Raw genomic sequence first — 72089 nt, 5'->3', positions numbered from 1 at the left:
AATGGTCACTTCTCCTCTGAATTGTCTCCTAGCATCAAATAACCAATATGTCGGGCACGTAGTTCCCGTCTAGCAATAAACTCTCGTCCTTTTTGTGTCCAACTCCGTAGTGCAAGAGTTAACCCCTACTCCTTGTCCTTCATGTATACAACAGGTCAAGTCTGGAACTGTCTCTCTCTGTCTGTATTTCCTGCTTCCTATTATCTCCAGTCTTGCAGACTCAGTGTGTCCAGGCGTCTCGAAACGAATGGATCTTGAATTTGGCTCTCTGTTATCTTGTTTTTGATTTTTTTTTCTTGGAGGGAGCAATTTGCAGGCCGCTGGTTCCTTTTCCTTGTATCTATCTAACTATCTATCTATATAGATAGATAGCTAGATAGATAAATTTATACATTTGTGTTAGGTAGGGGCTCTAACCATCCACTCACTTGATGTAGTACTGCTCTCAGGTGTCTGCCCTTAACTCATCTCCATCCTTCTTTCCTTCCAACCTCTTCTGTCTTTCTTTCCTTCATTATTTCCTTTTCGTTCTGCCTGTGGGGGACTCTACACTGAGTGACAAGCCAAATGGTTTCCTGTACACCAGGAAACAATTTAATAAGTTGGGTGGTATATAACCAGATTGTGGCGCCTGATGGTTTAGTGCAGCATTTCTTAACCTTTTCCGACCTCAGCACCTCCTGCACAATCCAGCTCCTTCATGCATCTGGTTACTGGGACTAGAGTTGCTACACTGCTACTCTTACTACACTTTTCTTTTTCATGTGAGGGAAAAGGAATCAAAGGCCGCGAGCCCCCAAATATTGTTCCTTCCAAGAGAAAAACAAAATACAAGAGAGAGCCAAATTCAAGATCCGATCATTTCGAGATGCCTGGACACTGCGTTTGAAAGACTGGAGGTCATAGGAAGCAGAAAATACAGACAGAGGGAGACAGTTCCAAAGTTGACCTGTTGCATAAATGAATGACTGGGAGTAACGGTTAACTCTTGCATTAGAGAGTTGGACAGAAAAAAGGTGAGAGTTTGCTGCTAAACGAGTGCTACACGCCCGTCGTAGAGGTGAAGGAATGCATGCAGACAGTTCAGAGGAGCAGTGACCATTGAAGTAGCGATAGAAAAGAGATAAAGATGCAACAGTGCGGCGAAGAGACAGAGGTTGAAGGGAGTCAGTAAGAGGAGGAGAGTTAATCACACGAAAAGCCTTTGACTCCACCCTATTGATAAGACCTGTATGTGGGGAGCCTCCCCACACATGAGAGTTGTACTCCACACAGGGGCGGATAAAACCCCTTTAGAAAGTCAACAATTGTGCAGGGGTAAAGAAGGAAGTAAAATGAAATACTCCTTGACAATTTATTTTCTATATTCTCCATAAATAAAATATCAATGATGCCAATGCTAAGCAAAACCAATACAGTATATGTTGCATTTTCCAGCACCCCCTAAAATTTACTTGAGCACCCCCTGGGGTGCTAGCACCCCAAATTAAGAACGCTGGTTTAGTGGGTAATTACGGAGTTACAGTCGGATTGAGCCGGTGAAGGCTTACATCAAAGGGATGGTTGGGGTTTATTGCTCACGTAATACCACTCAGGGATGAGTGAGGCTGGTCACTCTCATCTTAAATGTCAGGACCAACTTGCCTAGCCCCGGGCTTTTACGCTCCTCATGGCGCACCGCAGGGTTGTATGATGAATATATATATATATATATATATATATATATATATATATATATATATATATATATATATATAATATCTCGGTACGTGGGGATATATATATATATATATATATATATATATATATATATATCGAGGTACGTGGGAACGTTCACCATCCACTCAATCGATGTAGTGCTGCTCTCGGGTGTCTGACCTTTCCTCTCCTCCATCCTTCTTTACTTCCATCCTCTTCTGTCTTTCCTTCATTCTTTCCTCGTCCTTCTGGCTACAGGTGACTTTACACTCCCTCTTCTGTCTTTCTTTCCTTCATTCTTTCCTATTCGTTCTGCCTGTGGATGACTTTACACTGAGTGCCAGGCCAAATGGTTTCCTGTGCACCAGGAAACCATTTACACTATTGGGTGGTAACCATATAACCAGATTTTAGCGCCTGGTGGTTTAATGGGTAATTACGGCGCTCTAGTCGGATTGAGCCGGTGAAGGCTTACATCCAAGGGATGGTTAGGGTTTATTTGCTCATGTAATGCCACTCACGGATGAGTAAGACTGCTCACTCTCATCTTAAATGTCAGGACCAACTTGCCTAGCCCCGGGCTCCTACGCTTCTAATGGGGCAACGTAAGGTTGGATGATGGATGGGTGCATTTATATATATATATATTGTTACGGAACAGAGAAAGATAATGTACACTTTAAGTGAGAATACGAAGAGTCACTACTGTCCCGTAAAGTTCCAGGTTCAAAACAAAAGAGTTAGGTAAAATTACAAGTTAAAGTTTAATGCTTAAACTAACAACAAAACATTCAGAACTCATAAGGATAATGTAATGGCAAATAAACAGGTTAAATATATGGTTAACTGCAATAGCCTCTATTAACACGAAATTAGCAAGAATAAATTTATCTAAGTCAGCCCTGATAAAATGAGATACCAGATAATACTCAGTGAATGCCATATAAATTATTACAGATCCAAACTAGTGTAAAAAATGACTGACATAAAACCCAACATTAATAAAAAAAGACCTCACTAGGCCTAAGAATTAACCTTATGCTACACAGTACAAGAAAAAAATACAACAGTTATACTCAAATTACACACAGCTGCTAGATGTTTGGAGATTTCTTGAGCACTCACAATAATAATAACTGTACAGGGGAGGACAGAGATGTGAACAAAATGAGGAGCAGATCTAAGTGGCAATGATGCAGAGACTGAGCTCATTATATAGGGGCCGGCAGAGCTTGATACAACTTGTAAGAAGGACGCGCAAATGAAGCGATGGGGACAAACAGTTGACAATCCCGCACTGAATAACAGAAAGGACGACTTACTCTACTATAACGGTAGAAGGGGGGGACTGAGGCAGAACACGCTCATGATCAAACATGCAACATACTGTGCGTTAAAATTACACAAAGGATGATGAAATCATAGGCTATGTAACACCTCCCCACAAAGAAAAAGAAATTTACAAAGGAAATTTCTTATTACTCTAAAACAATCTGTCTAAAGTCTAGATAAGCAATCTGCAATAACATTTTCTTTCCCCTTGACATGTTGTATGTCTAATGAATACTCCTGAAGAAGTAGACTCCATCTTGTCAATCTCTGATTTTTATCTTTAAACTTACTAAGGAATTTCAGTGGGTTGTGATCGGTATAAATGACTATGGGGTCAAAACCAGAACACAAATAAAATGAAAACTGCTGTAAACCCAAAATCAAGGCCAAAAGCTCTTTCTCAATAGTGGAGTAGTTCTTTTGAGGTGGAGTGAACTTCTTACTGTAATAAGATACAGGATGTTCAATACCCTGATCATCCTCTTGCAGCAAAACAGCCCCAGCTCCTGTATCACTTGCATCAACAGCCATCTTAAAAGGCTTAGCAAAATTTGGAGTAGCGAGCACTGGCTGACTTAATAGAATAGCTTTAAGTTTGTTGAAAGAGGATTCACAGTTATCGGTCCAGACAAATTCAACTCCCTTTTTCAGTAGGTCTGTAAGTGGTGATACAAGAATAGAAAAGTTAAGAACAAATCTCCTGTAATAACCTACCATTCCCAAAAATCTTTGTAGCTCTTTCCTACTTTTAGGTCTGGGAAGATCACTTATAACCTGAACCTTAGCTCCTGGTGGTGCAACATGTCCATCACCAATTACATACCCAAGGTACTGAACTTTAGCTTGACCAAACTCACACTTTGATAAATTAGCTACAAGATTAGCCTGAACCAAACGCTCAAGAAATTTACTGACATGGCATAGGTGATCTTTCCAGTTGTCACTGAAAATTAATACATCATCACTATAAACAACACACCCTGCCAAACCCTCTGTTACAACATTCATGAGCTTCTGAAATGTGGCTGGTGCATTCTTCATACCATACGGCATTACAGAACATGCAAAAGCCTTTCCTAGTGTTACAAAACATGAGATCTCCCTAGCACGTTCAGTCATAGGTACTTGCCAGTATCCCTTTAACAAATCAAACTTACTTATGTACCTAGCCTTTCCGATCTTGTCTATGCAATCTTCCACACGAGGGAGAGGGTAAGTGTCTGTTTTGGTTATCTGATTAACACGTCTGTAGTCAATGCAAAGCCGCTGTGACCCACCTGGCTTAGGGACTAGAGTGACAGGAGAACTCCACTCGCACTGACAGGGCTCAATCATCTTGTGGTCCAACAGGTAGCCAAGCTCCTCCTCGATGAGAGGAGCTTTCACTGGGTTCACACGGTAAGGAGGCAGTTTAATCGGCTTTGCGTCTCCAACATCGACATCATGCATCAACACAGTGGTTCTTCCTGGAGTGGCACGGAACACTTGCGGGTACTCCTGCGGTAATGCCGAAAACTCCTGCCTTTCCTTGGGAGGTAGATGAGAAAGCTTAGTCTGGAGATCATTCATGATATCAGGATTCTTCCCCAAACTATCACTCAGGCTCATACTGCATGGGAGAGCTTCACTTGCAGACTCCGGTGGAACAGCTACAGTGCAGACTGGGTTATTTTCGTCCCGCCTGTGATAAAATTTTAGCATGTTGATGTGACATAGTTGCTTGCTCTTTCTACGATCTGGTGTGGCGATGACATAGTTGACATCACTGAGTTTCTTCTCCACGAAATAAGGGCCACTAAACTTGGCTTGAAGAGGTTGCCCATGAACTGGTAGCAGAATCAAAACCTGATCTCCTGGCTGAAAGTGGCGTAACCTGGACTTCTTATCATACCAAGTCTTCATCTTCTCCTGAGCAGCTCCTAAATTCTCTCTCGCCAGCTGTAAAGCAGTGGACAGCCGTTCTTTGAACTTCATCACATACTCCAGCAGGTTGACGTCATCTTCCTCCGACAGCCAGCATTCCTTGAGTAACTTAAGGGGTCCTCTTACTTCATGGCCAAACAGTAGTTCAAAAGGTGAGAAGCCCAGTGATTCATTTGGAGATTCTCTTGCGGCAAATACGACGAATGGAAGACCTTTATCCCAGTCTTTCTGATGTTCCAAACAGTATTTCTTGAGCATCGATTTGAGTGTTTGATGATATCTCTCCAACGCTCCTTGGGTCTGGAGATGGTAAGCTGAAGACGTGATCTGGGAGATGCCCAACTCTTTCAGAGACTGCTTGAAAACATTCGACATGAAATTACTTCCCCGGTCTGACTGTACCTCCTTAGGCAGACCAAACTTTGTGAAGAACCCTAGCATTTTCTTATCCACGTTCTTTGCTGAGATATTTCTAAGTGGAATGGCTTCAGGATAACGAGTAGGCATATCAATCATGGTCAACACATAAGAAAATCCTGAAGAAGTCTTAGGAAGAGGGCCCACAATATCCACCAACACACGGGTGAAAGGCGCCTCAAAAGGAGGAATGGGAACTAGAGGTGCAACCTTTTCGGTCTGATTACACTTTCCCACAACTTGACAGGTGTGACAAGACTTACAATACCAGGAAACATCCCTGAAGATACCTGGCCAGTAGAAGTGTTTCAAAATGCGTGCCACAGTCTTCCTCACTCCAAGGTGTCCTGCCAAACTGGAATCATGAGCCACTCTAATGATATCCTGCCTACAAACACGAGGGATGACAACTTGATGTACAACCTCCCATTCACAGTCGGCTGATGCTGTTGGGGGTCTCCACTTCCTCATAAGTACTCCTGACTTTACATAATAACAAGTAGAAGCACCGGCTGACTCTTCTTCACTGTAAGCAGAGTTAGCTAGACCTTTCAACTCAGGGTCAGCAACCTGCAACTCAACCAACTCTTGACGAGACAAATTATCAACACTACGGGGAACTGCCTCATCTGGTGAGTGGTCCAAATTAGCAAGAAAAGTGTCAGCTAGGATAACATCATCATAATCATTATCCTCTAAATCACCAGTAACTCTAAACTTAGCCCTAGTGACAGCACATGCAGGGAACACATCAGGGACATCGCAATCCTGGATCGCAGCCACTGGCTCACTAGACAACTGAGGAGCTGGACACACTTGACTTCCACCAATATCATTTCCAAGTAAGAAAGTTACACCTGACATTGGGAGTGTCTCAACCAACCCAACCATAACGAAACCATTAACAAAACCAGACTCTAAATTCACTCTGCACAGAGGGACAGAGAAGTAATTATTCCCTACACCTTGTAAGATTACAGTTTCATCAGAGGAATTAACATTAGAGCCTAGAACACTGGTCAGCATAAGGGATTGGCAAGCACCTGTATCAAGATATATTTGAACTGATTTCCTGTCATTACTGTCCAGAGGACTGACAAAACCATCAGACAGGAAATTAGCACATGAACTCTTGAGAGTGTCACCCACGTTACTGCTCAAAAGAGAAGCTCCATCATGAGAATTTAAGTTACCCCTCAAAGCAGGTTCAGTTAACTCAGTTAAAGAATTCTGGGAACTCTCAAGAGTGGACACTAGACCAATTGACTGAATATTTAAAGACTCCTTTTTGTTCACATCACGCTGTCTCCTGAAACATCTCTCCATAGTATGACCAAGCTTACTACAATAAGTACATTTACTTTTCTGAAATCTAGAGGTGAAGCTGGTATTTACTTCCTGAGAAACATCATCCTTATTCTCTTTCCTGTTACCTGTACTCTGAGTAGAGGCAACGTACTTACTCTCAGCTTTCCCTTTTTCTCTAGAATATCTCTTGTGAGTGAGAACATACTCATCAGCTAAAACTGCAGCATCAGACAAATTATCTATTCTTTTCTCATCAAGATATAGGCTTACATCTTTACTAATACACCTTTTAAAGTCCTCCAGCAAAATCATCTGCTTAAATTTGTCAAAATCAGAATCCACATTCTTAGAATTTAACCACTGCTCTAACAGATCTTCTTTGATTTTTGGATACTCAACATGGGATTGCTTATCTTGCTTGTAAGTTGTCCTAAATTTTACTCTATAAGCTTCAGGAACAAGCTCATAGGCCTTAAGAATCAAGCTCTTAACTACATCATAATTATCAGACTGATCCTGAGGCAAAGATGCATAAGTTACTTGAGCTTTACCGGTGAGAACAGTTTGAAGGAGTACTGGCCAATACTCCTTAGGCCAATTAAAACCTGTAGCTACCCTCTCAAACAACTGAAAATACTTTGTTAAATCAGATTCATTAAAAGGAGGGACAAGTTTAACATTTTTAGCCACATCAAAATCATCAGAGCTAGATGATCCAGTTCCACCTTGTTTCATGCGATACTCATGGTCTGCCTGAATCCTAGCAAGTTCAATTTGTACCTGAAACTCAGCCTCCTTAGCACGAGCCTGAAACTCAGCCTCCTTAGCATTTGCCTGAAACTCAGCCTCTTGAATACGAGCTTTTGCCTGAAATTCAGCCTCCTTAGCACGGGCCTCCTGCAGGGCTAGCTGTAACTTAGCTAATTCAATCTGCGTTTGCTCATTTCGAGGAGTTACATTAAACAAGCTTTCATTAATCATGTCAACAATTTGATCTTTAGAATGATGAGGGCGAACAGCAATTCCCAATTGTTGAGCAACAAGCTTAAGTTCATTCTTTGTTCTGTTTTCTATATCACACACTGTTTGCACATTTGACAAAAAATCTTTGGCTTCATCAAGTGTAGTAATAGTAGACATAATGAATAAGTAACAGTCACAAAATATCAAGCAATATCTTTATGATAATATCCTGAATATCCTGGCGAGGTCGCCAAATTTATGTTACGGAACAGAGAAAGATAATGTACACTTTAAGTGAGAATACGAAGTCACTACTGTCCCGTAAAGTTCCAGGTTCAAAACAAAAGAGTTAGGTAAAATTACAAGTTAAAGTTTAATGCTTAAACTAACACCAAAACATTCAGAACTCATAAGGATAATGTAATGGCAAATAAACAGGTTAAATATATGGTTAACTGCAATAGCCTCTATTAACACGAAAATAACAAGAATAAATTTATCTAAGTCAGCCCTGATAAAATGAGATACCAGATAATACTCAGTGAATGCCAGATAAATTATTACAGATCCAAACTAGTATCAAAAATGACTGACATAAAACCCAACATTAATCAAAAAAGACCTCACTAGGCTTAAGAATTAACCTTATGCTACACAGTACAAGAAAAAAATACAACAGTTATACTCAAATTACACACAGCTGCTAGATGTTTGGAGATTTCTTGAGCACTCACAATAATAATAACTGTACAGGGGAGGACAGAGATGTGAACAAAATGAGGAGCAGATCTAAGTGGCAATGATGCAGAGACTGAGCTCATTATATAGGGGCCGGCAGAGCTTGATACAACTTGTAAGAAGGACGCGCAAATGAAGCGATGGGGACAAACAGTTGACAATCCCGCACTGAATAACAGAAAGGACGACTTACTCTACTATAACGGTAGAAGGGGGGGACTGAGGCAGAACACGCTCGTGATCAAACATGCAGCATACTGTGCGTTAAAATTACACAAAGGATGATGAAATCATAGGCTATGTAACAATATATATATATATATATATATATATATATATACCTAGGCTGCTTCCCTCACGGAAAAGGAGGAAAAGGAGATAGCCAAGACAGGACGAAACACTCCCAATTTACTCATCCACTCACACACATTCATTTACATCTTAGCCCCAAAGGGGAGAAGGGACAGATCCACAACGCACCACACCGAATGAGGGTCAACTGTGCAGTGCAATCAGTGACATCCGCAGCAGGGCCCGGCAGCTGTGCTGGTTTACCCTTGCCACATCATACTGGGTCCATCACCTTATCCGCACCTGACCCAATCAGCTGATCAGACAAAATGTGGGAGCATATCCCCTCAGGGCTGTGTCATCATTTATGCATTGACAGTTTCTCTCCATTCATTTCTATCACACACAGCCACTCTTCCTTTCACATCCAACGTTCTCTTCACACTGTCCATCCATCCTATTCGTGGTCTTACTCTCAGCCTTACACCCCTCACATCAGACATAGTTATCTTTTTCACCAGTCGCTCATTATCCATTCTCTCCATATGCCCAGACCATCGCAACACCCTTTGGCCAACTCGATCAGCCATTTCCTGAATAACTCTAGTTCTCCTTCGCACTTCATCGTTTCTCACTTGATCCATAAGCATCACTCCTCACATACTCCTCAGACACCTCATCTCCATTACATTCAAACTTTTCCTCTCTGCTACATTCCATGTTTCAGCCCCATATAACGCAGTTGGTACCATAGTACCCTCATACAGCCTTCTCTTTACATCCATTCTGAGAGAATGACATCTAAACACTTTTTTCATTCCTCCCAGCACCTTTCCAACTTCATTCATTGTAAAGTTCACTTCTGTGTCTATTCTTCCTTCCAGAGCAACATGTGACTCTAAATACATAAAACACTCTACCATCTCAAGCAACTTACTATTCAAAACTATATTCATCCTCCTACCATCTACCGACCTCGTACACTTCATGACTTTACTCTTATTCTCATTTACTTTCAATTTCCTCCTTTCACACACCCTTCCAAACTCCTCTACCAACTGTCTCAATCTCTTCTCTGAATCAACCATCAGGGCAGTATCATCCGGAAACAGCAGCTGCTCTAGATTCCACTCTCTACCATCAGCATTCACCAGACTCAGACCTTCACTTAACACTCTTGCATTCACCTCCCATACAACACCACTCATATAAATATTAAACAACCAAGGCGACATCACACATCCCTGCCACAGCCCCAGTCTCACGGGAAACTGATCACTCCCAGTATTTCCCACTCTTACACATTCTGTACTATTTACATAAAAACTTTTAACGCCTTTTAGTAACCTACCATTAAGTCCATACAGTCTAAAAAAACAGTCCACAAAGCCTCCCTATCAATTCTATCATATGCTTTCTCAAAATCCATGAACGCCCAAAACACATCCTTAGCTTTCGCTAAATACTTTTCACATACCTGTCTCACAGTAAACACCTGATCCACGCATCCCCTCCCTCTCCTAAAGCCACACTGCTCAACACCAATCACTCCCTCTGTACCCTCTCTAACTCTCTTAACACTCTACCATACACCTTACCTACAACACTCAACAGACTTATACCCATAAAACTAGTACATTCATACTTATCACCTTTACCTTTATACAATGGGACCACACAAGCACTTGCCCAGTCAACTGGCACCATACCTTGCACAAAGGACACATTCAACAGTCTTACTAACCATTCAACAATACTTACTCCACCACCTTTCAGGCATTCCACAGCACACACATCCATACCTGCAGCTTTCCCTGTTTTCATCTCCTTTACTGCCTCCTGCACTTCCTCCATCGTGATCAAAGAATCATTTAACTCTCCCAACACATTTACTCCTTGCACCCTTCCATCCGCCACAATCTCAGCCTCCCTTTCCTCCTCTACATTTAATAACCTTTGAAAATACTCCTCCCATCTCTTCCTTACTGCATCCATCTCAATTAACATCTTTCAACCCTCTGCTTTTACCCGCTCTTCTTTCCCAGACTCTCCCTTTCGCACCCTTTTCACCTCCTTCCAAAAAATTATCTTGTTCAGTTAAAAATTCTCAGTAAACTGCCTACCCCACCTCTCATATGCTGCCATTTTAGCATCATGCACAGCCCTTCTCGTCCTATTCCTCTTTTCCTTATACCTCTCAAACGACACGTCATCCTTCCTCTGCAGCCACACTTCGTATGTACGTGGCTTCCCAGGCACAGCCATACTTACTTCCTTGCACCACCATTCACTTCCCTTCCTTACATCACCACCCACTCGTCTCACACAACACACCTCTTCTCATGCCCAACTACAGCACCCTTAACCTACCACGTGCCAGCTATTTTAGCCCTATTGGTCACCCCAGTGCCGGCCATTTTTCGACCTTGTTTTGGCTAAAATGATAGACTTTGATGTAGAAACAACAAACTTCGCCATTGAAATGCTCACTAAGGCTCGGAAATGAGTTTTATTGAGTCCTGCATACTCGTGTATGCAGGGCCACTCTCTCACGCTCACCACATACGTGAGAGAAAGCCATTCTCTATGTAAGAGATAGTCAGGTATAGCAATGTTCAGTACACTTTTCTGATTACTTATTACTTCAGCATCTATCACAATTTGCGTGTCTTTCTCACTGTGAGTGCGTTATCTTACACTTACTTGAAGATATGTATAACCTGACTTCATTACATACAGTCCTGGCACTTACAAGACGGTATTTACAACTTGACTTCACTATATAGTCCGTACACTTACAAGAAAATTTTACAACCTACACTTACATGAAAATATTTACAAAATGCCTTCACTATGTACAGCACTGGGTGAGGCACACAGGCAGAGTGAGGCAGAGCGAGCGTGAGGGGGGGAGTGAGTGAGTGTATGGCCTTGACAGCCTGGGGGATGGTAGAGGAACAGATACCTTACATGCCTGCCAATTTTTAACTGCAAATCTTGAAAAATGCAGTCTCAGTAAAGTTTTTGTTTTAAACCGTTTTAAAAAGGCACTGGCACTGGCCGCGGAATTATGTAAGCCCGTTTTAAAATGGCACTGGCATGTGGCGGGTTAAACAACTGCCATTCCTCCTCCACACTGCCATTCTCTTGCTCTTTCACTGGGTTCCACTCATCTTCCAATTTCTCCTGATACTCTATTATTTTCTCTCCTTTATCCAACTTACTTCCAAAACCTCCCTGCCACCTGACAATCTTCCATTCACACTTCCGAACTTAGACTCACCTTTCCCTTTCATCTTTATATCATTCAAAACTAACACATCCAACTTTCTTCTCACAAACATACTCCCAATCACCTCCCTTTTAGCCTCAGTATTACTATATCCATACACATTCATAAACCCAATCTTCAGGTACGGGGATAACTCAACCTCCCATCTTTTTCTATGGCTTGTCAATTTTTAGGACCTAAAAAACAGAGGAGGGGGTCCCTAGTCCCCTCATCCCGCTCCTTTTAGTTGCCTTTTATGACACACAGAGAATACGGTGGCGGAATTATTCCTAACACAACCTGGCCACAGAGTACTAGTACCACCCCATAGTGTGGCCAGATTGTGTCCCCCCCCCCTGCCACAGAGTGTGTGTGTGTATACATATATATATATATATATATATATATATATATTGTGTGATAGGTGGGGGTGCTCACCATCCACTCACTCGATGTAGTGCTGCTCTCGTGTGTCTGCCCTTTCCTCTCCTCCATCTTTCTTTCCTTCCGTCCTCTTCTGTTTTTCTTTCCTTCATTCTTTCCTCGTCTTTCTGCCTATGGGTGACTCTACACTGAGTGACAAGCCAAATGGTTTCCTGGTGAACAGGAAACCATTTACTCTGGTGGGCGGTAAACATATAAACAGATTTTGGCGCCTGGTGGTTAAGTGGGTTATTACGGTGCTCCAATCGGATTGAGCCGGTGAAGGCTTATATCCAAAAGGTTGTTGAAGTTTATTGCTCACGTAATGCCACTGAGGTATGAGTGAGGCCGGTCACTCTCATCTTAAATGTCAGGACCAACTTGCCTAACCTCGGGCTTCTGCGCACCTCATGGTGCAAAGTAGGATTGGATGATGGATGGATGGATGTATAGATAGATAGATAGATATAGATAGATAGTTAGATAGATAGACAGATAGATTAGGGTGGCCCAAAAATGTTTAAATTTTTTTTTTTTTCAAATATATTATTCTCCACAGGGCTAATTCTGTTCCTTATCATTTAAGGAGCTCTGATGCAAAAAAATCAAGATAATCGGCTTATATTTTTGTCACCCCCTGGAGTTTTTTATCACAAATGTAATCGTCTAATGAACATATGGCCGGTAACAGTCTGTAACTATCCTAAAACTGCTACAACTATCTAACTAAACATTGAATAAAGCTTGAGCAGTAGTCAGTAGACACAGTTATTGTAATATGTGTCTACCACTGCTACGTGCTGCAGCCATCTGTTGGAAACTCTGGCACAGCCGGAAAAGCACTACATCCACGCAAAAGCACGCACTGGGTGGCTCGTCGATGACTCATTGGTCACTCAGTCACTCAGCTGATGACTATTTCTCCACACAATAGGACATACACTGGTGTGCTGTTGATGCCTAGCGTGTCGTGATATTGAGCAGTAAATTACTCTGATCACGCAAGTAAAATTAATATCATTATTATAGCTACCAATAATGACACTTATCAAAAAGTTACTTTGATATATGAGATTTTTACACTCAACATAATGGGCACTTGTTGATGAATATTTGATTAACTAATAATGGAATATTTCTAATACCAAACACAGTGTTTAGTAATCACTGTATCCAGCACGTGATCATAAGTATCCAGATATGCAGAGCGAATTAAAGCTATTATATCAGAATAATGTTCTGATGAGTATTTTTATCGATAGTTATAATAAAGCCTTGCTTATCAGTGTGTTTCATTCACAGGTCATGCCTGTGACAAAATGCAGTCCAAAAGTATGGCTTCTGGGCAAGCCCGATAAAGATATATTGGGTGCTTGTCTGCCAACTAATGCCGATGTCCTCAGGAACTTCATGTTTCACTGTCAGAATGGTCTTACAATCAGTCACAGAGCTAAGAGTAACACTGAGAAGGTAATGGTGATCTGGGATAAAGCACACATCCCGACCCAAAGTGTAGACTCGGGTATTCGCAAGCTCCAAAAGCTTCACAAAGAGTACTGTGTATTGCAGAACAACAGATTGTTACCGAAACCAGGGTACCAGGGTAAAAGAGCAAAACTTCAAGAAAAAAAAAACTGATATTTCTCGAAAGGACGCTCTACTCACTATGACAAAGCAGTTCCTGCGATTACAGCAACAGAATCCCTTCAGCAGGAGTATGTCTGGGGTAGATAGAATCTTGGCAAAGAAGGAGGCTCATAAGCGGCATAGAAATGATCAAGCCAATGCTTGAAAAGAAAGATGCAAGCTCATTCCACAGCAGATGAAAATGTCTGTACCATCCAGTTCTATTAATGTTGAAGACTGTATCGCTTTCTCATCAGCAGAGTCTGAGGATGAGTTTCAACGATCATCGACGTCCGAACAAAATGCAAACATTTGAAGGTTGTCAATGACTGTGCTGAGAAAGGTGTAGCTCTCATTCAGTCATACAATGATGTCCTGACGAGAGACGAAATTCAAAAGCAGTACATACTGCAGCTCGTCGCTGACCATCGGAAGACTGTCAGTTCCAACGAAAGCTGCTTTGATGAAGACAAAGTAATGCATTATTCCTATACTTAGTGTTTTAAGTGTGTTCTTTTAGTCCTGAAATAAAGAATGTCTATGTTTGGAAACGTTGAAAATACATATTTCGTTTTTTGCTCATAATCCGTCAATGTTGTGTTTCCAGTTTTTTTTTTTTTTTTTTTTTCGGAAATAAGGCTTCGGTAGTGACCTGCATTTCATCATGTTTTTCACATAGTGCCTTCACTTTTTGGGGGGTCACCCAAATCTATTTATCTATCTATATCTATCTACCTAATCATCTCTATCTATATCTATCTATATCTATCTATATATCTATATCTATCTATATCTATCTATCTATATATATATATATATATATATATATATATATATATATATGGAGCCTCTGTGGTACAGTGGTAAAGTGTGCGTTTTCGTACACTGAAGAACGAGGGTTCGCACCCTGCTAGGGTAATAATCTTTGGGAGCGTTCTTCTGGCCATGTACTGCTTGGCAGACATAAGAGGTGCTGTTGTTGCACCAGTGTCACGTACTATAAAGTATGCTTGCATGCAATCGCCTTGCGCAGGCCGATTATACTTGGTTCACAGACCACACACATCCAAAGCCACTCCATCACTACAGTTACATTTACAAGCACTTCTCATCCTACATACAACCTCAACCAGACAGCCTAAGCCACTTGGTAGAGATACATTGGCTGTATCGTCCCCACTTTGGTCGGGATAGGCCGGTCCTGCAGTAGACACTCAAAAATGGCTGATGAGATGATATATATATATATATATATATATATATATATATATATATATATATATATATATGCATATATGTATATATATATATATATCTATGCATATATATATATATATATATATAGATGTATATATATATATATATATATATATATATATATATATATATATATATATATATATATATATATATATATATATATATATTTATATATATATATATATATATATATATATATATATATATATATATATACAGTGTTAGGCAGCGCAAACAAATAAGGACCTTGTGCAAGCACAAAGCACAATCCACAGTTCACTACCTTGTGCAAGCGCAAATGCACAATCTGACAAATATTTAGCTTGCACAATGTCGCAAAGTGCAAGTGCAAACCAATTACATGTATTTTTGGGAATTACTGAAAAATATTGAGATATTTAAATAAAACAGCATACCTACTTCCTTACTTTTATTATTATTATTTTCTATTATTTCTAATTTGTGCAATCTAATATTTAGCACGTGCAATGTCGCAAAGTGCTAGCGCAAATCATTTGCATATATTTGTGGGAATTACTGTAAAAAATATATTGGTAAAATTAAATAAATTACTAAATTAGCATACATACTTTTATTTATTATTATTCTATCTATCTATTGCCATTTGCCAATGCCAGACGCCTTAATCCCGTAAGGGGTGGCCATTGGCCACAATCAAGCAAGAAATCGCCTCCATCCCACCCTGTCACCGGCCATTTCACTGCCCTACTCCCAGCTCACACCCCCGTCTCATATATCTATCCACTCCATCCTTCCATCTCAACCTTGGCCTCCCCCTCCCTCCACTTCACTCACATACACTCTCCTCGTCAGTCTTTCTCCTAACACTTCCTCACATACATATCCACACTACAACGATCCTTCACTTCCTCATTTCATTTGTCTGTCTCTCCATGTAACTCCACATGCTCCTCTCAAATAAATTAATAATTCATTTGTTTCCACAGCTCTCACTCTTGACTTCTGTCCCTCCAACAAGCTTCACTTCCATACATTAGAGTTGGTATCTCACATTACTGTCATGTAGTAACTTTTTCACTTACCTGTTTCTTGTCACTGCTTTCAAGGAACCAGCAACCTTTCTTCCTTGTTGTACCCTTTCAAGCACTTCACCCTCTAAACTTCCATCCTTACTGAGTCGTCAACTCATCACACTACCCAAGCACTTGAACACATTTTCCATTCCCTCCTCATCCAACCTCACTGTACATTCACTGGCTTCACTTCTTTCCAAGAGCATAACTTTACTCTTCCCTATATTCACCTTAAGATTTATTATTATTATATTCTATTATATTTTTTAATTTTATTATTGTTGTCATTTTCCTATAACTCAAACCTCGACTGTGGACATTTAGTGTAATATTTAACAAAACAACTAAACTTTGTACTATTTAATGAATTTAATCCTTACAGAGTAATAAATAAGTAGTAAGATTCAGAATACCTGAGAACTGACAAGCTGAGACCGTGGTGGTGGTGGTGGGGGCTAGTAGTAGTAGTTGTTCCCTAGGCAGTCTGGCCGAACAGCCCCGAGTCTCTTAGGAAGGCCATGGCCGAGACCGGGCTTTCCCACAGAGCTCTCAAAGAGTGTATGTTGTGTTGTTGGAGTAGGTGATTGTGTGCAATGCAGTCTTCCATAATGTGCTTAATAGTATGGGGTGCTGAGTTGCATCCTGGACAGGCATCAGTGACGGAGTCATCCAGCCTCTTCTGGTAGCTTAACCCGTCACGTCCCGAGGTTTTCCGCACCTCCGACATCCCCAGTCCCGAGCTATTTTGGAAAAAAAAATTTTGGGCTAAAACTTCCACTTTGGTTGAGAAACAAAGGAAAATCACCAAGAAGGGGCTTACCGTGGTCCATAAGTGGTCGGAACAGGTGAGGTCCCCCGCGCCAGGTATCGTATTCTATCATTGACGTGTGAGGCGCTCACGTTTTATATGTTAGGAAATATTGGGAGAAGCAACAAACAACACCTCTATATTTATTAAATTTGAACTAATAAACAATAAGAGTAGCAATATAATGGATTTCAGACACATATATATGAAAAATAAGCATTGTACCATCGCGCGAGCATAGCGAGTTAGGTCCGAGTCATAACATGTTATATGCTAAGTTTCTTGTAGCAGTCAACATATAATTTTTTCTACTTGTATACTTCTGTTTCATTGACATTTTGCCTATTTTTACTGTTTGTAAATGTTTTCAGATGTTTTCAATCATTATGATGACATGCAGCATAAGTTTAGCGCACATCGGCTTACTAAGCGCACTCACTATGACTCTTATTTCAACATACCCAATTGTTTTATCACTTTCCTATTATTTTTTCCTTTACATAGAACCTTTCCTCCACCACTGTAAATGTTTTCAATTACTTACATTCATTACGAGGGCATTTAGCGAAATGCTAGCGCATATTCACGTAGCAAGCACAATCTCAAACACTCATGTTTCATCTTCTACTTTATTTTTTCACTCCAATTATACTTTCCCACTTACATTACACACATTTACACCCCTATACTGCACTATACATAGTTACTGGCATTATTTATTCAAGTGAGCATCAGAATATCGCATGAAAATACCCTCGCAATGAATGTTTCGACCAACATAATACTCAAACACTTATATACTAATTCTTCACATATATTACACATTTTCCCACTTGTTGACTTCTGTTTTCATAATTACGGGCCTTATTCATTCAATTGAGCGTCAGGAATATTTTGACTTAGAATATATTTCAGCACTTACAATAATTTGAACTTATATTATACCCGTTTCCATTTCCAATAACAATATTTACATATTTACAGGCCTTATTTATTGCACTGAGCGACAGAATATCGCATCATAAAACCCTCGCTAGGTATGTTTCCACTTGCAGCATATTTATACACTTACATACAATTTTTGCACTTATGTTATACCCGTATGCACTTTATACTAATATTTTCAGATCAACATGACTGATAATTTCACTGAGCGTCTGTTTGTCGCATTTACTTCATAGTTTCAGCGTCCTATCACTTTCACACCACATTAGAATTGCATCAAGGTGTGATATTCGCTGAAACATGGGTGATTACAGAGACCCACGTCACACTCGATGCACTCAAAGCGGGTGTCCTTCCTCTGTGTGGTGAGTCTCACCCGGGATTTGCTACACACGTGACACCTGCGTTGGGGCCTAGGTCTGTTTGGCTGGGGAGGGATAGGAGTGGGGAAATGGCGGCTGGATATTCTCAGGGGAGTTTGGGCAATAGGGGCAGTGCGGGTGCGATGTTGGGGCCTTTCAACAGCATACCGTGCAAACATCTCTCTTGTGAGCTCCCTCACAAACCCTTCAAAGGTTTCCTGAACTCCTGTGGTCATGGCGTGAAGGTGGTGGCAATTCAGAGCAGTGATGTCTAGCAAGTAAAAGAACAGTTTCTTATACCACTTCATCGTGGTCCTGGCACACTCTACCGTCGATATCATGGAGTCTGACTGGTCCACCAGGCGCATGTTTATGTTATAGTCCATGACACACTCAGGTTTCCAAATGTGACACCTGTTCTTGTTCCGGTAATCAACGGAATCAGTACGGTGCATCAAGGGGCGGTGAACCGTTGACAAGAGGCTTATTTCTCTATTATGGTTCCACACAGTTGCAAGGATGTTGTTGGCTTTGAAGAAGACAACCTCATTCCTGTCAAGTTTCCACCCTACCTTGGCCATGTGACACCAGTTCACCTTCACGGTTTCACAGATTCCCGTTTCATGCATGTGTAGATAACGAGCGAGAAGAGGGCTAGTGTACCAGCTGTCCAGGTAGAGGACGTGACCACGATGAAGGTAGTCTTCTATCAGTGTCTTTATCATTGCTCCCGACAGTCCAATACTCCGATCTTCTATTATGTCTGTCTGTGCACCGGTGTACAAGACTGTCTTGCACGTATCCAGTCCTACAGTCGCACATAACAAAGATCTTGAACCCAAAACGGTGCCTCTTGCTGGGTGTATACTGCCTAAATGAAATATTACCTCTCCACAACACGAGACTCTCGTCTATGACGAGGTCTCTATGGGGATAAAATGACGAATGAAAGGTTTGCCTCAGGTGATCAAAGACCAACCTAATTCACCTCATCTTATCAGTGTCGTTCGCATTTGCAGGATCATGAGCATCATAGAAATGGAGGCGACTTAGAATTTGTTGAAACCGATTACGGCTCATGAGTTGCCCAAATACTGGTGTAAGCATAACAGGGTCCCTTGTCCAGTAAGCCGGAATTCTGTTCTTTCGTATAATACCCATCAAAAGGACCAGGGCAAAAAATAGGAACATTTCTGAAGGGAGACAGGGTAATCATATATGACAGAATGCCTACTCCTTGTTCCCAATCTTTCACTCTCAAGGCGCTGGGTGCTTGCAAACAGGTTGGTATGGTATACAATCTGCTCCACGAATGCCTCACTAAAAAACAGGTGGAAAAAATCCAACCTGGCGGAATTATGGTGAATTCCGGGAGGAATGCAGCCAGAGCGCCCCTGCTCAGTGAAGGGGTGAATGAGGAGAGAAAAATCACTCCCATCCTCCCAATTCCATCCCACAAATCCCTCGTCCCCATCATCCCCATCACCGCCTTCGTCTGGGTGGGGAGGAGATGCTGGTGAGGGAGGTTGGGGAGAAGGAGTGCGGAGGGCTTTCCCACTCTCACTCCTCTTCCCTCTGCCTTTACCTTTTCCCTTTCCCTTACCCTTACGGCCTTGAGGACCATCAGGGGGCTGTGGGGATGAAGTTGGGGAATATTGGGGAGCATAAGACATGCTGGGGAGTGGTTCCTCCCCACCTTCCCCCTCCACGACAACACCACGTGATTTTTCACGCACACTAGCTCGCCCACATGTTTAGAGATATTGAGGAGCATAAGTCGTGCTTGGGAGTGGTTCCTCCCCACCTTCCCCCTCCATCACAACCCCACGTGATACAGAATGCACCCGCGCTCGCCCACGTGATACATCCCGCCGCCTCAAACTACCTAGGGAGAGCAATGTGAGGAGTAGACTGTAGCACCAGTCGAACAGGGCAGTACTCCCGAGGTTGATGGCAAGCTGGTGACAGGGAGAGCTGGAGCTCCCGTTTCACCAGCCCTCAGGACTTGATCCTGACCATCTCCCTTTTCTGAACATTTTCAGTGCATTCATTTACACAGAGAGTAGGCCAGCATGCTCTCATGATACCTCTACCTTCAACTGTCTACACCACACTACATGCGCATAACATATCACACCTTCTATTCACATCTTTAGTAATGGCCGCTGCAATCTCACAATCAAATGAGGTGGTATCTCGGATTGCCACCACCGGCAGGGTAGGGCTGGAGGCACAGGGTCCTCCCGGTCGCTATCAAGCGACTGTGCCAGCAGCGACTGTTGCTATTTCCAGGAATGTTCATCAGCGAAGAGGTGACGGTGCGGCCTTATTCTTTACCAACATCCGCGGCCTTACCACAAATTTAAACTCAGTTCATTTTTTCCTTCAGTCCATATCCCCTTTGGCCCTTTTCCTCACAGAACCACAAATCTCACCCTCTACCGATATATCTCCATTTTGTTTTCCCGGTTACCATCTCCTTACAAACTTTCGAAACAAGGGCGGCACCTGTTGTTATATCAAATCCCAATATGCAGTTGACACTATTTTAAACTTCACTTCATCCAGTTTTGATTACTCATTATATAAATTAAATTGCCAAAACATTACCAAATATATCTGTGTAGTTTATCGTTCCCCCAATGCTTCTTCGGAACCCAGTGTATTTGATTCCATATCCACTCAGTTGAGTAACCTTGTCCTTGCCCTTGGCAATGAAATTACCATTTTGGGTGATTTTAACATACACAATGTTGAATGGTTATTGCATTCTGCCCGGACTGACGACGCTGGTCTAGAATGCGAGCTGTTTGCGGAATCGTTTAATCTCACCCAGTTGGTAAAGCAACCAACCAGAATACCTGATAATCCTGACCATAATGCCCATCTCTTGGATTTATTCTTGACAAATAATCCAGATCAATACAGGATAGAGGTACTGTCACCACTTGGATCCTCTGACCACAATCTCATCAAAGCCTCATTAGTTAACCCTCCTACATCTCCCCATTCCGAACCTGTCAGGGTGACCCGATGGCACTTTGACAGGGCAGACTGGGATGGATTTAGAAATTATCTTGCTGATGTTCCATGGCAGTCTTTCTTCTCTAGTGATCCCAATTCTACCCAGTCCCACATTTGTGACTTAATACTAGCTGGTATGGATTTATTTATACCAAGTCAACAATTCACTAAAAGATCAAACTCTCCAAAATGGTTTGATGGCAATTGTGCCAGAGCAACAGCCCAAAAGTCATTAGCATATAACTCTTACTTAAAATCAAAAACACCTGAATCACTCTCCCAATTTAAAATTGCTAGAAATCATGCAAAAGCTGTATTAAATCTATCTAAATCAAACTTTCTTCAAAAGCAAGCATCAAAACTACTTAACAACCCTAATGACAACAGAATATTCTGGTCAACTCTTAATTCTTTCAATAATAACTTTAACAAGTCATCTTCCATTCCCCCACTAAAATCTTCAGATGGCAATATTACAAATGACCCACGTGGGAAAGCAGATATCTTTGCTAGTACCTTTGCAAGAAACTCTACCATAGATGATACCAGCCAGAATGTCTCAGTACTGGAACTTGATTCTCCCGAAATTGCCCCACTTAAAATACAGACAAGATTTGTAAAATCCATCCTAGACAATTTACCTACCAACAAAGCTCCAGGCCCAGATGGAATTCCGCCAATTGTTTTGAAAAAGTGTTCCCCTGAACTTGCCTCTGTCCTAGCTAAATTATTCAGACTATGCATACGTACTTCTTTATTCCCAAATTCATGGAAAGAAGCCAATATCCACCCAGTTCCGAAGAAAGGAAGTTCGTCTGACCCCTCCAATTACAGACCAATAGCTATCACATCTTCTCTTGGTAAGATATTTGAAACTTTAATTAATAAGCATATTGTTAAACATCTTGAATCCAACAACTTAATTAATGATAGACAATACGGTTTTCGCCACGAAAGATCCACCATTGACATACTCAATCTCTTAACTCATACCATCCATCAATCAATTGATCTTTTTGGAGAAACTCATGCAGTAGCTCTTGATATCTCTAAAGCTTTCGACAGAGTATGGTACCGTTCCCTGCTGTCCAAACTCCCTTGCTATGGACTAACGTCTTTTGTTCCTTTAATTTCTTCTTATCTTAGTGACAGGAAAATAAGAGTAAAAGTAGATGATGTATATTCGAATTTCCTCTCAATTAACGCCGGCGTGCCACAGGGATCAGTTCTGGCGCCAACCCTATTTCTGGTTCATATTAATGATCTCTTATCTGTCACCCACAATCCCATTCACTCATATGCAGATGACTCAACACTACATAGTTCATTCACACTCAGACATCCATTTACAAAGTCTAATATCTCTACCTCTCAACTCAATACAGCCATCTCCATAAATCAAGATCTATCTACAATCAGTGAATGGGGACAAAACAACCTTGTCTCTTTTAATGCTAGTAAAACTAAATATATACAGTTTACTAATAGACAGATATTGCCAGATTCGTACATTACCTTCAGTGCTACTAATATTCCCATCTCCAAATGTATTGAAATTCTTGGTGTCTCACTTAACAGTGCCCTCAGCTGGACCTCTCATGTCAGATCACTTGCTAAAACCGCCTCAAAGAAACTTGGATTATTGTACAGAGTCCGTAACTTCTTCGCCGATGAGCAGTTAGCTATAATTTATAAGAGTCATGTGCGCTCTCAGCTTGAATATTGCTCACCCTTGTGGAATGGTTGTGGAGAGGTTGCATTAAGACAACTAGACAAAATTCAGAATAAAGCTGTTAGAATCATTAACAACCCTGCCATTACATATAAACTACCTCCCCTGCAAGTAAGAAGAAATGTTGCCTCCCTTGCATTATTTTACAGATATTTTTTTGGCAAATGCTCAGACGAAGTTGCGTCCATGGTGCCACCTCTCCATGCCTTCCCTCGTGCTACACGGGCATCTGGTAGCGCTCATGACTGGAATGTCACTCAACCACATTGCAGAACTTCTGCCTATCAGAATTCTTTCATTCCCCGAACTGCATCTCTCTGGAACTCGCTTCCCCAGAGTTGTTTTCCTCCAAATTTCAACCCACGACTGTTCAAGTCTAATTCTTACAGATATTTTATGAACAGAGGACACCAGTAATCTGGTGTATGGATTATTTTTTTTCTCCATTTGTTTTTCCTTCCTCCGTTCTGTTATTAAAAAAAAAAAAAAAAAAAAATGACTCACTCACGCCACTCTCACTTTCCATATTCCTCCCTGCACTTTCCCTTTCACTCCCCACTCCCTACACGGCACTTCCTAACTCCCCCCAAAAAATAATAGGCCCATACCTGCTCGTCCGACGTGGTGTGCACTCGGGGCCACAACCACGTGGCAGCACGTCCCACGACTCCGTCCTCATCCTCGTCATCAAATTCGGGTTCCACATCATGTTGGGGCTGGGCATAGGATGTTGCATGTGGTTTCTTGGCCGGCTGCCCCTCTCTAGCAGCACAGTAAATCACGTACTGCCGCTTCCTGGGGGACGGGACTTCTTCATCACTGCTGGTGGTTTCCTCCTCCTCTGGCTGCACATAATCTTTGTCAACAACCTCGTCGTCCAGTGGAGAATCACTGTCGCCTGTAAAGGCGTCCAGGGAGGCTTGAATTTTGACCTCTGAGAGACCTCTCATAGCCATGTCTGAGCAGGACCGTTGCTAACAGGTGAGTGAACAAGCCGCGGGTTAGCGTGGGTCACGCGGGGTCGCCGAGTGTCACCGCCTGGTGGCAGATAGGGGAAGGTCAAGCGAGGATACGTACCGAATATCAAGCGCGAAATTTGAAAATTGTGGAAATTATGCACTTTGGAATTGCACGACGTACCGGTACGTCGCCGAGACTGGCAAATGCAAAACATTGCAACGTACCCATACGTCGACGGGACGGGGCGGGTTAAGAGGGCTGGATGGTGCCAACATCTCAGCCTGGCCAGGTGAACCCTGTCCTCACAAGGAAGATAGGATTCAGAAGGGTGGATGTCAGGAGGCCGTGCATGCAGCTGTGTGTTGTCTTTAAGTGACTGAATGGAGTGGCGAGTGATCTGAGTGTGGATATGCTTCTGGAAGCTGGTTTGAAGGGGGAGAGATGACAGTATTTGTGCATGGTATCGTGTGCTGGGTGTTGTTTTGATGTTCCTTGGTGTGGGTGGATGTGCTGCCATGTACTGTAGTGGATGTTGTGGGTTTGTGGAGGCTGCAGCAAGAAACTGGGTGCCTCTCATGTCTAGGTGATCTTTGACCTTGAGGACCTTGGTTTCTTGATGTAGGTGGTCTGTGGGTGTAGTAGCTGTGCAGCCTGTGATTATTTTTAGGGCCTTATCGTGTATGGTCTGTAGAGTATTGTAGTGTGTTTTGGTCAGGTTAGAAGCCTAGGGAGGGCTTGCATAATTCATCACTGAACGTATGTATTGTTTGTGTACTGTGGTGGTGGTTTCTTTGTTGTGTCCGAACGTTGTATGGGCAAGTGACCTCAAAGCATTGAGTTTTGGTGTTATTTTATTTTTAATGTTTGTGATGTGTTGTTTGAATGACATTGATGTATTGTATGTTACACCAAGGATTTTGTGTGTGTGTGTGTGTGTGTGTGTGTGTGTGTGTGTGTGGTAGTGGAGTGTTGTTTATGGTGAGGTGTGGGATGTGACTGTGTTCTGCTGTCCAGTTTGTGAGAAGAGTAACTGTAGATTTGGTTGGGGCCTGTTTGTGATGAACCATTTGTGTAGTGTGTTGAGGTAAAGTTGAATGATGTGTGCAGCTGTGTTTGAGTTTTGTTGTGTACATGTAAGTGTTATATCATCTGCATAGGAAGCTATGTGTATCTGTGGTATGTGGGGTGTGGGTATGTCGTGCATGTATAGATTAAAGAGTGTAGGGAACAAAGCAGATCCTTAGGGGAAGCCGTTTGTGAAGTTTCTGATGTTAGAAGACTGACCGGCAAATGTTACATGTGCACATCTGCCTGCTAAGTAGTTTGCCAGCCATCTTTTTGTGTTATTGTGCATGTTTGTGTTGAGTATTTTGTTTGTGAGGTTGTGGCGGGGGATGGCATCAAAAGCTTTGCTAATGTCTAATGTGACTAGGAGTGTTCTGTGTGGTGGCCTAGCTGAATCCATGCCATCGGAAACTCTCTGTGTAAGGTCTGTAAGAAGGGTGTTTGTGGAGTGTAGTGGCCTAAAGCCATGTTGTGACTGGGCTAGGGGAATGTGAGGTGTGACCAGTTGTAGTATCAGTCGTTCAGTGACTTTAGAGGGGGTGCAGAGGAGTGTGATGGGGCAATGTGAGGAGGGTAACGTGGGGTCTTTGTTGGGTTTAGGGATGGTGATGATATTGCCATGCTTCCAGATGTTGGGTATTATGTCGTATGAGTAGCTGTAGTTTGATATGTTGGTGAGTGCTTGTATGCCTTGTGGTCCTAGGTGTTTAAGGTGAATGTTGCTTATGTTGTCTGGTCCACAGACAGATGAGTGCTTGAGGTTGTTAATGATGTGCTTCGTCTGGTTGTAAGTGAAAGGTGTGTAGTCTGGGTCTGTGGGGAACTGTCTCTTATGTCTGATGATATGTCGGTCTTCCGGATGGGGGGTTAGATGGCTGACTTGTGAAAAGTGATTGGTGAGAGTATTTGCTTGTTGTTTGTTTGAGGGTATGGTGCCTGTTGTTGTGATGGCAGCGTGTGATTGTGCGGTGTTGCTGTTGGAAAGTGTGATGCTGTTTAATGTTTTGTAGAGTTTGCTGATGTTTGTTTTGTGGTCAAGTGTTTGGAGGTAATTCTTCCAGTTTAGTGTTTGCTGTTCTGATATTTTACTGTTTATTTGAGTGTTGAGTTCTTGTATTTCTTGTATGGTGTTTTCTGTGTGGGGTGTTGGGGAGTGTCGCAGTGTGTCCCGTTGTCTGATGAGGCTTTGAATTTCTGGTGTGAAGTTGAGGTTGTGTCTCTTTCTGTTGCCTCTAGGGATGTGTCTTTTGTCTGCGTTTTGTATGATTGTATTGAAAGTGTGCACAGCGGTGTTGATGTTTGTGATGGGTGTACTGTTTAGTGTTTCGAAATGTTGTTCTGTTTCAGTTACAAAGGCCTCCCAGTAAGCTCTCTTATAATTAGTGTATGTGTGTTTGTGGCCAGCTGGGGTGATTCTGGTTTTGGTAGTGATGATGATTGGGAGGTGATCAGAACCTAAGGTTTTGACCACTCTCCATGATGTAGTGGGAGCGAGGTTTGGGGAGCAGAAGGTGATGTCTGGAGATGATGGGAGGAAGAGGGCTTGGTGTGGGATATGGGTATGTTGGTCTGACCGTTCAGTATGAAAAGATGATCTGTCTGGGACTGTAGTACCAGCCCTCTGTCTGTGTCAGGGTTGTTGACATGCCAGGCCGACGACTTGGCGTTGAAATCACCACCCAGGATGATGTTGGGTATGTTTGTGATGTGGTGTATCTGTGGAGAGTAATTGTGTGGTATTGTGGGGGACGACTGGGGGGGAATGTATGTGTTAGCGATTGTTATGTGTGATTTGTTACCAGAGCGTATTTTAATTGATTGTATTTCTGTTGTGGTGTCATGTGGGGTGAGAAGTGACTTTGTGTGTGCACTGGTATCTGCAAAGTTGATGGGTTTGTGTACCAGGGTGATGAGTCCACCGCCACCGCTGTTGGCCCGGTCTTGTCGAATGGTGGTGAAGTTATGAAATGTCGGTGTTTTCTGTGCTCTGTGTAGTTTTGTTTCTTGTAAGATGGCAGTGTGAATGTTCTGTTGTTTGATGAATTGTGTGAGTTCATGTATTTTGGTGTTTATGCCATCTATGTTTAACTGAAGGATGTTTATGTCGTGTGTGCGATGTGTCGGCTGCTGCAGCACGGGAGGGAGGTGGTGTGGGTGGAGGGGAAGGGGTAAGAGGAGGTTGTGATGGAGGTAAGGGTTGAGGTGGATTAGGATGAGTTGGAATGGGAGGAGTTGGGGGACTGGATGGTGTGGGAAGGGTCAGTGGGTTTGGCTGTGGAGGTGTGAAGGAAGTAGGAGTAGGATTGGAAGGGGGGTTGATGGGTGGGAGGAAGGAGTATAAGGAGCAGGTCCAGGTGTCTGTGTAATATTTCCTGGATGCAAGTGTTGTGCAGGTGTAATGGATCCAGGTCTTGCAGGAGTTGCATTGAACTGAACCCTTTGTCTGTCGGCTCGACGTGATAGGTTTTGAGCATGTTGGACATATGTATTTGTTGGTCGGTCCTGGATTGCTCTCAATGTCCCCGGCTAAAAGAAGTCGTCGAGAAATGACAGCCGGGGAGTCATTTCTCGGTGTAGAAAAAAAGGTGTTGTTGTGTGTGTTGTGTTGGGAGATGTGGTACTTGCCTGGGCGACCGAAGCCACTCCAAGGTACTCGAGCCCTGTGGGGGGCCGGTGGGGTTTGCGGTGGTGCTAGTTGTCACGACTCACTTGTCATTCCATCTCCAGGACTTCCTCCTCCACCTCTATCTTCAGAAGGCCACTGTTTCGTTTCCCTTCAGGAAAACAAACCCCTCAAAGTTCAAGGAGGTCAGGCTGCCTTCCTTAGGCCTCAGGATATCAGAACCCTGAGAGAAGACCCTCTCCACACCTGCAGAGCTGGGGATGGTGGTGTTGAATTTGAGGAAAACCTCCACCCACGTGCTGTGGTAGAGGGCAAGGATCAACGTTGGGTTCAACTTCTTGGTGGTGACGGACCTGGCGGTGGGCCATCCATTCCAGGCATCAAGCTCTGTCCTCAACTTCAATTTAACAAGATTCACTGATTCAGAATAAGTGAGAATTTGACAAGCTGAGACCGTGGTGGTGGGGGCTAGTAGTCGTGCTAGTTGTCACGACTAATTTGTCATTCCATTTCCAGGATGTCCTCCTCCACCTCCATCTTAAGCAGGCCACTGTTTCCCTTCAGGAAAACAAACCTCTCAAGGTTCAAGGTCAGGCTACCTCCCTTGGGCCTCAGCATATCAGAACCCTGAGAGAAGACCCTTTCCACACCTGCAGAGCTGGGGATGGCGGTGTTAAATTTGAGGAAAACCTCCACCCACGCGCTGCAGTAGAGGGTAGGAAACAACGTTGGGTCCAACTTCTTGGTGGTGACGGACCTGGCGGTGGGCCACGCTTTCCAGGCATCAAGCTCTGTCCCCAACTTGATGGAGAGGCGGTGTGGGGTTGTCTCATCCTCGCTGCCCCAAGCACCATAGAAAGTCAAATTGAATAACAAAAATAATGCTAAGAATGCTGTCACACTGAAACAGTGAATATATTGCTAAGAAAGGTTACATCTGCAGTACAAGGTAATACATTGAGAAAAGGAAAGGCTTCCACACAGTGGAAGAGAGCCAAGGAAAGACATTCAGTTTGTGTTAAATGTTCCTAATCTAAGTCTTCTGGTTAGTTACAAAATATTTCAAACAAAACCATTAAAAAGCTTTGAAAAATAAAAATAAAAGTAAGCTTTAATTAGCAACTTAGCTTGAAAAATTCATCCTCGTCCCCCTCATTAGACCATCAAAGCACAAGCCTGAGTTTTTGATGGCCTGATCTGCGACTTCTTTCACGAGCCTTGACCTCATGAGCTAAGCCTTTTCTGGGTTGAGGTGCTTGACTGCGCGGAGCTTGAAGTCAGGGTGAATAGCTGCAGCCAGGAGGAGCTCCATGTCATCGAAAAGTGACGAGAATCTGGCTTTGAAGCCCTTCGGCCTCCTCTCCTCATTTTCAGGGTTGTCCAGGAGGTAGTCCACCATTGGTCCAGCATACTTAAGAGATTGTTGGGCCTTCATGCCATATAGCTTCTTTTTGAGGGTCTAGAGGGTGGGAAGCAGAACCCCCCATATATGCCTCATTCTCTGACTGGAGTTTGTCCAGGCTGATGGCCAAGGGTCAGTCTGACTGAAGCATGCGATGTTGTTTTCCACACAGATGTTGTTGATTTGGGGCATATTTATGGAAAGCAGCTCACCTAGTACTGCAAAGGAGTCATACAGGGAATTCCACTTAGTCACAGTGGGCGTCTTAAATTTCCTGCCCATCTCCCTCTTGATGGCAGCTGCAGTGGTTGGCTTTCTGTTCTGCTTATTCCAGAGAGCTTGGGCTTTCCCTCTGACTTTTGTGAAGCAGGCACGGTTCCCAGTAGACCAGTTTGGGACTTTCTCAATGTCTGAAGTCACCAAGTTGAGTGTGTGAGCCGCACATCTTCGGTGCCTTGGCAGACTACAGCTGTCCCGTTGCTCCTCGAGCAGGTGTGTCATTTCCTCCGGCTGAACCTCCTCGTCATCTTCCTCATTGATGGCCGCACTTGTGTTGTTATGGTCCTCTTCATAGGCTGCATCCTTAGTGGAGTCAGACTGAGACTCACCAAAAGACCTGAAAGCCTTTACAAAGTTGGCCCCATTGTCTGTGACTACAACAACGACCTTGGCCTCAATGTCAAACCTCTGATGTACATCTTGCATGGCACTGCCAAGGACATCAAAGGTGTGTTTTTCTGTTAACTCCTGACAGGTGAGCACGGCCCTCTATCTTGTAAGGTCAGTGAGGTTGATCCAGTGGACAGTTATTCCAAGGAAGGCATGGTTCTGGGCTTTCCAGCAGTCTGCTTTGTTGCAACATAATTGACCTTGGCCAAGATGAGGTCAACTCTTCCTTCCCTGCTGTGAACTTCTTTCTAAGTTTCCTCATGAAGGTCCTCCTTGATGACAGCTTGCAATTGGGGCTACAGTAGCATAGGAGCCTGGCGAGTGACGGCGACTCTGGGATTCTGGCGGGCAGCATCTCTTCATTCTTCAACCAAAAAACTGTGGAGAAAATAGAAAATTAATGACTTACATTCAGTTAATTTGTTTCGAAAACTGAATTAGGCCAATAAACAAATGAATAACTTAATTTCTTGAAAAAAAAAAAAAATTGTCTCTTCACTTCTTCAGTCTGAGATTCTATCAAACTAACATACTAAGATGTTTCCATTCTATCGTCACTTTGGGTGACAGTGATGAGAATCTACTGTGAATTAAATAAAGCTTGTAGCAAACAGGATTTTCCAGAAGAGCCTGCATTCTCTTCACCGACAAAAGGTCGCCCTCCAACTGTGACGAATTTCGATGACTTTGACAAGTATGTACTTAGAAGAACTGTCTTAGCATTCTACGAAAGGAAAGAAATGAAAAAAAGAAAATGTTGGCTTCCCCGGACTAGATGTGGCAGCATCACTAGCAGTCAGAGTCCCATGGGAACCACACCTAGAGCGACTCGAAAGAATAGAAGGAATATAAGGGGATATTATTTAATTATTTCTTACTCGTGTACATAGTCCAACATGGTGCTATTCTTGAAAGAAGTGGGCACTGATGCAGCAGCAAAGGCCGACTCAATGCTGCGCTGCCGCATTCCCTTTGAGGTGCCAGGCACAGCAGTGTCGCCAGAGGAGTTTCGACCTCGCTTGGACCCCCCATCGATAGCTGCGTAGAGGTCCTTGGACTTGCTGTGGTGTTGCTGCCAAAAAGAATGTTTATTAATATTTTTTATTTATTTAACTTTCTTAAAATAATTTCTGATTATTTATTAAACTGGTTAATTTTAATTAATTGGATAAAATATTATAATTCAATTTGAGAATAGTTTATAGATTATAGCCCACTGCAAATTTACAATGGTTTGAAGGCTTTTGACTGGTTTATTTTCTTATAACTGTTTTTATAATAGAAATAACAATTAAAATTGATTAAATGAAATAAACAAGAAACCTTCATATTCACATTTTCACATCACTAGTCAATCTAAAGATTTTAAAATTGAAAATTAAATAGTACAATATTTATTAGTGATAGGTTATCATTTATTTTTTAACCTTAACCTATAAAAAATATGAACGTTAATATGTTATCATTCTTTAGCCTCTCTTTTATCCCTGCTGGGTGTGAAGAACCTAAGATAGTAAAAACTGAATTAAGCCAATAAACAAATGAAGAATAACTTAATTTCTTGACTTAAAAAAAAAAAAAAAACATTAAGCCTCTTCACTTCTTCAGTCTGAGATTCTGGCATACTAACTTACTATGGTATTTCCATTCTATCGTCGCTTTGGTTACTGGTTAGGCTAGGCTAGGTTAGGTAAGGTTAGGTTAGGTTACGTTAGGCTGGGCTAGTTGCTCTGGTTTTGTTCACTTGAAAAACCTCTTCAGTTACCTTCACCAAACATATTACAATTATTCGGAAATAACAGGGTCTATCGAAACAAAAACAAGAAATTGGTCAACCTCACTTTTACTCACGAATTCACACTCACCAGAAGCTACTAGAGGCTGCGAAAACAGCCTCCCTCATATGCTGCTGATTATATTCTAAGTATTCATAACTGTGCTTGACCTGGCTCACTCTTATGCTTCCAAACGGGCAAACGTGAATGAGACGTCAACAAAGTAACTACCAATTATTAAGTTTCCTACACCTTCATATTCAGTGGGCTAAAGGTTAAATAAACAGGTTACAAGAGTTCAACTTACATGACTGTAGTGGCTCTTGAGGGTGTAGGTGCTGAGGGTATTGTACGAGACTTTCCCGTGGCACAGCTTACACTTAATTTGCCCCTTAAATACCATCCTGCCCCTTTCAGTGACTCTCCTCTTCGTCAATACAGGACCATAAAAAGCATCCAGGTGGGACCAGGGGTTGGTGAGATCTTCAGCTTCTGATGATTCATCTCTTGAGTCATGTCATTCTTCATGGCTGTCGACTGGGACTATTAGTATTTTCTACCACCACTCTCTCGATCATTTCACACTCTCCATCTGGCTGCCAAGACTTTGCAGTACAGCCGGTACTCCTGGTACTGAGGGCATCAATGACTAACAAACGGAAATCAAATTATTTACTGTGAACTATGAAAATATCAAATAAAATGATTCACTTTGCACACTAAGTGACTAAGGCGGTAGGGCTGGAGCAAAGCGTCGTTACTCTTTAACCCGCCTCGTCCCGACGACGTATGGGTACGTCACCACGATTTGCATTTGCCAGTCCCGGCGACGTACCAGTACGGCGTGCAATTGCAATGTGCATAATTTCGACAATTTTCAAATTTCGCGCTTGATTTGCGGTACGTACCCTCGCCTGACCTTCCCGTACCTGCCACCAGGCAGGGACACTCGGCGACCCCGCGCGACCCGCGCTAGCCCGCCACTCGTCCACTCACCTGGTAGTCACGGTCCTGCTCAGACATGGGTAAGAGAGGTCTCTCAGAGAGCTAAATTCAAGTCGCCCTGGACACCTTTACCGGCGACAGTGATTCCCCACTGGATGACGAGGAGATGGACAGAGATTATGTGCAGCCAGAGGAGGAAGAAACCACCAGCAGTGACGAGGAAGTTCCGTTACCAAGGAAGCGGCAGTACGTGACTTACCGTGCTGCTAGAGAGGGGCAGGAGGCAAAGAAGGCACGTGGTATGTCATATCCCTATCCCCAGCGTGCCTTGGAAGCCGAATTCGAGGTCGAGGACGAGGACGAGGACGGAGACGTGGGACGTGCTGCCACGTGGTATGGGCGGGAGGTGATTACGCATCGTGGCCCAGAGCGCACACCACGTCGTCTAAGCAGGTATGGGCCAAGCATTCTGTTTGGGGCGGTAGGAAGTGAAGTGGAGGGAGTGGGGAGTGAAATGGACATTCCTGGGATTAAGGAAAGTGAGAGTGAGGTGGGTGAGTCATTGCTCTCCCTACGCAGTGTGAGGCGGCAGAGTGGATCACGTGGGCCTGTGCGGGTGCGTTCCTTATCACGTGGGGTTGGGCGGGCGGGGGACGGTGGGGAGGAACCACTCCAAAGCACGTCTTATGCTCCCCAATATCCCCTAACACGTGGTCGAGCAAGGTTGCGTGAGAGAGCACGTGGTGTGGTAATGGAGGGGGAAGGTGGGGAGGAACCACTCCCCAGCACGTCTTCTGCTCCCCAATATCAAACTATTTCATCCCCACAGCCCCCTAATGTTCCTCAAGGCCGTAAGGGTAAGGGAAAGGGAAAGGGTAAAGGCAGAGGGAAGAGGAGTGACAGTGGGGAAGCCCTCCATACTCCTTCTCCCCAACCTCCCCGACCAGGATCTCCTCCCCACCCAGACGAAGGCGGTGATGGGGACGAGGGATTTGTGTCGTGGGATTGGGAGGATGGGAGTGATTTTTCTCCCCTCATTCACCCCTTCACTGAGCAGGGGCGATCTGGCTGCATTGCACCAGGTATTCACTGTAATTCAAGCAGGTTGGATTTTTTCCACCTGTTTTTCAGTGAGGCCTTCGTTGATCAGATCGTGCTTCAAACAAACCTGTTTGCAAGTGGCCAGCGACTAGAAAGTGAAAGATTGGGAACAAGGAGTAGGCATTCAATGATTTATGATTACCCTGTCTCCATTCCAGAAATGTTCTTATTTTTTGCCCTTGTCCTTTTGATGGGTATAATAAGAAAAAATAGAATTCCTGCTTATTGGACTAGGGACCCTGTTATGTTTACCCCCATATTTGGTCAAGTGATGAGCCGTAATCGGTTTCAACAAATTCTAAGTCGCCTCCATTTTTATGATGCTCATGACCCTGCAAATACAAACAACACGGACAAAATGAGGCGAATTAGGCTGGTCTTTGATCACCTCAGGCAAACCTTTCGATCCTCATTCTATCCCTATAGAGATCTCGTCATAGACGAGAGTCTCGTGTTGTGGAGAGGCAATATTTCATTCAGACAGTATATACCCAGCAAAAGGCACCGTTTTGGGTTCAAGATCTTTGTTATGTGTGACTGTAGGACTGGATACGTGCAAGACATAGTCTTGTACACCGGTGCACAGACAGACATAATAGAAGATCGAAGTATAGGACTTTCTGGAGCAGTGGTAAAGACGATGATACAAGACTACCTTCATCGTGGTCACGTTCTCTATCTCGACAACTGGTACACTAGCCCTCTTCTCGCTCGTTATCTTCACAGACATGAAACGGGAGTCTGTGGAACCGTAAAGGTGAACTGGCATCACATGGTCAAGGTAGGGCGGAAACTTGCAAGGAGTGAGGTTGTCTTCTTCAAAGCAAACAACATCCTTGCAACAATGTGGAACCACAACAGAGAAGTAAGCCTCTTGTCCACGGTTCACCGCCCCTTGATGCACCGTACTGATTCTGTTGAACCATAGCGAGAGCAGGCGTCGTGTTTGGAAACCTGAATGTGTCATGGACTATAATATAAACATGCGCCTCGTGGACCAGTCAGACTCCATGATATCGACGGTAGAGTGTGCCAGGACCACGATGAAGTGGTATAAGAAACTGTTCTTTCACTTGCTAGATATCACTGCTCTGAATTGCCACCACCTTCACGCCATGACCACAGGAGTTCAGGAAACCTTTGAAGGGTTTGTGAGGGAGCTCACACGAGAAATCTTTGCAAAATATGCGGTTGACAGGCCCCAACAGCGCCCCCGCACTGCCCCTATTACCCACACTCCCCAGAGAATATCCGCCCGCCATTTCCCCACTCCTATCCCGCCCCAGCCCAACAGACCTAGGCCCCAGCGCAGGTGTCACGTGTGCAGTCATTCCCAGGTGAGACTCACGACACAAAGGAAGGACACCCGCTATGAGTGCGTGCAGTGTGACGTGGGTCTGTGTATTCACCCATGTTTTAGTGAATACCACACGTTGCTGCAATTTTAGCATGGTGTGATTGCGAAAGGACGCAGAAATTATGATGTAAATGCGACAGACAGACGCTCTGTGAAAATATCAGTCATGTGGATCGCCAAATATTAGTATAAAGTGCCTACGGGTAGAACATAAGTGCAAACATTGGGTGTAAGTATATAAATCTGCCCTAAGTTGAAACTTACATAGAGAGGGTTGTTTGATGCGATATTCTGTCGCTCAGTGCAATAAATACGGCCCCTTATTATATATTTTCTATTATGTGACATTCTTACGGGTATAATATAAGTTCAAATAATTGTATATGATGATGTATTTCCTAAGTCAAATATTCATAGCGTGTCTATAAAGATAAGATTTCCTGACGCCTAGTCGAATGAATAAGGCACGTATTAGTCAAAATAAAAGTCAGCAAGTGATAAAGTGAATAATTAGTATATAAGTGTGTGCGTGAATTAGTATATAAGTGTGTGAGTATTATGTATGACGTAACATTCCTTGCGAGGGTATTTTCAGGCGATATTCTCACGCTCACTTGAATAAATAATGGCAGTAAGTATGTACAGTGCATTGGAGGGGTGTAAATGTGTGTAATTTAAGTGGGAAAATATAATTGGAGTGAATAAATAAAGTAGATGATGAAACACGAGTGTTTGAGATCGTGGTTGCTACGTGAATAGGCGCTAGCATATCGCTAAATGCCCTCGTAATGAATGAAAATAATTGAAAACCTTCACAGTGGTGGGGGAAAGGTTCTATGTAAATGGGAAAATAATTAGAAAGTGATAAAACAATTTGGTATGTTGAAATACGAGACATAGCGAGTGCGCTTACTAAGCTGATGTGCGCTAAACTTATGCTGCATGTCATCAAAATGAATGAAAACATCTGAAATCACTTACAAACAGTTGTAATTAGTAAATTGTCATTGAAACAGAAGTATACAAGTAGAAAAAATGATCGGTAGACTCATAACAGAAAATTAGCAGATAGCATGATACGACTCGGACCTAACTCGCTATGCTCGCGCTATGGTACAATGCTTATTTTTCCTATATATGTGTCTGAAATACATTATATTGTTACTGTTATTGTTTATTAGTACAAATTCAATAAATGTAGAGGTGTTGTGTGTTGTTTGTCCCATTACTCCTTACCATAGAAAACGTTTACGCATATCCAGCCCATTACAGAATACGATACCTGCGGGGGGAAACCGCACCTGTATAGACCACTTATATACTGCAGAGACCACTTTCTTCAAGATTTTCCATAGTTTCTCGACCTAAGCGGAAGTTTCATAAGAAAATTTTTTTTTCCAAAAAGGCTCGGGACTGGGGGATGTCATAGGTGCGGAAAGGCTCGGGACGTGACGGGTTAACTCGTGGAAGTTAAAACAAAGTGAACGAGGTGCAGAGTGGAACAGGGAAACAAAGGCTGTGATGTTGCCAGTTTTGCTTTTATCTGCATTTTCGCAAGACAATTTATTTAATAATTCAATATAGATATACAATAGCATATGTAATTCGTTACAAAAAATAAAAATTCATGAAAACAGAGTATTTAAATCAAATATCCACAGCCTAATAAATTATTAGACTGTGGATATTTAAAAAATGTGTTTTAATGGTTTTTGTAAGGAACTGCATATGCTAATCTTAATAAATAATGTATATTTATTATTATTTACTAATAATAAAAATATAAAAAATACATTATCTCTGTTGAAGCATATTAAGAAATGCTACTACCCCCTTCCCTCCCGCCTCCCCCCACAAACCCACCCTCGCGACCTGCTCCAGCCTCCTCCATCCATTGTCCAGCCATGCGGGAAGCTCCCAAGACCACGTGTCCCTTGGATTGCGCAGTGTGCAACCACAGGGCAGGTGCGCAAGGCAGGTGCGCAAGCACAAATTTAGTTGTGCAAGCGCAAATAAGTTTGCACTTGTGCACCTGCTTTTTCATGTGCGCAAGCGCAAAATTGCGCATGGTCTTGTGCGGTGTGCAATGCGCAAACGATATCATCGGAGCACAAGGGTGTGCAATTGTGCTTTGCACAAGTGTTTGCGCACTTGCCCAGCACTGTATATATATATATATATATATAGATTTGTGTGTGTGTGTATAGTAGGGTTTCACAAACACATAAGGGTGTGAAAAAAATACTGAGATGCAATTTTGTTGGTGTTCAGCCCTGTTGGTGCTCCCCATCAGAATACTTCATGCAAAATTTCAAAGATTTTAGGACAATTTAAGGTCCCTACGACTGAATACCTCATTTCATATCTTCAGTGTTTCCCAAATGAAACAACTGATACTGGCATACTAGTAAGACAATACATTCATGAGTTCTACTGTATCCAAATTTCGACATTCTCAGAAATAAAATAACCAGAAGACCTCAACATCATCTTTGTATCAGTATATTTTACATAAACACTTGCTTCATGAGGTCCGCCTTCGTTTCTTTCCACTTCACAGTCCGTCAGTGGAAATGGACAGTCCGTTGGGGGAATTGGAGGCCTTCTTCATCACGACACGAGCCTTGCTTGTGAATTTTTCAATGAGAGCGATGCCCCTCTCTCTGCTGCATCAGTGACCACCTTCAGGTCTTCTGCTCGTTTCTTTCAAGATGGAAGTTATCACCGAAGTGCCATGTTGAAGGGTCTCTGCCAAGGAACATAGGTTCAACTTCGAGAGACAGGAAGAGTTTGGTGGACCAGCTCATCACCCACGGACTCGGATGGCCATCCAGTTCAAGCCCTTTGCTTTGCACCTGGTCCAGTCCATTCCCTGGGCGCTTCTTCAGGTTGACCATCATGTCACGCATCTCATGGTCATTAACTCTGTTGTCAAGCAGTGCAAGACAGATCAAGTCCTCCGAGATGTACCACAGTTGATGGAGCATGGCCTGGTAAGCTATGGTACCAATGTCCTTGTCAGGGTACTAACACAGTACTTTACAAAGGCTAACGTCATTTTCTGGTGCTTTGATGACAACTGGAGTCTCATGCCAGTGACACAAGTATATGAAACTCACAAAGAAGGTCATGCTGGTCACTCCCTGCCGCTGTTGGTGACTGAGTTTGAAGAACTGGGACTGAAGTAGAGCTATCTTCAATCATTATGTAGCGTTTGCCATCCACCTGGCCTGATAAGCCCCTGGGTGTTAAAACTTCTAATGTCCTAAGTCCCTGCTGTGGTACAGGAGGCTCAATTGAGGTAGCTCTTCAGAATCCTCTTGAGGATGGTTTCTGATTCTGAGAACTTTGTGTAGACAATCCATTACCTTAAGTTGTATTTGTGCGAGTCAGGCATCGCCATTAACGAAGGCTTCAGTGACTGGGTCACTGTCAAATGTATCCAATTGATAGTGGTTCATTGATGACTAAGCCTCCTTGAATCTCTTGAAAAGCAGAATTTCAAGGACAGGTCGTTTTCCTTGGCATACGATAAAGACATCCTTGAAGAGAACTTCATGATGTGATGATGGTAAGCTAGCTGCAGAAAAGATTGCCACAACTCCTCCAAATGCACACACGTCCCCTGCACTACCCTGTGTTTGATGCTGTTGTGTCATATGCCAGGCCTAAGATCTTATTCTCAATCCCTGCTGTGGTGAGAGCAGGATGGACTGCTTTTGCCACTTTCTGTCCTGTTCCTTTCTTTATTTTTGGTACTCCCAAAAGCTCTTCCACATCATCCCCAGTCATTAAAACATCAATCCGATAAACTGGGTTGCAGTCGCGTCAGATATTAGGAAATACTTTCGAGTTCCATTGGAGCTGCAGTCAAAGCTGAAGTTCATTGAAGCGACCAATAATCTGGGTCCCTTCCCATGACCAAGCCGTTTGGAGGAAGCGGTGGACTGTGCTCTCTGATCAAGCCCTGTCAAGACCAAGACTCATAGATTTTGCAGCCGCAGCCTAGGCTGCTGTTGCCTGCTGCACAGAAAGGCCCCCACAATCCCAAGTCACAGCCAGGTCTAGGTCAGTACTACACACTTTCATGTGACCATTTCGTGGAGCTACTGTGGGGTTTGGTCGTCAAGCAACGGCTTCATCATAATCAGCCTACGGTGTGCTACTGCTGTCACAGAATGCTCCCCCTGTAACTCAGACACCTAGGGCCTCTTATGCTTGTCACTGGTGAGCTCGTTTTAGAGAAATGCCCTTTTCATGTCTTTTTTGTGTGATCCGAAGTGTCCATGTAGTTACATGGACGCTGAGGATCAACCGTTTGAGAAATGAGAGATTTCCTGTCTTCAAGAGGGATATCCCGCCAATTCAGAGAATCTGAATGGGAAATATAAAAAATATCCTCCATATCTGCCATAAATACCTCCTGCTGCATGTTGTAAGTCATTCCATTCTTGTTCTTGTTTCTCTGTACGTTTCCATACCTTTTAATCAAAGATCTCATTTTAGTTGAAGGGCGAGCGAAAGTATTTGCCATATTCGGTTTGGCTGCAGACCACACTTCGAAGACAGCCATTATTACAGCCTTGTTGCTTGTGAATCTGTCCTCTTCTGGATGTGGCGATGATAAAAGACGAGTAAACACATCCACAGTACTAGGTAAACAAGATTTACCCGGGGCAGATATTGGAGACTTTTCAAGAAGCCACATATTAGTATCTAACCTTGTCATCATCATTATCTGTGAATTAAAGAAAAAAGTGGTCAAAAGTCAACACCTCTATATATCATAAGATGAAAACAACTAACTAAAAATACGAACAAGGAGCCTCGGACCAGGACTGACCAACAGCCGACGACTAAGGACCGAACAAAGGACATGGGATGGATTGCGACATGGAATGTAAGGGGTGAAAATGATGAAATGAAAGAGAAAGAGAGAGAGAGAGAGAGAGAGAGAGAGAGAGAGAGATTATCCAGGTGCTTGAGGGTGCAAAAGTCGTTGTATGTGGATTAACTGACACTATATGGGGGGTGAGAGTGTGCGAGAATAGAAGTATGGATGGGGTATATGCGTGGGAGTGGGTGAGAATGACAGGGCAAAAGAAAAGAGGTGGAAGGAGAAAATAAGAGAGTATGGATCATTTGGTCCAAGAATTGTGTGGATAAGATTGAAAGCTGGACTGCAAATGTGGGCAGTTGTGTGAGTGTATGCATCAATCGAAGATCTTGCAAGCAGAGCAAAAGAAGAGTTCTTAACAAACGTGGAAGTGTGCATGGAAAAGTTTGAAAGGAATGATAGTGTTTTTGCTTGAATATATGAATGGAAAAGTAGGGAATGTGAAGCTGCATGGAGCAGTTGGTGAGTGGGGTGTGCCTGCAGAAGTGGATGAGAATGGCAGTACTCTAGTGGACATTTGTGCCTGGAGGAGGTTGGTGATAGCCAATACCCTCTTCAGACACAAAATGATCCACAGGTATATGTAGCGAGTGACGAGATGGGTGGATGGTGAACTGAATGAATAGAAGGCATTGATTGATTATATGTGTGTGAATGATAGAATGAGGTGTGTAATGGATGCACGCGCATATAGAGGTTGGGGAAGTGGACTTTCTGACCACCACTTAGTGGTAGTGAAAAGTCAAGGTTAAAATGAAGTGGAGGAATAGAAAATGGAATGACAGGAGGAAGTAGTTCTCCCAAGGAGGGTGGAAAGGATACACGAGAATGGAAAAAAAAAAAAAGGTAGAATATATGAGAAGAGTGGAGGAGTGACTGGGTAAATATGATTTGGAGCAGATGGGGGAAGTGAAAGGTGTGTGCAAGATATTCACAGAAAAAATCTGTGCAGCATGTGAGGCGGTGTGTAAGGTGAAGAGAAGATGAAAGGGGATGCAAGGAGCAGCATGGTGGAATGAAGAGGTGAGATAGGCTGTTACACAAAAAAAGAAAGCATATAATAAGTGGATGAGAAACAGGGGTGTGGAGAAAGTTGAGAGACAGAAGAGAAAGTTATATGTAGAGAGGAAGAGAGAGATGATTAGATTAGTGAGAGAAAGAAGAGAGTGGATGAGGAATTTGGAAGGAATTTGAGTGTAAAGTGGAGGGAAGGAAGAAAATGTTCTGGAAAGAGGTAAAGAAGTTAGACAGGGTGTTAATGAAGTTAGTCGGGAGCGAAAGTTAAAAATGATAGATTCACTAGTGGAGAATGGAAAAAGTGAGCAGATGGAGAGATCACTTTGAGAATTGTTGAGCTTAGGGAATGAAAGTAATGCCAGTATAAGTAGTTGGGGAATGGCTAGGAGAAGGAGGAATGTGAGAAGAGAGGAAGAAGTCAGTAGGATATAAGTTGTGGAAGCTCTGAAGAAAGTCAAAATGGGGAAAGCCCCAGGAATTGATGGAGTCTGTGGTAAAATGCGAAGCATGAGGGAGAGATAGTAGTAGAATGGATGAGCAAGATGTGCACATTGGCCTGGGAGGAAAAGTCCCAGAGGATTGGAAGTCAGGTATAATTATTCTTCAGTACAAAGGAAATGGGGAAAAAGAAGCGTGTGGTAATCACAGCAGCATTTGTCTTCTTATTGTAATACGAATCGTATATGTTAGGATACTTACTGACAAAGTTAAGGAAATAACAGAGGAATTAGTTGGAGAAGAACAGGGAGGTTTTAGGAAGGGAAAACGTTGTGTAGATCACATATTCATTCTTAAGTCTTTAGTGGAAAAGTTTCTAGAGATGGGGAAGAAGTTGCATGCTGCCTTCATAGCTTTGGAGAAAGCATATGACAGGGTGGATAGAAAAGGATTGTGGAAAGTAGTAAGAATATATGGAGTAGATGGGAAGTTGTTGAATGCCATGAAGGGTATATATGAGGGTTCTAAGGCTGCAGTGCATGTGGACAGTGAACTGAGTGATTTTTTTTTTTTTATTGAAGGTTGGATTGAAACAGGGATGTGTCATGTCTCCATGGTTGTTCAATCTTTATATGGATGAGGTTATAACAAAAATACAAGGTAGGGCAGTGGCAGTTGGATATTCAACAGTACAGGGAGTTTTCACAGTGTTTGAAAACTCCCTGTACTGTTGTTTGCAGATGATACTGTATTGTTAAGTGAAGACTAAGGGTAGCTGCAAGGCTTCGCGAGTGAGTTTGGGAGAACGTGTAAGAAACGGAATCTAAAGGTAAATATAGGGAAGAACAAAGTTATGGTTTTCGAAAGAAATGAAGTCACTGAACGTACAGTGAGGTTGGATGAGGAGGAAATGGAAAATGTGAGTGTGTTTAAGTACTTGGGTAATGTGATGAATAAGGATAGGATTTTGGAGGATGAAGTGCTTGAAAGTATACAAAAGGCAAGAAAGGTTGCTCGTTCATTGGAAGCAGTGATAAGAAATAGGGAAGTGATCAACGACATAAAAAAGTAGCAGCATGACGGAATTGTAACCCACATTCTAACACATGGAAACGAAAATTGGAGTTTGATGAAAGGACAGAAGTCAAGAGTGAGAGCAGCGGAAATGAGTTATCTGAGTGGGACATGCGGACTTACATGGAGAAATAGACAGACAAATGAAGAAGTGAAGGGACGTTGTGGTGTGGATGTGGGTGTGTTGGAAAACGTTATAAGAAATGTTAGGACTCCATATTATATTTACAAATCATAATAGATAGATAGATAAATAGACAGATAGACAGCTCATTGCGAGACTGGGAATGGGAAATGATCTTGCAAGTTACACTGAGGAAAAGCTGACGACAGATTACGAAGTAGCCACTCAGGAGATGATGCAGTTAATTTGTCAGCGATACACCAGGTGAACACACATACACACATACTCACACACAGGCTTCTAGAACTTTCCAACCACAGGGAACACACGTGATACGACTCCTGTTTCACCAGAATTTAGGAAAGAGAGCTCAGAAGGAGACAGGCCATAGAAGCGGCAGGGAGTGGGAAGAAAGGCTTAGCAACTTGGAAGAGAGAGAGAGAGAGAGAGAGCGAGATAGGGAGATAGCTCTCGGGACTCTATCTAACTTCACTCATGCGTGAGAGACTCTGTTAATATTTCCAAGACAAATAAAAATAGTCCCATACTATTCTTTACCTCTCCTGTCATTGCATGACAAAAGGGAACCAAGATTATCAACGTACAAAAAACTCAAGTATAACAACCGCTCGTCCACAAGTCTAATATATATAACTTCTCTACAAGTAACTACAAAGTCTTTTTATGACATTTGGTAGCAGCGAACGTATACGAACCTCGTCTACGAATCAACAGTGAATTCCTACAAAATATCAAGATTGAAAACAAGAATACCTCTCACAACCAACAACTCACAACTAGCCTAATATCTCTCCAACCAGCCCCCTCCGTCTCCCCGATCATCACGCTGATGTAGAGGTGAAGAGGTCACAGGACGCCTTGCAAGTAGTTTAACAAAGTACTGATACAAACAATCTTGAAATTTCTACGACGAAACAATGAACTACAACCATCTACAATCAACTACAAGTAACAACTCTACGAGTCGTCTGTATAATCTTCGACACGCACCTACAAGTAGCGGCAGTCTTCATCCCACAACGAGTAAATCACAAGAGAAAAGGACCAAGAATACATCAAGTAAGAAAATACAAAACAAACAAACGAAGAGTGAGACACGACTCATAACTCATAACCATCAGACCTCACCCTCCTCTCTCTGTTACATCCACCCAACCTCCACTGCTGACGCAGGAGTGAAGAGGTCAAGACGGCGAAGCAAATACCAAGTCCATATTCACAACTCATCCTACTCACTCATCTTCACTCAAGTTACTCATCGCTACTCATTTACTCACCACAGCTACCAGTGTGGGAAGTCGACGTCATCATGCGTGCTTGCTGAAAAGACGCCACGTCAGTCAACTCACCACCTTCACCATCACTAACACCATTCCCACCACGGTAAAAATTAGTGAGTTACATAGTTACTTCATTTATACAATACACAGAGATAAACAATAAGCTTCTGCACAAACATATAAAACGTGCTGTATAGTTACAGCTTAAATACACATACTTACTTCAGCTATCTGCATAACTCAAACACTAAATAATCACCAACAGTAAATATTCTACACTGTATATATTCATTCATTTATTATAACATTTATTTACTACCAATGAGTGTTACCATTTATACCTACATAAAATACATGTTTCATACATACAACTATACATTATTACATCTACAAAGTAATAAAGAAAATATACCATCACAGTTACTCAGTGAGCGATTAAAAGAACTGTATTTAACATTTATTAATTAAAGCTACCTAGTGGAAACAGATAAATTAAGTTACAAGGAACACCAGGAAAAAAAAAATGGCCAACACAAATGACGTTAGCAAGAATGAACATTTTCAACACAATCGTGAAAAGAATGATTTCCACACAGTGCTGACACATATATTGGCCACGATAGGTACAAATGAACAACAAGTCAGTGTATATAGTTAATACTGTATTTAGTGTATATATATTTTTTCATATAAAATAAAATATGGGACTATATAATATCATTTTCAGTAATATCTGTGCAATATAAACTAAACTTTAAAAAAGTATCCCAAGGAAATTAGCCAGTAATTATGCAACCATGAACAACATAGAAAAAGCGTACACAAGTGAAGAAAAACAAACTATAGAAAATCAATACATACAAAAAAAAAAAGTAAGAAAGAAAAAAGAGAGAAATAGAGTAAGATCACATAACAAACAAATGAAAATAAGTGTAAGTGTTACTACAAATGCCAAAATACCACATAAACTACAAACAAAAAAGCAAATTGTTGTCTCCACAAGCAAGTGGCATGGCACATCATCACTATCATCGACCGCAGCATGACCGGATTCATATGTCAGGACTGCAATTATTACAATTATGTAACGACAAACGATTGCATTATGTTACACTTGCTACAATTATGTAACTACAAACGATATGTAACAATTATGTAACTCCATATTATAATTATGTAACGACAATCGATTGCATTATGTTACACTTGCTACAATTATGTAACTACAAACGACATGTAACAATTATGTAACGACAAACGATTGCATTATGTTACACTTGCTACAATTATGTAACTACAAACAATATGTACCATTTATGTAACAGTTGCATTAACAAGATGTAACTTTTATGTAACTTTAACTACAATTATGTAACTACAAATGATATGTAACAATTATGTAACTTTAACTACAATTATGTAACTACAAACGATATGTAACAATTATGTAACGGCAAACGATTGCATTATGTTACACTTTGCTAATTACAATGAAAAAAGAAGCAGGAGAGGAGTGTTGGTGGGACCTGAAGGAGATGGCAAGTGACAAATCTTGGTGGAGAGAGTTCATTGAGACCCTATGCATCCCGTGGGGTGCCACAGGAAATGATTGATTGATTGATTGATTGCTAATTATGTAATAGTTGCATTAACAAGATGTAACTTTTATGTAACTTTAACTACAATTATAAGGCCAAGACACTTATGTAACAGTTGCATTAACAACATGTAACTACAATTATAAGGCCAACACAATTATGCATTACCACAATATTTTGTAACAATTCATAAAATGTTACAATTATGTATTACCACAATGCTACTACAATGTTCTAAGTCATACAACTATACCACAATTCTGTATTACCAGTATCATCATACAAGTTAGGTGAAATATTAGACATTACTAAAGGGATAACTCAATATGTAATGTATAACCTAGCAGTATTACCATTGCACAATTATATGCGTATGTCTGTTATACATACACATTTTACAAAATGTTATACAATAACCATTGCATTTATTCAAATATGTATACAACTTGTTTATAATGTAATATTACTGAATAATCACTATTTCCTATAAATATTATATGTATACAATATTATAATCAATATTATGTACTAATAGATTAGCATATGTCAATGATAATTGCTGTCGGAGGACCTCCAGCTGTGTGTACCGAGCATATGTTAGGACTCCATATTATATTTACAAATCATGATAGATAGATAGATAAATAGACAGATAGACAGCTCATTGCGAGCCTGGGAATGGGAAATGATCTTGCAAGTTACACTGAGGAAAAGCTGGCGACAGATTACGAAGTAGCCAGTCAGGAGATGATGCAGTTAGTTTGTCAGCGATACACCAGGTGAACACACATACACACATACTCACACACAGGCTTCTAGAACTTTCCAACCACAGGGAACACACGTGATACGACTCCTGTTTCACCAGAATTTAGGAAAGAGAGCTCAGAAGGAGACAGGCCATAGAAGCGGCAGGGAGTGGGAAGAAAGGCTTAGCAACTTGGAAGAGAGAGAGAGAAAGCGAAATAGGGAGATAGCTCCCGGGACTCTACCTAACTTCACTCATGCGTGAGAGACTCTGTTAATATTTCTAAGACAAATAAAATAGTCCCATACTATTCTTTACCTCTCCTGTCATTGCATGACAAAAGGGAACCAAGATTATCAACGTACAAAAAACTCAAGTATAACAACCGCTCGTCCACAAGTCTATTATATATAACTTCTCTACAAGTAACTACAAAGTTTTTTTATGACAGAAATACCCTGAGGTGGCTTGGCCAAGTGGAGGTGACGGAGGGTGACAGACTAACAGGAAGAGTGTATGTGAATGAAATGCAGGGGGGTAGGGGGAAGGGGAGACCGAGGATGAGATGGACGGATGGAGTAGAGAAGTATATGAGAGGCGGGGAGTGTAATTTGGGGGGAAGGCAGCGAAATCGGAGGGGACAGGGCAACATGGAGGCGATTTGACCGTTACCACCTCATATGGGACTGAAGTGTCTGGCAATAGTTAAATTGATAAAATGATCTTTTGTCAACACTTTAGAATTCTTTCCTCGTTTTTCACCATCAACTTACGCCCCTCTTTTCTACTATAACTTACTATTTTGAACCCATACCACCCCTCTACGAAGTGATGGCGGAAAGGGCACAAAAGAGCAGTGGAAGTTGGATCAGCTTTACCGACTGTGACTGTATGGTGCTCAGAAACTCTTCTATCACGTGGCATGAAGGCATTTGAAACGAAATGGTTTCCAAGTTCAGTTGGTTAAGAAGTCGAAATCCAAAACTTTAAAAGTTTGAAAAACGCTTGAAAAGTTTAAAAGTTTTGAAAAACGCTTGAAAAGTTTTTCATGTACAGTGTAAAACTTGGTGACTATAACAGAGAAAATTAAAAACCAATAAAAACAGCGTGATATCAGAAGCTCTGAAGAAGTTCCTTGTTAAACTGGTGTCATTTACAGCTGAGAGAGGTGGTTTGCTGCGTGACTGTGGTGGTGTTGAGCAACGATCCAGTCTTCCTGTCCATTTTCGCCGAGTCCTCATTCAAGACTCATCTGCTGATGATTCAGACAACGAGGCTGCTCGCCTTCACTCGCCTCCCTCTCTACCGCCTCCACACCCTCCATCACCTTCACAAGACATTCTCTTGCACTGACTCACTGATTGCCATTATCAGTGATGATCTGACAACATTCAGGTAAGCCTTTTAATCCGATAATAACCTCTCCACTACAGGGATTTTGACGCCTGACTGCCCTGTTTCAAGAGATTATTTTCGTTTAGTCTTTCAGAAACCACCTTTAGCCTTTAGAAAGTTTGAGTACGTTGAACAGATGAAGAAAATGTAGTCATACCTTTCACAGGAGTTTCCCTGCATTTCCTGCTGCATTACGTGAAACTGCAATTTCTAGCAAGTTGTATTAAATTTGTTATACAACTACCACCAACGCGCAATAATTGCTTAATAATAATAATAATAGGAACACTACTAAACCTTCACCTATCATGATTTCATTATTGCGAGTATAGTCGGAGGGTTTGAAGTAAGTTACTTGCATGTGCTTGTGGAATAAAAAAAAAAAAAAAAAAGTTACTTTACTAAACAGCAAATTAATAGTAAAAGGGAATGAAAGATTGATAATGCATAAATTCAAGGTGTATATTATGTCAAGTTCAGCCATAAATCCATGAGAGTGGTAATGATCGCTGTGTAAACACCTTTTTCCGATATGCTGTAGGTGAAGAGAAGGACAGGTTTTGGGATGAACTAGGTGGAGTTATTACCCAAAACGAGGTGTTTGTGACAGTGGTGTAGCCGCCTGCACTCTTGAGGGGGAGACGGGGTAATGAAACCTGCCTTGCAGGAATCGACTATTTATTTAGTCATACCTAGAATTGCAATTTTGCCTTCAATACTCTATGTTATTCCGCTGGTCACTTCGTATACATATATCACCTTAAATTCTCATCCTTATTTTCCTATATTTATAATCGGGCTATGTCGTGACATCAACCTCGTGCAGATTAATAAGTATTCTTAAGAGTAAGCAAGGGCAACTCACTTGTGGCGGATCCATTTTTCGTTGTACAGTATCAGTGTGTGGGTAGGGGGTGTGAGGCATGCAACACTAGTCCCTCACGGGCGTAATATCTTCACAGAAATAGCACCTTCACATGATGGTCGTGGAGTCACACATCACTCTTGAACTCCACCCTTTGAAGTCTCTGTCTGATAATTCCAGAGGATCACTGCCACCCCGTCCTTCACTCCTCCTGGCTACCCACACACTGCCCCAACCTCGCCCATGGCATCTATTCCAAGGCGTGGTGTTCATTATCTTCAAGCTAATGGATGTTATGCTTGTGTGGCTATATATGCATAAACACTGTGTAAGCATCCTTCTCTCTCTCTCTCTCTCTATTTACCGCGTCAGATGCGGTAAGAGTGGACTTAATGAGCGAGTACACAATGGCCCTGTGAAAACAATGTGCTGGGTTGTTCTGGATCGGAATGGGTGACCGGGAATGGAATGTGAATGAATGTTTTTTTTTTTTCTTTTTTTTAGGATGAATAAAGGTTATAATATTATGTTAAGTAAAAATAATTACACAAATATACGTGATACAGTGAGACTGGTAAGAATGATCAAAGGAGTCTGACTGCGTACACAGAAAAGAAGATGCTTGGAAGTACTGCTGACATGAGAGTGGGGAAAAAACAGTGCTGAGGTTTGCCTGTTGATGTGATTTTTTCATGGTTTGTAAAACTGAGGAATAAATAATGGGAGAAAGGAGTACAAGAGGAAATAACTGACTGAAGAAGATGAGCAAGAAACTAATGTGCATCATCACTATCACTGTCATTATCATCACTTTCGCCTTTGTTGCAGTTTTTGCTGCTATTGTTGGTGTTATTAAAACTAACTGCTCTTCTTTTACACTCTTAAAACATTGCATTTGTTGATGTTTTCAGAGTCAGGCTGTACTCGTCGTTGCCGTACAGTAATCAATGTACTCTGCCAGAACGAATGGCCACCTGGACTGCTGACAGAGGCCTGGTTCTTGCCCTCACCAGCCATCTCTTCCCTTCAAAGTTTATGAAGTATGTGATTTATCACCAGCTTTTGTCAAGTATGTGAAGTAAACCTGTAAACAGGGAAAATTTACCTATTCAATGCAATACTTAACGGATATGAAGAAATACTTTACTGACAGAAAACATTTTATCAGTTATAATTTCACCTGCACAAATAAATACTTTACCTATTACAGTAATAATTTACATATTTAATGCAATTTTTTTTTTATACAAAGCAAAAATTTACCTTTACATAGTATTATACTCCCTATCTATCTATTGCGAAACGCCTTAATCCCTAAAGGGGTGGTCACAAACAAATCGCCTCCACGTCGCCTTGTCCATTGCTATTTACTTATCCTCCATCCAAATCACCCCGTCTCTCATATATGTCTCCATTCCATCCCTCAATGTCATCCTTGGTCCCGCATTCAATGATCAATCTCTAATTCTCCATTCTCCACATGGCCAAACAAATATTTTGTGAGGACAGCAAAAATAAAGGTGAGAATGGCACTAGATCTTGAACACAGCTGTAATCCAGCACTAGATCATGAACGCAGTTGTGATTCGGCACCAGATCGTGAACACGGTTGTAATGTTATTCGGCACCAGATCGTGAACACAGCTGTGATTCGGCTCCCTACCTCTTGAAGGACGTTGATGTACGATTAAGTTTCAACTGATATACGATTAGGCTTCAGTGATATATGATTGAACTTCAGCTGATAAACAACTAGGCTTCAACTGCTATACGATAAGGCTTCAACTGATGAACGATTAGGCATCAACTGATGAACTATTAGGCTTCAACTGATGAACGATTTGAGTTCAACTGATGAACGATTAGGCTTCAACTGATGAACGATTAGGCTTCAACTGATGAACGTTTAGGGTTCAACTGATGAAAGATTAGGCTTTAACTGATGAACGATTAGGGTCCAACTGATATACAAATAGGCGTTAATTTGTCTATGGTTTGGCTTCAATTGTTATACAATTATGCATCAACTGACACATGGATAGACTTCAACTGATGATATGATAAGGACTGAAACTGATATACCATTACACTTCAACTTACATGATTAAAATTAAATTATATACAATTAACCCTCTTGCGCACCATAAGTTTCTGACAAGTTTCATGTCCTTCCATAGAACCAAAACCCCCCTCAGGCTGCCTCTGCTCGAGCGGAAAGGGAAAAAATTCTATGGCCCAATTTACCCTCGGAAAATGCTTATATTGTTATAAATCGTAGCCCATCAACTTCGCTGATGTTTATACTATCAGATAAGAAAAAAACAAAACAAAATAGATGAATTAATGTAAACAAATTAAACGAGAATAAACCTTATTCTGGTGAAAACTAGCTTCCATCAACTTTCCAACATCACCGTGAATATTTTTTCCCGTGACGCACAGTTGCAAAGGACATGACTATAAGCAGAATTCATGAGCTTTCAAATGAGCTTGGTTGCAATATGATACGTCCGATAGTTCTCAAGTAAATCGAAAAAAAATACAAAAATCGCCTAAAAACGTCTGATTTGTTTATTATCTCGTATGTTATTAGTGATACTGTAACAAACATCTACATACATTATATCCAGTTTTGTATCCCAAAGGTCAAGGAAGCCCATGATATAATTCAAAGTGTTATAACCCTTATTGTTACTGAGAAAATGAATTTTGAAAAGTTATGATGGGTTGCACATGGTAACAGCACGTATGCTTCGGCCTGTAGGCTGAGTATGTTCGTCTTTTGGAACTTTTCCCAAAATAATTATTTCCACACATAAGTTACATTGCTTTACAATAGTATGCATAAGAAATCTTCAGCTTGATTATGCTTTCTTTGGATTTTTGATGCGACCTATACTTTACGAGTAAAATGACTGAGAGAATAGCGATGATGCACCACATTTTCCCTATGATAATACAGAGTAAACACACATTTTATATCTTACAATACAATAATATAAAAACTAGACAAAAAAGCTGGTTACTAATATCCTATAGCAGTGTTGTGGTGTTTCTTGAGATGAGATGGAGTTGCAGAGAGAAGGAAACATATGATCGCAGCCTGTCTGTGTGTGTGAGTATTTGTGATGTGTGTGAATATTTGTGATGTGTATGTTTGTGTGTGTGTGTGTGTGTGTTTGTAATGTGATTTACTGCTTTATGTTTTCATCAGTATGGTACTGATGAAATTATAGTCCTGTACACAGTGACACATCACAAACAGGACATAGCTGGTGTCCCCCCTTTTCTTGTGCAAATAGCAGAGCAAACACCGCAGCCTCTTCCTGTGGTGGATAGGAGTGGTGGCAGTGGTCATAGCAGTGGTAAGACTAGTGGTGGCAATGTTGACAGGAGTGGTGGTAGTGATGGTGCTACCGCCTGTAGTGCTAATTGCCACTGCCTTGACCGTGGCTTTGGGTTTACCTATTCCCATGTGGGAGGATTTTGATCTCCCTTTCCTCTCCCTTACTCACTCCTCCTGATCAAATGCACTATCATATTCACTAACAGTAGATTCTTCACTTTCACTCCCAATAAACAAGTATTTCAAATACTCCTCCTCCAATAAGCCTTTGGCCGCCATTGTAGTGTCAGTGTATAGGAGGGGAACAGTCAAAATCGGTTATGAAATTTCAAATTTGGATTTCTCTGAAAATATATAAGAAACACTTATAAACCTTCTTCACAAGCACACTGCACTATATATAACACACCCTCCTAGTCTGACTGCCGAGAGGACACTGAGCTAAAAATAGGCCGCTTGTCCCTGTGATAAGCTAGTGCGCATTGCCATATATTTCCCTCAGACCTGGCCAACCTCACCTTTGACTCACCAAAATTTGACGTAATTTCAGCCACAGGAAAAGTTTCTTCAATTATTTATAGGAAAGGTGCGTCATATTGCGTCATCGGTTACTCTTCAGATTGCAAGGATTAAGACTCACATTGTGTCATAGTGCGCAAAAAGGCTAAGCTTATGCTGCTATACGAATAAGATTGAATGATAAACAATTAAGCCTCAGCTGATATACAGTTAGGATTCAGCTGATATACGATTAGGCCTCAGCCATTTATACAGCATGGATTTCCTGTATGTGAATAAGTCATTGGGTGATATCCATAATGATATAATAAGACTGTGTACCCTCCTTAAGTTCTGGAACACAGGGTAAAATATACATCAGAAATTAAGAGGATAATACTCACCCACTTTTATGTATCCTATAGCTGATTCTCAATCAGTGTAACATATTTGCATCTTTTCTTATCTACGAAAGTCTAGGTTAGGCAAGGCTTGTTTTCTTAGAAGCAGGTTAGGTTAGCTTGTTTGTCATTTAGGTTAATATGTTATGTTAGGGAACGGTAGGTCACATTAGGATTAAAATGAAAATACTGTGCCCCTCTACTGTATACAGGGTGTTCCATGAAATTAAATTTCAAGTTTTTTTAGGGATAATTCTGAGCTGAAACTGCTGTACCAATCCGGAATGAATTCTCAACAGGTATGAGGGGGAGGAGGTGGCTGAATCGGTAGAAAGGTGTCCTGCAGTCTTAATGGACCCAGGATCGAATCCCGGCTGGGGCAAGGAATAGTTTAGGGATTTGAATTTCATAAAGGCAGACTTTACTGATCTTCCAGAAGACCCACCAACCTGTTGTAAATACACCCCTGCTAATACCAATACACCAGTCCTGTATGAGAAAGTCCTAGCATGTATTCAATATGGATGGTGGGTGTTAGCACCAAAATGGTGACATGTGGAGGTGTGTTGGAGGACTACTGGGTCTTGGGATGGGCCCTGAAGCCTGTGTCCAGACTCAGACACATAAAAAAAAAAAATGTTGCTGAAAACCATATCCGTAAAACTGTCTCTGTGATTATTGACCTATAAGATTATCAGTTAAAGGATTTTTGTATTAGTAACTGTCATCCTTTTTCTGACTCCTTTTAACATCTGTCACTTCACTGCACTGCTGCATCTTTATCTCCTTTCTATCATTACTTCAATGGTCACTGCTTCTTTGAACTGCCTGCGTGCATCACTTCACCGCCACGGCATGTGTGGAGCACCTGTCTAGCAGCAGAATCACCCCCTTTCATTCCAGTTTTCTAATGCAAATGTTAACCATTACTCTCAGTCCTTCATGTATGCTACAGGTTAACTCTGGAACTGGCTACCTTGGACCTCCATTCTTTAAAGCACAATGTGTTCAGGCATCACGAAATGAATGGATGTCAAATTTGGCTGTCTTTCGTTTTTTGTTACAGGAAATAATTGTGGGCTTCTAGCCATTGACTTCTCCTTCCCTGAAAAGAAAATGTAGCTCCAGTATGGTTGAGAATTGGACCCATGTTGATATAGCTTTTTTAACTATGGTTGAGAATTGGACCCATGTTGATATAGCTTTTTTAACTCAAAACTAGCTCCAAAATAACCTTCTGAAGTTTGACAGACATTTCTACAGGCACCCTGGATGACGATCTCTGTTAAGATACAGTGTGTATGAAGTAAAAGTGCCTATAAAATCACAACAATTCCTGTTGCACAGATTTTTTTTCCTTGGAATTATCAGCATAAGGTGTGCACTTTGTTCAGAGACTTCCTATGTTTATCGTCTCTGGAAAAGCATCACAACATCACCCATTCGTGATATATTTCAGTCCCCGTTACTTAGAGATTTCCTTATCCTCTCCTTTGTGGCCACTGGACTCTGAAATAAATTAGTGTAGGGCAGACGATTTATGTGTAAATAGTTAGTGATTGGGATTCACTTTGTTTACTAGCAGCAAAAATCCCATCCTAAGATTGTTCAAAGTGACCATACTCAAGTTTATTGACACAGTCCTCATCCAAGTTGTAATTCTTATAATTTCTTAACCCCTAAATGGCCGCCAGCACTGAATAATGCTTTATCGTAGCGTGGCTGTTGGTGTTGATGCAGTGCAATCTGTAAAAAACTGCTAACAATTTCCAGACGGGAACGAAGGTCTGGAATATGTTGACATTGACTTACTCTACCCTGCAAACCACTCATGCTGTCCACAAAGTGCAAGAATCAGTCTTGAGTGGACATCGGTCTTTCGCTCTTCAAAAGCCCAGCAACCCTTGCACCAACTCGTGCCAGGGCCTTACATGCCCTAAAATCAGGGCTGAACTCTTCCACAAAGATGGAGAGAGTGATAACAACACTGGGTTAAAAGACAACTGAGGAAGCAACAATGAAGAGCCCTCTGATGATGGTACTGACGAGTGGAAGCAGATGCCAACTAAGGAGGACGATAATGATGATGATGACTCAGACGAGGCTTCACTTCCTTTTCGCTGCAAGATTGCTGTGCCACCAGCCAAGAAGAAGACAAAGCAATTATTTGCTGCAAAGGAGGCTGAGGAGAAGCTAAGCACATCGCATCAACAATTGCAGCTGGAGCACAGTGCAAGTTACTCCTCCCTCGCCGCAATGTCACCACCACTTCCCTGCACCTCACACAGCCCCTCACTATCCCACGCAGTTTCACCACCGGAGCTATGAGAGCGAATACTCACCACCTGGCAGTGTCATTGTTGTCAGGTGCCACTCTACCCTCTCTGCCTCCCTGAGTACCATACCATTGTAAAACACTAGGTGTGAAAAGAAAAACTTGTAAACATTGACAAAATAATGTGTTTGGAACTATTTATAGAACTAAGTGTGTAGAACTAAGTGCAGTAGTGTAAGACTGACTATGGAAACGTGTTAGTGCAAATAAGAATAAGAAAGCAAGTCAAGAAAAGAGAGAAAGTGTGTTTCCCGGACAGTGACTACTTACCAAAGTGTACTTTTGACCTGGGAAGGGAGGGTAGAGAGATAAACAGCCTTTGCTGCCAACTCTGCAAGGCACAGCCTACAGTATAATCCTACAAGCGTAAAAGTTAAGCAGCTTTTCTTTATTGTTTTCATTTTCTTTGTGTCATTATCTTTCCTTGTATTGTTTTCCTCTTATGTTTTTCTTGTATTTCCAGGAAAAACAGTCATATTCTTTGTTTATTCTAATAAAAACTATAGCTTACAACCTCACCATTCCTTACCCATCCTTCCCCAGCCCACCATGCTAATCTCTAGCCTTATCGTTTTCTGACCACGAAGGGCGTCCCTAAACAAACACAGCTGCATTCCGCCCTTCTCCTGGTGACGACTCGAGCTGCCTGGAACCACTGTCTGACTCTCTTCTTCCTCATTTCTGCAACATTTGCTGCCTTTCCTCTAACTTTCGCTCTGTTGAGCACCACCTCTCCTTCTCTAAACCTCAACCTTCTTTTTCTAACTGAGACTCAGCTGCCCGAGGCAACTGACAGCAAAGCCTTTTCTGTATCCTCCTACTTTCTCTGTACTCATTTCAAAGCCAAAGGTGGATGTTACGTATATGTACACAACGACCTATCTTGTTCTCGTGTTCCTGAACTCGATTCTTCTAAATTCTCTACACTCTGGCTTCGGCTTTGCTGTCATTCTTTGACTAAATATATCTGCGCTGTTTACTTATCTCCTAATTCTACTATCAAAAATACTTTGACTATCTTACTTCTACAATGAAACACATTCCATCCATTTCTCCTTTCACTGAAATCTCCATTCTAGGAGATTTCAATGTTCATCACCACCTTTGGCTCTCCTCTCCTTTCACTGATGCACCTGGTGAACTAGCCTATACCTTTTCTATCCTTAATGACCTAGAGCAGCTTGTACAGCACCCTACCCGTATCCCTGACCGCCTTGGAGAGTGTTCCAACATACTTGACCTCTTCCTTACTACTACTCCTTCTGCTTACACTGTTAATCTTTTCTCTCCGTTGGGCTCCTCCGACCACAACCTTATCACCTTAACCTGTCCTATCACTCCGGTACGGCCTGTGGAGCTGCGGATTGGGAGGCCCTCAGGCAGTACTTCTTTGATTTTCCCTGGAATGATTATTGCTTCCATGGCCGGGAGCCATCTGGGTGTGCCTTGCGCATTACGGAGGTTATTCTCTTGGCCATTGAAACATACATTCCTTTCTCATATCCTCTGACTAATGCAAGAAAGCCTTGGTTTAATCATGCTTGTTCTAATGCTGTCCGCAACAAGGAGAGGGCCTATAAAAGGTACCAGAACCAACCCACCCCTGAATCACATCATCTTTACGTTTCTGCCCGGAATCGTGCTAAGTCTGTTCTTCGCTGTGCTAAAAATAATTTCATCCGTACCAAATGCTCTCAGCTCTCTCCCTCTTTTCTACTCCTCTTTTCTACTCTAATGGCTCTATAGCTATTTCTTCTACTGATAAAGCAGATCTCTTCACTCAGACCTTCTCCAACTCCACCTTAGACAATTCCGGTGGTGTTCCTCCTTCACTTCCCCCCTCTGACTTCCTCATGGCTGACATTAAAATTTCTTCAGCTGATGTATTTTCTGCCATCACTGGCCTCAGTACTAACGAGGCATATGGGCCTGATGGAGTCCCTCCTGTTGTTCTCAAGAACTGTGCTTCTGTGCTTACACTCTGCCTAGGCAAACTCGTATTTGTCTATCAACTTATACCTTTCCTTCTTGCTGGAAGTTTGCTCTCATTCAGCCAGTCCCAAAGAAGGGTGACCATTCTCGACCCTATAACTATCGTCCAATTGCTTTAACATCCTGTATCTCAAAAGTTTTCGAGTCAATTCTTAATAGAAAAATTTTAAAGCATCTTTTCAATCACAACCTTATTTCTGATCGTCAGTATGGGTTCCGTCAGGGACGCTCCACTGGCGATCTTCTCACCTACCTTTCAGACTCCTGGTCATCCTCCTTTCGGGACTTTGGCGAAAGCTTTGCCATTGCACTCGACATCTCAAAGGCTTTCGATCGAGTCTGGCATAAATCTTTAATTTCCAAACTGCCCTTTTATGGTTTCAATACTTCTATCTGTGCCTTCATCTCTAGCTTCCTTTCTGGTTGTTCTATAGCCGCTGTTGTAGACGGCCACTGTTCTTCTAGATCTATCGACAGTGGTGTTCCTCAGGGCTCTGTCCTATCACCAACTCTCTTCCTTTTTTTCATCAATGACCTCCTAAGCTGTACATCTAACCCTATCCAATCATATGCTGATGACTCCACCCTTCACCTATCCATTCGGTTCCCGCAACGTCCATCTCAGCAGTTACTTCAACAAACATGGGACGAGGTTATGGCACACCTAATGTCTGACTTGGCTCGTATCTCTGACTGAGGTAAAAATAAGCTGGTTGTTTTTAATGTATTAAAGACTCAGTTTTTACACCTATCAAACCGACAAAATATTCTGCAGGTATACCCACTAATGTTTAATAATATTCAGCTTAATCTTGCATCATCCTTGAACATGCTTGGAGTTTCATTTACTCGGGACTTATCTTGGAAAGATCATATTACATCTCTTGTAAAATCTGCTTCCAAGAGATTAGGTGTGCTAAGCTGCCTCCGTTCCTTCTTCAACCCTGCACAATTATTGACTCTATACAGGGGTTTTATCTGCCCCTGTGTGGAGTACAACTCTCATGTGTGGGGAGGCTCCCCACATACAGCTCTTCTCAATAGGGTGGAGTCAATGGCTTTTTGTGTCATTAACTCTCCTCCTCTTACTCACTCCCTTCAACCTCTGTCTCTTCGTCGCACTGTTGCATCTTTATCTCTTTTCTATCGTTACTTCAATGGTCACTGCTCCTCTGAACTGTTTGCATGCATTCCACCACCTCTACGACGGGCGTGTAGCACCCGTCTAGCAGCAAACTCTCATCCCTTTTCTGTCCAGCTCTCTAATGCAAGAGTTAACCGTTACTCCCAGTCTTTCATTTATGCAACAGGTCAACTCAGGAACTGTCTCCCTCTGTCTGTATTTCCTGCTTTCTATGATCTCCAGGCTTTCAAAAGCAGTGTGTCCAGGCATCTCGAAATGATTGGATTTTGAATTTGGCTCTCTCTTGTATTTTGTTTTTCTCTCTGAAGGAACAATAATTGCGGGCTCGCGGCCTTTGGTTTCTTCTTCCTCACATAAAAAAAAAAAAATCTCGAAGCAGACTAAAAATATCATCCTTCTTCTCTCTTTCGACATGCACTACACCCCCAGGGTATGAAAAAATCGATTCAGAAACATTATGACATTTAAAAAGTGGAGTAAAATTCATAACTATATTTTAATAAGTTCACATATTGCGTACTGAACTTTATCATGTTACATATTTCCTGTTTTGCACAAGCATTTAGGCAACATATGAGAAGTTCTCGTGGTGAAGATGCATGTAAAACCTTCCCTTCTCTTCATGCTGATCCCCTCATGAGAGGTCCTAATCGCGGGTTGCATCAAGTTTTGGCCGCTACGGTTCATCTTATACATATAAAGAAGCATCCTTAACTGGTTAGGGACTAAAAAAAATAGCATCTCTTGGCTCTCCTTAGACACAAACTACTCTATCCAGACTACAAACTAACTCAATACCATACTTGCATTAATACAATAAACATCAAAAAATGTGAAAGAAATTCATAATTATTTTTTTTATGAAACCTCCCATATTGTGTACTGATTTTGTTTCTGTTACATATAACTAGTCATCTGAAACCATTTCAGCAACACTGATTTTTTTTTCTTTTGAATATGTGGCTATTTCTTACTGCAATGTCTTGTCGTGCCTTTCCTTAGTATTGAATAGCATGTACATGGTTATTTTGCAAAAGTTTCCACGATTTATTACGAATCACAGGATGGGTTTATGAAGGTTAAAAATTACATTGCTAGGTGCGCCAGAGGATTCTATTCATGTTGGTAAAGGAAAAAAATCGATTTTCGAAACTTGAAAAAATGGTCCCAGCGCCGGCCAGGGAGGCCTGTCAATTTCCGAAGGCATGGGCACAGAATGGTTAACACAGGTGCTGTGATTGTACTCATTATGCTCTCAACTAAGCCAAAAATTACCATCACTCCATCTTGACTGCCGAGTTGTAGCAATAGGTTAGCACTCAAGTATGGCACTAGTCACGAAGAAGTGCTATTGAAAGGATATGGAGCAATAGTGTGGTCCTATATTGCCACTGACCTATGAGAAATAAGCTGAAAACGGTCGAAAATCTGGGCCAACTCAGTGTAAAAGACCCATAGGGATATTTTCTGTTTCATAACTTCATTTTAAATGAAGTGCTAAAATCCAACAGGGAAAGCTAAAGGTACCATTCCATCCCAGGTTCCCTCACCGGCCACATCTGGTGGTATCACAAGAAGAGTTTCCGACACAAGTAGCAGTGATGGTGGACGATCCCACAGCACCGGGGGGTAAGCGGCTCACCTTTACGGGACCCACACATAATGCTGTGGAGTTTCTCGCAAAAAGGATTAATTTCAGGTAGGTCACAACGTCTAGCTCAACCAACTGAATCTGGAAATTATTTTGTTATGTACCCTTGCCCTCTCCCGATTATTTTTTTCAGCTTAGGATTGGCATTTTCAACCATATGGGTTAAATCTAAGTTAAGGAAACGTCTTCAGTATCAGAGGCCTTCCCTAAGTTGCCTAAAATCATATGATTACAGCACGAAAAAAAAATAAATAAATAAATAAGGGCATCACTCGGATTCAAGGAATTCAAGAATTTCGTAATGGATTCGTCTGTGTTTCACATCTTTTTTCTCCAGAAAGTAAGAAAAATACACTTACAGATACAGCTGCACTTCCATTAACGTTTACAGCATTTACAGTTCTGTCATAAATCGTGCCATTCATATGTTATTATTTTTTGTAGTCTGTAACATCTATCTATCTATTGCCAGACGCCTGAATCCCGTTTGGGGTGGCCACAAACAAATCGCCTCCACGTCGCCCTGTCCCCCGCCATTTCACTGCCCTGCTCCCAACTCACACCCTCCTCTCTCATATACCACTCCACCTCATCCCTCCACCTCATCCTTGGCCTCCCCCTCCCTCTACCCCCCTCCACCTCACTCTCATACACTCCCTTCGTCAGTCTTTCACCCTCCATCCTCTCCACATGGCCAAACCACCTCAGTGTGTTCCTCATAACGCTTCATATCATATCCACATCCACACCACAACGCTCCTTTATATCCTCATTTGTCAGCCTGTCTTTCTGTGTGACTCCACAGGCTCCTCTTAAATAACTCATTTCCACAGCTCTCACTCTTGACTTGTGTCCTTTCAACAACGCCCAAGCTTCACTTCCATAAGTTAGAGATGGTATCACAATACTGTCGTGTAGTAACTTTTTCACTTCCATGCTCACTTCCTTGTTACTTATCACTGCTTTCAAAGAACCAGCAACCTTTCTTCCCTGCTGTACCCTTTCAAGCACTTCACCCTCCAAACCTCCATCCTTACTCATCACACTACCCAAGTACTTAAACGTACTCACATTTTCCAATTCCTCACCATCCAACCTCGCTGTACATTCACTGACTTCACCTCTCTCAAAGACCATCACTTTACTCTTCCCTACATTCACCTTTAGATTCCGTTTCTTACACACTCTCCCAATCTCATCCACCAAGCCTTGCAGCTCCCCTTCGTCTTCATTCAACAACACAGTATCATCTACAAACAACAGTACAAGGAGTTTCCAAACACTATCCTCTCTCACCAGGGCCACTCCAACATCCACTACCCTACCTTGTACCTCTTGTATTACCCCATCCATGAACAGATTAAACAACCATGGAGACATGACATATCCCTGTTTCAACCCAACCTCCAAAGAGAAAAATTCACTTAGTTCACCATCCACATGCACTGCAGCCTTAGCACCATCATACATACTCTTCACAGCATTCAACAACTTTCTATCTACTGCATATATTCTTAATACTTTCCACAATCCTTGTCTATCCACCCTGTCATATGCTTTCTCCAAATCCATGAAAGCCGAATACTACTTCTTTCCCTTCTCTAGAAACTTTTCCACTAAAGATCTAAGAATGAATATCTGATCTACACAACCTCTTCCCTTCCTAAAGCCTCCCTGTTCTACTCCAATTAATTTCTCTGTTCTTTCTTTAACTCTATCAATAAGTATCCTACCATACACTTTTCCTACTATACTAACAAGACAAATGCCCCTATGATTACCACACACTTCTTTTTCCCCTTTTCCATTGTACGAGGGAATAATTACACCTGACTTCCAATCCTCCGGGACTCTACCTTCCTCCCAGGCCAATCTGCACATCTTCCACATCCATTCTACTAATATCTCTCCCCCATGCTTCAGCATTTCACCACACACTCCATCAATTCCTGGGGCTTTCCCCGATTTAACTTTCTTCATTGCTTCCACGACTTCTATTCTACTGATTTCTTCCTGTCTTCTCACCTCTGTCCTTCTCTCAGCCATTCCCCAGCCACTTATACTCGCATGACTTCCATCCTGTATGTTCAAAAATTCCTTAAAGTGTTCTCTCCATCTGCTCACTTTTTCTCCCTTCTCCACTAGTAATCTACCATTTTTATCTTTCACTCCCCTGCTAACCTCACTTCCACCCTGTCTTACTCTCTTCACCTCTCTCTAGAACATTTTCTTACAGTCCCTCCACCTTATACTCAGATTCCTTCCAAATTCCTCATCCACTCTCTTCTTGCTCTCTCGTAACATAACCTTTACTATTATAACATCGCTTTACCTGTGAATGAACTAACTGTGAATGAACTATGCAGAATTCTCAAGAAAGTTATTGTATGTCTATCCTTTTAGTCTCTTTTGATCATATGATGGTGCAGTGACAGGCTGACAACTAAATAAACCCTCTCCAGCACAGTCACGCCATTTCACGTGACGTGATGTGCACGCTGAAAAAGCACAGTCACTCGAATCGCGTGGTTTAAGCACAAAAATATTCGTCAAAAAAAAAGTTATCAACCGATTTGCGTGATTTTTTTATGCGTGATAGCGCCGCCAGTACTCCCTGGAGGCAAGTCATTGGCAACGCTGCTTTGCTTTATCTACCTCAGCCCGCTCCCTCCAACCTCAGTGTTTGTCGAGTAGTGAGGCGGTGGTGTTTGACAGCTCGTGGTTCCCTTTAAATCGTCCATAATTCTCCCCCTCTCGCCCGAGGTAAAGGCCCTATTGACTCAGTGAGATAATACATTGTGTGTGAACATATAATGACGTGATATTGTCGATGGAACATACATATATGTATTGAAATGCAATTCTGGCCGTTAGCAATCGCTGGGGCTTGGAGCCAGCCGCATGGTCAGTGTAGCAGGGTTTCGCCACTCCGCCCCCCCGTAGGCCGTATGGCGTGAGTGGAAATACGTATATAAATGAAGCCAAGGCATAAATATATATTATGTGAAAGATACTGTGGATGGTTTGGTGAAATTATGGAGCCAGCAAGCGTTATGTATGGCATGAAACAGAGTGTTGTGAAGGGGCAAACCTGAAGTCAGGAGGGGAGAATTACCGGTGTTTTAGGGCTGGAATTATTGTGATTCTGATAGTGTAAATGCGTATGGAATTGTATGAAATATACGTCAAACAAGCTGCGAGTTTCCGTGAATGAGTGTGGTGTGTGCCAAAAATAGCGTTGCCTCATATTCTCAGGGAGAAGCTGACTCACACACACATTACATAACTCATCTTCAAATCCCTGGTCTAACTGGATCAACACCCCTGGAGGAAATGAGTTCTGCAAATTTTGTTGATATATATAATAATCTATTACCATTACCTCTCCAACTTTCAGACAAATAACCATTTTCTCCTACAGATTACACATATGAAAGAAAGTAAATCTCCACAGCAGTAACTATAGAAGAGTTATGTTTATGTGTAGTAGGTTATAACAATAGAAAAACATCCATGGAAGATGTAACAGTCTGTACAGATAGGGGGAAAAAAAGTTGGTAGCATAGTCTTCAGGCAGGTGTGCAAGGAAAAAACCAGTGTGTGTAAAAGTTGGTAGCGATCGGAAGAGTAACCTCACTTTGTCGGCCAATTACTCGAAAACTATTAGACTTATCGATTTCCTGTTACAACCATCATCAATACCACTAAATTCTATGTAAGATCAATACCAGAATGTAAGCCTTTGGTAGCGTTTTGGGGGGTAAAAGGCGAGAGAAATTTTTTTGTTCCTAGTGGTTGTTGTGTGACAAGCGCTCGGAGTAATAACATCATTTTGTCAGCTAGTTACTCGAAAACTATTAGACTTATCGATTTCCTGTTACAACCATCATCAATACCACTAAATTCTACGTGTGATCAATACCAGAATGTAAGCCTTTGGTAGCGTTTTGGGGGGTAAAAGGCGAGGGAAATGTTTTTTTTCCTCGCATTTGTTATCAGTGACATTCGCTCGGAGTACTAACCTCACTTTGTCAGCCAATTACTCGAAAACTATTAGACTTATCGATTTTCTGTAACAACCATGATTTATACCACTAAATTCTACGTATGATCAATACCAAAATGTAAGCATTATGTAACGTTTTGTGCGAGAAAAGGCGGTGGAAATGAGTGTCTCTTCGCAGCTGTTACCATTGATTAACGCTCGTAGTAATACTCTCACTTTGTCGGCCAATTACTGAAAACTATTGGACGTATCGATTTCACGTTTGAACCATAATAAAGAGCAGTAAATTCTACGTATGTATAATACATAACTATGTAATATTTATGATAAGAATTCGTTGTTACGTAGGCGGGAACATTGCGTACGCCGTGCGCGCATCACGAAAGTCAATCACGGACGGAGTGCCTAGTACTTTCTTTCGATTTACTCGAGAACTATGAGGCGTATGGGGTTCTTCTTTGAGATGGGGAAAGCTGGTGAATTTGGGCATATTACTATGTAATAAAAACAAAAGGTGCCTGGGAAAATTTAGCTATCAGAGGTCAGTGAATTTTTTCCGAAAATGGCTTTCAATGTTTGGCCATTTTCTCGAAAAGTATACATCGTATCACAACTGGATTTGTTTCGTTAGAAAGCTGATGAAATTCTCTATAAAAACTTATCGATCATTTTCCTGTATGATGGAAAACATTCAAACGGCGATGTTGGGAAGTGAAAACAGTTCACTCTACCAAGCTTCCAGGGCTAATAACCTTTTTTTTTTGTTGGTGTTTTCCTGTGTTTTGGTCCTATTTATCAGATAGAACAAACATCTCTGCCTACCTTGAGAAAGGTTTGATGGGAATAAATGGATTTTTGGGTGGCGAAAATAAGGCAAGAATGCGTTTCATTCGCCCAAATTTGCCGCGCGCGCGCTCCCACGCCGGGCGGCTTCGTCAAATAAAATCGTGAGCCAGAAAACTTACTGAAACTTATCGTGCGTGAGAGGGTAAATAAGTAAATAAATAAATAAAACGTGAGATCGAAGCTTGGCTAGGAGAGGGAACACCTTGGGGAATCGAGTTAATGGGTAATCTACAGGCTACTTCTATCATTAAAAAAAAAAAAAATCTAGCATTATAGTCACTTCGAATATCTCGAATCTTCTGACAATAAGACGTGTATCACTTTGGATATACGAAGTACATCTTCCCTCTGAGATCAGAGTGGAAAGAATCCATGACAAGCAACACAGCCATAGGGTCATGAGTTATTCATGAAGGGAAGACATTCAGCTGAAAGGGTTTTTCAATGAGTTATCCTCCTCCTCAATGAAAGTCAAGAAGTGAAAATCAGTGCACCTCAAGCACCGTCTCTAAGAAGTCAAGCCATAAAGCAAAAGCGTAATGCATCCCTGATAGTGCCGGCTATCCTTCTTGTATACAAAAGGAAACAGTAGATGAATGACCAAGGGCTCCTTGTTACTTGTGTTAAGCAGCTCCTGATTCTGGCCATTCTCTCTCTCTCTCTCTCTCTCTCTCTTCTCTTCTGCATGTGGCTTGGTGAGTTGGTGGTCCACTGGTCTAGGTGTAACACGTGACCACATCAGTCTTACCACCATCTTTGTTCATTACCTCCTAACGCATCTGTGTAATTTATAACATTTTGGACCGATAACCTTCTATATCCCATACCGAACAACTATAACGATATCAAAACCCCCGGTCTCACTCCAGTACCGATATGGAACCAGTCAAACACCCATCTACAAGTACCCTTAAACAAGTCTTGCAACTTTCATAGAAACTTAATGGCATGTATTTATTGTCTCACTTAGTTCATACGAAACATCTTCATTACACTTATTATAGCCATTTAATTAAGAAAGATCTGCCATAACATCTGCCATCCTAATAACTTTAGGTACTCGTACGTGAGGCCAGACGACAAGGAGTGGGGCATGCGCTCGAAGAATGGCTCCTGGTCTGGAGTGTTAGGCCAGGTATTCAGGGAGGTGAGCGTTTCAACATATATATCAGTACATATGGGAAAGAATTTAAAGCTCCTTTCCTCCCAGTTTTGTTCAGTCACTCTTAACTCTTCAGTAGCTTGGGTGAAGTATGAAGTCACCACAGTCTCCTTAGTTTGTTAAACAGTTTTCATCAGTTGGTAGTTTTAATTATCCTAACTGGTACAACGTTTTGAACTAAAGCAAAGCTGGAAAAGGATTGGAGCTTTTGGAAACAATTGTACAGTAGTTGTGCAGGGCATGTTGAGATGAAAATGTTTTGTCCACATTCAGCAAGAATTCCTGATAGATGAAGCGCAGTATACCTGGTGTCACGAGAGCTGGTGTCAGTAACCCACATGTAAAAATTCTTCAGCACAGTGACGTAGCCCCAGGACCCTTCATTTCCTTAAGTACGTGATGTATGGGACTGGTTATTACTGTTTCATACCACATATAGACAATCGAAATCACCATAGTAACTTCCCCATGAAGTTTTCATCAAATCAGTGATAGTTGATACACTGTAGAGTTACTGCCTGTTCACGTTTTCATGCAATTTTCCTATCTATCTATCTATTGCCCTATTCGGTGTATCCCTTGGCGATTTCCCACACTTACGACCCTAGTATCGTGAAAAGAATCTAGAGTAATGTTATTGGTCTGACGAAGTGAAAGGAACGCATTTGGACACGTCGGCGCCGTTGCAAGGGAAGCGCCGGCAAACATATCGTACCGCACCCACGCGCACTGACACACACACACACACACACACACACACATGTAACTATTATCAAATTTAAAATTAATGTATATATCAAATGACCAAATATTTTACCATTCACCAATGCTTATCATGTTTGCCATATATCAATGCTATAGGCTATATATCCAGTCTGAGGGCTGCAGTATCAATAAACCGTTTACTGTTGTCACACACACACACACACACACACACACAGCGTCCATAACATGGAAGTTGTTAGCTTACACATCTTCCTCATCATCAGCATCACCACCTTTCCTCCCTCACACTCACCACCTCCCTTATTCCTCCCTCACCACCACCTTCCCTTCATCACCCTCACACTCACCACTGTATACCCTTCTACCCTACTCTCCCTGTCTCACCACCACCGCTTTTTTCTCACCACCATCTCTCTCACTCACTCTCCACCACTAATATTAACTCTCCCTTTCTCCCTCACCATCATAACTCCTAAACCCATTTTCAGTGGATTTACTTTTTCCACTACTAGGTAGACTAGTTGATGGAGAGGTATTAGTCAAGGAAATCTAATAATGTAAGCATGTAAATAATTACTGGTTATACATGCAAATATTTTTTTTTTATGCAAGAAGGAACCAAAGGGCAGGGGCCTGCAACTTGCTCCCTCCTAAAAAAAACAAGACAGCAGAGCCCAATTCAAGATCCATTCATTTCGAGATGCCTGGACACACTGCGTATGAAACACTGAAGACCGTATGCAGTAAGAAAAACACAGAGATGGAGACAATTCCAGAGTTGACCTGTTGCATACATGAATGACTGGAGCAACGGTTAACTCTTGCATTAGAGTTGGACAGATGAGTTTGTTGCTAGACGGGTGCTACGTGCCCGCCGTGGTGGTGGAGGGATGCAAGCAGACAGTTCAGCAGAGCAGTGACCACTGAGGTAGCGATAGAAAAGAGACAATGATGCATCAGTGTGGCGAAGAGACAGAGGTTGAAGGGAGCCAGTGAAAGGAGAGTTAATGAGACGAAAAGCCTTCGACTCCACCCTGTTGAGAAGAACTTTGTGTGGGGAGCCTCCCCACACATGAGAGTTGTGCACTACACAGGGGCGAAAAAAGCCCGTGTATAAAGTCAACAACTGTGCAGGGCCGTGGGTTAGGGCTTCCTGACTAAAACCTCCCTAAGTGAAGGGTCCAGTCCTGCTGTGGACTAAAAATGGAAAGTACTTAATGATGATGATGATGAGAATACCACTATATATTTCTTTCTAATGACTGAGTATAATACTTAGCTAAGCAAGTTTCAGCCACATTTAAAAAAGTGTGTTACCAGGATACGGGACGAGGACCCAACTCGCCATGTATCCCACCAACCACTTTCCCAAACCTCCTCCCTTTAGAAAGTCGTTACATTAATTTTTCAAATGTCATTACTACTATATAATAATGGATTATAGAAGTACAATATTATTCTTATTAATTATACACGTGGTGGCGTGTGATGACTGCGTTGGTGTGGGAGGACTGTGGTGGTGTGTGATGACTGTGGTGGTGTGTGAGGATTGTGCTGGTGTGTGAGGTCTGTGGTGGTTTGTGAGGATTGTGTTGTGTGAAATATAATCTATTCGTGGGAACAAAACAGACTCGACCTTCTCATGGACCCATTTCACGTGTAACTAAGGAGTGAGAAACAGGTAGGCCTTTATCATACAAAAGGATGGCAAGTGAGAAAGGGCCGGGGAGAACAGGAGGTAGATAAGGCACAAAGCCGTAGATATACTGGAGAAAAATGCTTGAAAAGGCATTCATATTCCATAATAATTGCAAAATTCCACATCAACAGCCTTGTGCCTTACCTACCTCCTGTTCTGCCCGTCCCTCTGTTGTATAATAAAGGTCTACCTGCTTCTCACTCCTTACACCTGAAGGGGGTCCTTGAGAAGACTGAATCAGTTGTCACAAATATATAGGTATTTCTTAATTTGAGTACTGCAAATTAAAACTGAAGGGCACAGAGAAATATTCAGCTATAACCAATTATTCAAAGGGCTCGGTAGCTCTGTTTGCTCATGCTAAGCCCCAAGGAGTATTCAGAGCAATGCAATAACAAATATTCAATTATGTATAGTTATATCCAAAACATCATCAATACATAAATCAATAGTTACTCAGTGGGGCAGTCAATACCTAAATACCTACAAATTAGTCAGTAGACTGTCCTTCTGATGTCAGTTTATTAGTAATTTCCCACTGGTCAATCACTAGCCTATCACTGAGACCTTTGTCGGTCAGCCAGTAAATCTCTCCAGAAGTCAGTCCCTTGATCCTTTGTTAGTAGTCACCACGAGGAAATAAAGCTGCCAGCCAAAGCTCCTTACATGTGAGGTCAGCATTAAATTCTTACGAATAGACTATTAACCAGGAAACGTGTCAGTCCTTGGATTACTAAATCGCTCAGAGCAGCCTGTAGCTTCCTATATCTCTATTAACCGGAGAACAAGCTGTTCCCTGGTTAATGCACAGGCACAGTGTGGATATGAGGGGTGAGGTCCAGACCCTTGCCTGGTGCTTTCAAGGGAGACAGCAGTCAATCAGGCCCCAGCTCCTTCTCTCCACTGCGAGATCATGCTTCATTTCAGCTGATCCACCCCCTGCAGCATCGACCCCTGTTATATTAAAAAAATCCCGACGGGTGCCAATTAACTAACAGGGCCCTCAGTGACCCACAGCCACAGTTCGAAAGTAAGAGTAGTAACCGTTAACTCATGGCTATCCATGCCTATGCTCCTAGCCTATGCATTGTCCGGCTGTATTTGATCCTACACACTCGAACATCCTTATTACTCTACACTTACAACTAATATAAGTAAGCTGGAGGATTCTTATGTTGCAAGATCCTCACCTTCCGTATCTCTATTTACATCTATCATATAAGAAAATTTTTAAACATAAAAATATAATCTGTAATAATGTAAACTCAGTCATAATCTATACATATTCGCAAACGTGCATATTCATTCTTAATTTCCAAAACAAGACTTTCACTGATTGGGCATGTTATCAAAGCATTTCATACATACTGTATTTAAATGCTGATCACAGGTGTGCTTGTGACATAATACTTGACATTGTTTCGTGGGCAATTTTACTTTAGGGCGATTCTGAGTGTATCCTGGACCATAAATAGACTCCAGTCATGAATGACATTTGTGCCGCTTCCCTGACCTGTTCTTATGTGTTACTTCTGGGACGGCCTTCTCTATCTCTTCCTGTCCGAGCATCAGATTCATCTTAGCTATTGTATTCCTGGTCATACCACAAGCATAAACTTTTCTTCTTTCAATTTGCAGATTACACAATGCCTTCATTAACTGCCAGCCATAGGAGACTGAAGCAATTTTTCTTGGGTCCTGATTATTATGTAACGAATAAATTGTCTGTGAATTTACTCTGGCAGTGTCGACAATGTAGCCAAGGGCATTCACTGTCCATCTTCTAGATTTAGTGTGTACTGTATGAAAACTTATTATCTGATCCATAATGCCAGTGCCTCCTTTACTGAAATCATACAATTTAAATATAGTTTTTTTTTTTTTTTTAATCATCATCCTTGGTAATGAGTAATATAGGGGAGATTGTGGTCAGAAGTAACACATTTTTCTTACCTTTGCTTTTGGTGGGTGTTGCATAGCAGTTCAGTGTCTTTTCCTCCCCGTGTTTCTTCCAGTAAACTTGGTATGACCTATCCTCCACATCTGTGACTGTCTTTATCTCTGGTGGTATGCCTTTCCTGGTTGAATCTATAGTACCTAAGGCTGAGATACCTCCAATAACTCTACACTGGTGAACAATCTATCCAGACTAATAATCCTACCTCTAAGGTCGACTGAGGCTTGTAACTGACTTACCAGAGCTTTCACTGTTGGGACTGTTCCGCGTATGTAGTGTGGTCCTGGCTCTCTAGAAGGTTTACCGTACATGAATATACAGCTGTCCTAAAGGTAAATGGATATCTAATAGCATTAATAGATTTATATAGGAGGCCGTAGCATACGGGTTTGCTCTTATTGTACTGTCTGAACCCTATTTGTGTTCTACACCCATACAACGTTTCATCCAATGGTCAAGAAGTCACCTGGGTCTAACACTGAGCAACAACAATTACTGAACTGTTCAAAAAGCTCCTTGATTGCTGCTAACCGATCGTGTACCCATCTCTGGTGTCTGGAATCAATGTTGTAAAAAGTTATGTTGGCATGTAAGAAACCAAATCGTTTTAGACATAACAGCTCCAAATATTGGGTGACCAAACCCTTCCATGAAGAGACGTTTATAGCAATATTTATTTTGTCCCTACAAACCTCTTGCACAGAGCAGGCCAAAAAAGCTTTTTAATTCTATGGCATCAGTCATCTTGACGTGTGTTGGTATTTCAGCACTGTCACTATCAGAAATTTCGGTAATTATGCCTTGAATCTTATTGTTAGTATGGGTTACAATACCATCAATCATATTAGATGTTATAAACAACTCCCATGCCATTATTTCTGTATTAGCTGACCTTGCCCCTCCTAACAAACATTCTTCACTGGGCAATACTTTCCCAACAGGCTTACCTTCTGTATGATTGGTCCATGTTATTGACTTACTGATATCTGATTTTCTCTGAGGTTTCTCTAAAATGCAGGTATATTCCCTGAGCTCGTGTGGCAGGACAAGTTCGTCATAATTTTGTCTGTTTAAACATTGGTCCAAAGAACTGATTAATATATTTTTCACCAATGGCTTTCTGTTTCTTACTGGTACCCAATCTTCATTCATTGTCATCATTCTGATCTTCATGGTCATCGTCGCCCTCAGCTACTCTATCCAAGGCAAGGTTATCATCATCATCATCATGACCAACTACCTCTGCCAAGTAATCTTCGTTTGGGTCGTCAACATAGTCCAAAGTAAAAGCCATGACTACGTCCGTCAGCACGTCCACCCCCTCCCCCCTAATTAATGCCTAACTCACTGTCAGGCATGCCTACACGAGCCGCGAGGTTTGTGTGTGTGTGTGTGTGTGTGTGTGCACATTACAGTGCACGTGTGTGTATCTGTGTGCACAATACAATGCACATTTGTGTATCCGTGTGTACGAACAACCATTTCATTGGGGCTGAGAAGTCATAGAGAAAATAACAATGAAAAATACATAGATAATGAAATTAGTGCATGAAATAACCATTTCACTGGGTATGAGGAGTCATAAAGTATGAACAGTGAATAATACATAGAAAATAAAGTTTTAATTAAAACAGGAAATACATCGTACGTCTGGAAGCTGTGTTGATGACCGTTTGGCTTGATAGGATAAGGTCCCAGATATTTCACTCATCATCGAGCGTTTTCTTTTTCAGCGCTCTCCACGGAGAAAAATCGTTAATTTTAGAGAAAACGCTTGTTTCAACCCAATTTTATCC

This window comes from Coenobita brevimanus, chromosome 48 (genome assembly GCF_032717465.1).
Source record: "Coenobita brevimanus isolate Jiangsu-jjx chromosome 48, ASM3271746v2, whole genome shotgun sequence".
NCBI lineage: Eukaryota > Metazoa > Arthropoda > Malacostraca > Decapoda > Coenobitidae > Coenobita > Coenobita brevimanus.
Note: the sequence above shows the minus strand (reverse complement) of the source record.